The sequence below is a fragment of the Xenopus tropicalis genome, chromosome 6 (assembly GCF_000004195.4).
Source record: "Xenopus tropicalis strain Nigerian chromosome 6, UCB_Xtro_10.0, whole genome shotgun sequence".
Classification (NCBI taxonomy): domain Eukaryota; kingdom Metazoa; phylum Chordata; class Amphibia; order Anura; family Pipidae; genus Xenopus; species Xenopus tropicalis.
The window spans coordinates 68,514,074-68,586,162 of record NC_030682.2 but is presented as its reverse complement, the minus strand read 5'-3'; positions in this window follow the sequence as shown (position 1 = coordinate 68,586,162).

Here is a 72,089-nt window from a genome sequence, read left to right as displayed (position 1 = left end):
TCCCTACAGTGGACTTGAGTTATTGCTAATAGGGGCTTGCTTAGGCCTGTGACATTTCACTGCCCTATAAGTTAACCATCATAACCCTTTCTTTGTGTCCTACTAGTTTAAATTATGTTAGAGCATACCACATTTGCTCTAGACTTCATGTATTCAACAGCCAAGCAATAAAAAATGCCTTTAAGGGGAACTGCATCAGTACTGCTATTAACAACATCAAAAGATTAAACTGTAAATTATTTTTGTAAAACATTAGGCGGCAAGGTTTTCATATGCTGTGATGGCAGTTAATAAAGTCTCTGTCCTTTATATCTGTACAACAGAAAAATAGCTAAGTTAAATCATAAATTCTATTTTCATTACAGCATGCCTGTCAAAAAAAAGGAAAAAAAGAAAAGAAACAGTCCAATAAAGAAATAAAAGGTTAGAAGTAGAAGTAAAAAAGGCACACTATAAAATTTAGAAATTTTTGTTTCAAGTCCACTATTTTAGAGAACTTTGTATGTATGTATGTATGTATGTATATATTAAATTATGTAGCACCACAAATTTATGTTGTGCTTTACAAGGCATAAAACAAAAACCGGGATATAGTTGTTATAAATTAAACAGTGAATCTAGATAAACATATTCTTTAATGCTAGGTTTTTCCATGCACTGTTGGGATCAGGTCCCTGCCCCGAAGACCTTACAAAGTATTAGAAAGAGGAGACAGACAGAAACAAAATGGGAGGGGGGCAAGTGCATAGGTCAGTGTTTGTTGCTGTGAAGGAAACTAATCAAATGCCTCTTCAAGAAGGTGATTTTTAAGAAGTTTTAAGAATAAGGCTTTAATGCATGACTGTCTGTTTTTGTGAACTGTATTAACAAAAGATTGTCCTGAGCTGAGCACAGTAATCAGGGGGAAGTGGATGAGGAGATAGGAGCAGATATACAGAGGAGAGCAGAGGAATCTGGGGCTCTGAAGGACAGGATAACAATTTTACACTTAAAGATGATGGCACACAAGGAGATTTGTCACCTGTGGTTAAACCTTCGCTGCTGTGGGTGACAAATCTGCTAAAAAACACTTTCCATAGCATAATATTAAAATTGCCACAAGTAAAACCAGTTAAGATAAGGTTACCTTTACCCAGTTAAAATGCACTAAATATACTAGAACAGTGCTGTCCAACTGGCGGCCCCCTCTGTGTGGCCCCCCACCTGTCTGGCTGCTTTGATGGCTTACCTTTGAGTAAGCATTAAATGGTATCAGTACTGAGATTAACTGGCTCCCTGCATAGTTCTCACCTCAGATTCAGGCTGTAATCCCTCTGTATTGTTTAAAAATGTAATCCCCTGTGTTTTTCACACCTTTTAATACCTGCATTGTTCACCCCCTGCAGTGTTCACACCTCAGGCTCAGACTGTAATCACTCCCATTGTTCCCTTCTTCACACCTCAGACATAGGTACTGTAGGCAGAGTATGGCACATACAGCCAGCATAGGGCAGGTAGAGTATGGCACACACAGGCAGCATAGGTCAGGGAGGGTATGGCACACACAGGAAGGGTAGGGCAGGCAGAGTATGGCACACACAGTCAGGGTAGGGCAGGCAGAGTATGGCACACACAGGCAGGGTAGGGCAGGCAGAGTATGGCACACACAGGCAGCATAGGGAAGGCAGAGTATGGCACACACAGGCAGGGTAGGGCAGGCAGAGTATGGCACACACAGGCAGCATAGGGAAGGCAGAGTATGGCACACACAGGCAGGGTAGGACAGGCAGAGTATGGCACACACAGGCAGGGTAGGACAGGCAGAGTATGGCACACACAGACAGCATAGTACAGGCAGAGTGCTGCCTGTGTATGCCATACTCTGCTTGCCCTATGCTGCTTGTGGGAGGTGAACCTGGCAGGGGTTTGTTGTGGGAGTTTGTTAGCAGTTGGAAATAGCCATTAAATGGTCCCAAAGATGTGTAATTATGTACTGGGGGTTGCTCTGCTATCCACAGGGGAGGAGGAGGCATATGGAATTTAAGGGTATATCTTAATATGACATAATTCTTTCACATATGAATGATGGTTGATATCCCCACAGTAAGGACCAAGCATTTGGGATTTTGCTGTGCTACCACCATTGTGATAAAATAGGTGTGGTTTGAAGTGGGTGTGGTTTCAAAAAGGGGAGTGCCCAAAACTGGCTTCCATTAGCAGCCCTCCACCATGTATGCTAGAGAAATTCCGGCCCTCGGCACCATAGAAGTTGGACAGCACTGTACTAGAACATAAAGTTCCCACAATGCATTAACTCTCCCTCAGACCAAGAGCATGATCATGTGCTTTGCCGAGGTCTAGAGAAATTGTGTATGTGCATAACAACACAGTCAAATTGGTTCCTCCCATGACTAAAAAAACTTGAGCATGCACAGACATAGCTTAGCAGTCACTTTTAAAGAACAAGGAAACCAATTTTTCAACAATTCAGTATATAATGTGCCACCCCTTCATCTACTAGATTGCTATGTTTAAGAAATACTGCTTTTATCACTCTCCGCTCCACTGTTTAATTTTTCGATGTACAGTTCTCAAGGCCGCCATGTTTACTTAGCCAACCTCATCAACATGGCCAAGTTTAATGTACTGCGCATGTGTGAACCTCCCCACCCGCTGACCTTGCATGTAAAATTTTTTCATGCAATGTGCAAGCAGAATTGTTGTGCAAAATTACAGAAGAAAAGACACTGATCTGCACAGAACATCAATGAATGCTATTCTGTTGTGTATATAGTCAAGTTATAAGCACGGGTTATCATAACAACCACTATAAGCAGTTGCAATTGATAATGGCATCTTAGAGAGGAGGGACTATCATGTGCGCATGCATTGGTCTTGCATCAGGTACGATGCATTACGGTTATTTTTTTTTCTATACTAAGCAGTTTTGGGGAAACTAAGGATTTTGATCTTCTAAAAATTGGCTGAAAGAGTCACACTATAACTGAGTATTAAGGTATAGACTTTTCTTGGCCTTTAAGCTTTAGAAGAAGAAAATATGCCAGCCACAAGTGCAATGGGGGGGTGATATATATTGCTGAACCAAATGGAGGAAAAGTATGCATATCTCCCAAATGGTGAAGAGTTGGAAAAAAAGGTTTGCCTTGTCCTTGTGCTGCTGAAAGCTAGGAGAGGAACTTTAGAAATTAGGTGGTATGGATAGATTAAGGTGTGGGTAAGATGATGTGGGATAAAGTAGTTAGGATGAAATGCAGTGTGTGGAGGTGTGACTCTGGGAGACCAGCTAGTAATATGTTATAGTAGTCCTAAAAAGGATAGTATGAAGGCCATGACAAGTGTTTTAGCCATAAAAGTACTGAAAATTAAATATTTTTGCAATATTTCTTGGAGAAATGTGGCTTGTTTTTATGAGGGGTCCATCCTTTGTGGGATGGATGTTTTCATGAGGGATACATTTATAAATGATCCTTGTGGGCAGAGAATGTGAAGGAGGAATCTAGAGTAACACTTAGGGGCAGATTTATCAAAGTATGATTTCCGTACATTTAAAAAACACGATACAAAATACGATTTTTTTGTATTGTGCTTTTTAAAGTAAAAAAATACGTATTTGAAAATACGAAAAAATCATATCTGATCGTATAATGGCCAAAAAGTAAGATTTTCGTATCTGAACGATTGTAAAATGCAGGAAAACCTTTCTGACATTGATCCTTCTGTGCATGATTTTGGAAGCCTCCCATAGGACTCAATGGCACTCTGCAGCTCCAACTTGGCCCAAGGAAAGTCACGAAACCGAAGCTTGAATGAATCCGAAACTTTTGTACTTGGCGTGACAATACCATTTCGGCCCGGTTTTTGTCGCAAAGTACGAAAAAGTTGCGCAAATGTACGAAAAAGTCACAGAAAATACGCAAAAGTTGTAACCTTTAAAAAAATATGAATTTTTTGTATTCGACCAGTCGTACTTTGATGAATGTGCCCCTTAGACACCTGCCTTGGGAAACTGAATGTAGGGTGATCTTTATGACTGTGATATAAAATGCAGGGAGGGGGGCCAGTTTATGTGGGAATATTAGTAGTTCAGTCTTGGATATGTTTAGTTTCAGGCGGCAAGCAGACATCGAGTTGGTAGGGCAGAAAGGCATTGTGTGATTTTACCACAGAGGCATGACTAATAAGAATATAAAATTGCAGGATGCACTTAGAGTATTGCATTGTATTGCATTGTATTGCATTTTATAGCCATTAACTCTTCTTCCTAGGCTACTTTAGTAGGACATGGGTTTACTCAACTGCATCCGAGTATTGTTTGCAACTATGATAGAAGTACTGTATATTACAGTATTTCAAACAAACCTCGTCAAGGGCGCTAATGGGTTCAAGAGCGTGCCGCTTAGTGATCACTCACAGAGCACTTGTGCCCCTGGGGTTGCTGCTTTTTGCACTAAACTCCAGATCAAAAAATGAGTGTACATAGCAGCATCAGGAGGTGCATCTCAACCCTGTACTTACTGCCTGCCTTAGATTAGGCAGTAAGTTTAGGACCTTGATGTGGCCTGCTGCTCCCTACCTTGTGCCTCTGAATGGCATTTAATCTAGAGGCACCTAAGTAGTAATAATATAGCGCTGACTAATTTAGTTCAGAGCACACAAAACTGCTGATATTTGCACAATGTGGCCTTTTTTGCTCTTTGTCCTGCGTGGAGTAAATAAGCTCTACTACTTTTACAAACAAAAAATTCTTGTAAAGTGCATCCCAATTATGGGATTTATTCTCAACTACCCAAGACAAAATGTCCTTTATATACACTGGACAAGTATTTGTCACACCCTGACTGATACCAAGTCCATGTTCCCTTTAAGAGCATAGAGATGCTTAACTCTATCTAGTCCGCTCCTACAGGTAGGAAATCTGTTATCATATAGTAGCTAGCCTCAAGGGACCTATTTATTATGCTGTGTAAATGGAAATTTGCAGAAAAAAAGGTGTAAAAAGCTGTGTAAAATAAATTGCAAATTTATCATGGTGTGTTTTATTTTACAACATTCAAATGGCAGATATGATGGGGTTATTTCCATTAAAATTCACTGTTAGAAATAAAATTAATTTTTAAAATTATGCAGTTTTTTTACAAGACTAAGCCTGGCCATTTATGGCGAATGCTGTCTACATTTTCTACACCACTTAATAAATCTGCCCCTAAAAGTGAACATTTACAATGAGGAAGACTTTCTGACTAATCAGCTCATGATTTGTGAGATGGTGAGTTTTCCGGGCCATTATTTGAAGCAGACAAAATATAGCTGAAGCAAGGAGGAACAGTCATCCATGGTTGCTTCTCATATAGCTAGTTGTAATGTTCTTTTATTTTCAGAGTAATACAAGTACAACTGCTGTGACCAGGTATAAAGTAAAAAAAACACACATTTATAAATTGTACTTATTACTATTTATTTTACACTGCTTTTTATGCCATTTTCCAGCAAAAATAATTTCACACAACATGAAATACAGGCCCCCTAGATATCAGGGTTAACCCTTTCACTGCCAGCCATTTTGGACCAAAGTGGAACTTCTACTGCCAGACAGTTTTTGAACATTTTGCACTGTTTCACTTAACGGCCTTTCCTCGGGGGGACTTTTAGTTTAACCAGGAAAACAATATATTGTTTTTTTCAGGACAACCTAAGCTTTCAAAATATGGTAGAATTTTGGTGTAATTCCAATTCTGTAACAAGATATAGGCTTCTAAATTGGTTTGGAAAGTCCCATGTCTCCTGAACGTGCCAATACCAAATATATATAGTTTTATGAAGATTTCTCACTTGTATAGGTCCCAGCAGTACAAATTTCCACATTTTTTCACTGCTTCAGAAAACTGCATACTTTAGATTTCAAGGCCAAAAAAGGTTTATCCCAGAAAATTACACATTTCTGGAAAGAACAGATTCTGGGTAATCCAGAATAGGCACAACTGTCTGTCTACTCCAAACTATCAAGTCGCAATGCTTTCCTAAAGTTATTGGTTTTTATCAAAATTTGTGAAATTTTTAAAAAAATCACTTCAAAGCTTCCAGTCTATAGTATCTTATCTCCCTATAGGTCATAAAGTAACCAAATAAAACACCCTAAATTTGAACTCCAGGGGTCCACTGAACAGTTTGATACCCAATATGTATAGGTTTAACCAAGTATGTGGCATGTAGGGGCCCCAAAGTGAACATAACCCCATATGATCTATCATTTCTGTCATTTCAGCTCCTGAAAAAACACATTTATATCATTATATGTGGGATAATGCTAGTAAAAAGTACGCTCACCCCAGAAAGTCATATATTTTTGGAAAGTACACATTCCCCTAAATCTAAAATGGGTACCCATGTCTTTCTACTCCAAAGTACCAAGCCGCAAAGCTTTTCTAAATGTAGCAATTTTGATGACATTTTCAAAAATCCCCTCAAAGCTTACACTTTGCAGCATCTTATCTCCCACATACCATTAGGTACCAAGATAAAACACCCTAAATTTGAACACCAGGGGTCCACTGAACAGTTTGATACCCAATATGTATATGTTTACCCAAATATGTGGCGTGTAGGGGCCCCAATGGGAACATACCCCCATTTGATCTGTCATTTCAGAAATTCAACACATTTACATCCTTTATGTGGGATAATGCTACGCTCACCCCAGAAAGCCATATATTTTTGGAAAGTACACATTCGCTCGAATCTATAATGGGTACACATTTCCTTTTACTCCAAAGTACCAAGCTGCAAAGCATCCCTAAGTTTGCCGATTTTTATGATATTTCAGAAAATCGCCTAAAAATGTTGCGGTTTGCCACATTTATCTCACACAATTTCTTGAGTACAATGGCAAATCACCCCAAACAACTAAGGTCTACTGAACAGTTTGATGCCCAATATGCATAGATATACCAAAGTCTGTGGTATGTACTGACCCCAAAATGAAAATAGCGCATATGGATTTCTCGCCTGCAACTCAGCTTTTGCATACAGAGCCCCCTGTCAGCGTATTATGTGCTGTAACACCCCCAAACTATACAGAAAAACCTAGAAAACCATATATTTTTGGAAAGTACATTATCTGACAAATTCAACATGGGTAAAGAGTCCTTTCTACACCAAAGTACCAATCTGCAAAGCTTTCCTAAAGTTAGTGGTTTTTATGACATTTCAGAAAATCACCTAAAAATGTTGCAGTTTGCCGCATTTATCTATTTCTAGCATACAATGGCAAATCACCCCAAATAGGAACCCCAGAGGTCTACTGAACAGTTTGATGCCCAATATGTATAGATATACCAAAGTCTGTGGTGTGTACTGACCCCAAAATAAAAATAGAGCATATGGATTTCTCGCCTGCCAACTCAGCATTTGCACAGAGCCCCCTGTCAGTGTAAACACTCCCTAACTATACAGAGACCCCCAAAAAACCATATATTTTTGGAAAGTACACATTCTGATGAATTCAAAATAGGTAAAGATATTTTTGTACACCAAAGTTACACCTGGCAAAGCTATGCTAAAAACAGATCAGGAACACTTATACAGGGATAAAAATGCAATAAAACCACAAAAATTATGCAAATCAGCGAAACAACAAAATAAGTCACACAACAGTGTAATTAGTGGTCAGAATATCTGATCCAATAGTCACGCTGTCAAAATAAACAGTTTTTAGGGAAAATAAACTAAAAATGAGTGGTAAAATTGAAAAAAAAAATAATACAAAAAAAAAATTGTGTATACACGTGTGTACATATGTAAAAGTAGTGTGACAGTATGTAAGTGTGTATATGAGTGTATATAAGTGTATATGAGTGTGAAAAATTAAAAAAAAAAAGTGCTAAATTGTGTGCTGTATGTTGGTATAAATATTAATTTATACCTACATCACACAATACTATTATACTATTAAACTAATATACTAATATTATATACACTCATATACACACTTAAGTGTGTGTAAGTGTGTAAATCCAAAAAATAAAACAGACTTACCTGTCCAGAAGCAGGGATCGCATGGCATTCTGTCCTGCTGCAGTCCTGGTGAGTAGGAGTGGGGGTGGGGGGGACACAGGAAGTAGGAAGCACATGCCGCTTCTGCAGAGAGAATCTTTATCTGCCAAAAGACGTACGCATACGTTGTACGCCGTACATCGTTGGCAGTTAAAGGGTTAATACCCAGGCCTGAGGCAAAGTGATCTCCATCATTCTCCAACCCTACTTCTCCTCACCCTGCATTCACAGATTTTGGTACAAAACACTATTAGAAACGTGCCTCTAAATAATAATTAGGGGCACATTTATAAAATAATTATGTTGTCATGTTACATAATCTATCATGTTCATATTTATATATCAGAATTAAAATATCCACTTGCCACTGATATGTGGTATCTTGCTAGCTGTAAGCTGGAGAAATTGAATATTAAATATTATATGTTAGGTCCCAAAATTGGGAACTGCAAAAACTTTTAATCATACATCATTGATTGGTTGAGCAAATTTTTTTGCCAGGCATGGATTCATGAAACTTCTGCAAAAATTTGCTGTGGAAAAATTTGTCATGCATCAAATAAAGTTGAGGTCGCGTCAAAATGGATGTGGTCATGTAAAAATAAAAAAAGACAAAAAAACCCCACCCATTTTTGTATAGTACAAAAATCTCTCTTCAAAGTTTTTCTTTATTTTTTAAAATTTCGTTTTCATCAAACCATTTACTGGCTAATCTCAAACATCCACTCAGCTAGTCTCTGAAGCTGCATGTTGGAATTATGTCTGTTTTCCACTTTGTTTTATAATACAGTGGCTTGCAAAAGTATTCGGCCCCCTTGAACTTTTCCACATTTTGTCACATTACAGCCACAAACATGAATCAGTTTTATTGGAATTCCACGTGAAAGACCAATACAAAGAGGTGTACACGTGAGAAGTGGAATGAAAATCATACATGATTCCAAACATTTTTTACAAATAAATAACTGCAAAGTGGGGTGTGCGTAATTATTCAGCCCCCTGAGTCAATACTTTGTAGAACCACCTTTTGCTGCAATTATAGCTGCCAGGCTTTTAGGGTATGTCTCTTCCAGCTTTGCACATCTACAGACTGAAATCCTTGCCCATTCTTCTTTGCAAACCAGCTCCAGCTCAGTCAGATTAGATGGACAGCGTTTGTGAACAGCAGTTTTCAGATCTTGCCACAGATTCTCGATTGGATTTAGATCTGGACTTTGACTGGGCCATTCTAACACATGGATATGTTTTGTTTTAAACCATTCCATTGTTGCCCTGGCTTTATGTTTAGGGTCGTTGTCCTGCTGGAAGGTGAACCTCCGCCCCAGTCTCAAGTCTTTTGCAGACTCCAAGAGGTTTTCTTCCAAGATTGCCCTGTATTTGGCTCCATCCATCTTCCCATCAACTCTGACCAGCTTCCCTGTCCCTGCTGAAGAGAAGCACCCCCAGAGCATGATGCTGCCACCACCATATTTGACAGTGGGAATGATGTGTTCAGAGTGATGTGCAGTGTTAGTTTTCCGCCACACATAGCGTTTTGCATTTTGGCCAAAAAGTTCCATTTTGGTCTCATCTGACCAGATTCATGTTTGTGGCTGTAATGTGACAAAATGTGGAAAAGTTCAAGGGGGCTGAATACTTTTGCAAGCCACTGTATATCACCTTACTTTTATAAATGTCAACTATTAATAGTTTAATTTATTAAAAAGAGTCAATATTTGAACATCATGCAAATTGTCCAGAAAGAGTTAAGTGAGTGATTTTATTCTGGTTATTTTTTCACTATTGATAGATTTATCACATACGTTAACATATTGGGTGGTTGTTTTGGAATAATAAATAACCTTTGTATTTCTTTGTGCTAAAATGCTATGAATTAACATATGCTGTATGTATAAAGGCTTAAAGAAATGCATTTTTTAGAAGAAGTATGGATTTTTCAGAAAACTGCAAGGGATATATTAGTTAAAAACATGAATTAATTAAAGAAAAATAATTAATTGACATAAATGTTTCTACTAGACTGTATCCACCCATCTTAACAAACCAATCATGAGCCTGTCATTATGCATTAATGTTTGTATATAACTAGACATGTACTGAAAGGATCAGTAGTACAAAAATATTCAGTTATGGTCCATAAATGTATTAATTTATTTATGTCTACAGTGTGTTTAAAATAAAAATAATAAGTTGGAGACAGAGTACCCATCGTGCTTTCTGACTATACTTGTAGTATACTTTTGCCAGTAATTTCTAACTATTACCTCATTGTGTTTTGAAGCTTTGCTGGGATTGCCTAGGGTCCGGCATCAACTAACCATGATGAAATCTTGGGGAGGATCTCTTTATCAAACCAGGGCAATATATAATAATAATGAGTATGTACAGCATCTTACCATTTGTCATGCATAACAGTATATCCTCTGATCAAATGGTATTCAAGGAGCTCTAAAACAGCAAAATTATATAGCATAAACATTTATATTTTATCTTGATCTTACAGAAAATCACTGCAATAAAATAGCTATTGATTCACATGCTTTTAATCCACATTTCTCTTAGTAATCGAACTAAAACTATATATCAAATTTAAAAATGTATTGCTTACCTTGTTCCCTGAAAATTTTTCTTTTTCCACATAAACCGGGTAATTCTCTTCATAAACTTTGTAATTATTTATAAAGTAAGCTGTTAACCTTACACATTCTAATGCTGGTTAAGCATGGAAATAATTATCAAATAAAATGTAATATACTTATATGTACCAGTTATTTCCATGAATAAACTCTTTCAGCACTTGTCATGATTTAAAAACAGCACGACTCCACACTGCTTGCTGTGCATTTAAAGGTTCAATATAAAATTAAATTTATATCCAAAAACTCTATACAAAACATTTATACTATGGCATTACCTGAACAATAGTTTAAAGCATGTTCTTGTGCTTATATTGTATTTAAATGGGTAGTTTACTTTCAAATTAACTTTAGTATGATGGTGATGTAATAATTACATGTAAGACTATTGGCAGTTGGTTGGTAGTTTTCATTATATGGAATTCTTAAAAACACTTTTTGTTCTACAGTTTTTCATTTAAACTGTCTGGGTGCTAGGATTTCCTTCTCCTAGCAGCCAGGCAGTGTTTTAAATTATAGACTGCAAGATAATTAAAAGTGGGTCTGGGTAAAAAGATAGTAAAAAATATCAATAACATTAGTAATCTAACATCAGGATTAATCTGGTATTTGGTTATTAAGGTCACTGACAGCCAGAACTAACAGCCTTACTAACAGGCTGGTGGCTGGTGGAATCAACTTGCTCTTCACTTCAGCAAAAAGGATAAGTATTTTCTATTAACTATATTCAGAATCTTTGTGTTTTTTAATTGATGGGTTTAATATTTTCAAAAGTATTTGCTGTTTTTGGTGATAATTTACAAAGTTTGGTGAACTATAAGGCTTACAGCAGGTTTGCCAGAAGTTACATTCCTTTGTAATTACCCTCAGTTTGAGGTGGGTGGGGTTTGATTAGTTCACCTGGACAGACTGTATAAATAGACCTACTGGCACTCCAGTGGAGCTTGCTCTGGTGGTAGGTGCTCTGTAAATGATTGCTCTTTAAGTGGGGGCTCTGTAAGTGGAGTTAAAAACACAGGAGTTAGTGGGACTCTGTAAGTGGAATTAAAAACACAGGAGTTAGTGGGGGATCTGTAAGTGGAGTACCTTGTTTTAAACTCCCTTAGTTTTTAACTCCTAAGTTTGCATTTATTTCAAGTCTTTTCACCTATTTCTGTTTAACTGTTTCTGTAACTGAGAGCATGAGTGGCAGCAACATTGAAGGTCTGGCACAGTGCACAGCCTGCCACATGTATGCAGTTGTGGAACAACAGTTCCAAAGTGCATACCTCTGTTGTGGTTGTGAGCGAATTGCCACTTTAGAGGCTCGCGTTAGAGCGCTAGAGGAACAAGTTGCAACACTGCATTCGATTGACAATCTTGAGAGAAGTCTCTTGCTTACTGAGCAAGATCTAGCGGGGTCAGATAGTTTGGGGGGAGGGGAGCAGCGAAAGGATGATAAGGCAGTAAGCTGGGTGACAGTTAGACAATCTAGTGTGGGGAAAAAGAAGAGGGAGGCTGCGCCAGGGTTTGCGCATCCCAACAGATTTGCCAGATTTTGTGAAGAAGATGGGATTGTGAACTCTGGTCTGGCAGTTCTAGATGAGGCTGATCTCTCTAACAGCCGGGAGACCAGTTTCTCTAGTAGTGGTGGGGAGGACAGCAGAGCTAGGCCTAAACAGATGGTGGTTATAGGGGATTCGATCATTAGGAAAGTGGACAGGGTAATCTGTCGAGCGGATCACTTCAACCGAACAGTTTGCTGTCTTCCTGGTGCCAGGTTTCGGCATGTGGTTGATCGGGTTGACAAATTATTGGGAGGGGCTGGGCATGACCTGGCTGTCTTGGTACATATTGGTACTAACAACAAAATGAACGGTAGGTGGAGGACCTCTAAGATTAAGGGAAGGTCCTCCAATGTTGTTTTTTCTGAAATTTTGCCAGTGCCATGTGCAAATTTAGGGAGACAGCGGGAGCTTAGGGAGCTAAATGCGTGGCTAAAGTCTTGGTGTAGGAAGGAAGGGTTTGGGTTCCTAGAGCAATGGGCTGACTTTTCTTTGGGGTACAATCTATACAGCCGTGAAGAATTGCACCTCAATGGAAGGGGGTCTGCTGTGCTAGGGGAGAGAAGGTTAAGAGGCTGGAGGAGTTTTTAAACTAGACAAGGGGGGGTGGGTGAGCTAGAGTTTTATGGGAAATCTATTGTAGACGGGGCAGTGGGGCTAGCAAAGGGTTGTGGGGGACATATAGTTTATCAGATAAGGAGCTTGTTACAAGGGAAACAGACTAATTTTCACCTTAGCTCTAACTCTCTGTTAGCTAATGTAAACATCCGAGGGAGAAGTAATAATCTCTGCTGCATGCTGGCTAATGCGCGAAGCTTGTTGGGTAAATTAAGGGAGCTGCAGGCTATTGCATGTATTGAAAATTATGATTTAATTAGTATCACTGAGACCTACTAACCGTCCTCCCAGATTCCCACATCTCTTCCCTGCAATCAATTTTAAACTCTGCTGCCAGGATCCTCCTGCTCTCTCCTAAGAGGGAACCTGTTCAGCCTCACTTAAGCTCTCTTGCATGGTTACCTGTTAAGCAAAGGATAGCTTACAAAATCTTTCTGCTAACATTCAAAGCCCTTCACTCCTCTGCTCCTCACTACATTTCTTCACTGGTCTCCCTGCATGTTCCTGGTCGTCTCCTCCACTCCTCTCAGAGCCTCCGTCTTTTTACACCATCCACACCCACTGCGCTCTCTCGTCTTAAACCTTTCTATCTCGCTGCTCCTTACCTCTGGAACTCTATCCCTGAATCCCTCCGTAGGGAACACTCACCCACTCTCTTTAAGAAAAAGCTCAGCTGTTACCTCCTGGAGCACTAAGACGTTATTTTGCCCAGTCCTGAGCTTAAGGGTATGTTACCCAACCACTTATATTGTAAGCTCTACGGGGCAGGGACCTCCTTCCTACTGTGTCTCATACCACATGGCACTTCCTCCCTGTGTGTAATTTTGTATTCTGTAAGATTGTACAGCGCTGCGTACCCTTGTGGCGCTTTATAAAGTTATACATACATACATACCTGGTGGGACAAAAAAAAGACATTACCAATGAAAACATCAAATCTCTTTGGGTAGAAATTTCAGTAGGGCAGAAGGTCACAAAGAAAATGATCATTGGTGTATGCTATAAACCACCCCATATAGATGAGGAGGATGAGACCCATCTACTGTTGCAAATGGAGGAGGCTTCACAACTGGGTCAAGTTGTTATTATGGGGGACTTTAATTATCCGGACATTGACTGGAGTAATGGAGTGGCTAAGTCAGAAAAAGCTAGTAGGTTTTTAAATATGCTAAATTACAACTTTTTATTTCAGGCGGTTCAAGAACCTACTAGAAATGACTCTATTTTGGACCTGGTAATAACTAATAACACTGAACTCATCTCTAACATTTGTTTGGGTGAGCATTTGGGGAACAGTGATCACAACATGGTCTCCTTTGAGTTAATGCTGCAGAGACAGCTCTATAAGGGATTAACTAAAACACTTGATTTTAGACGTGCAGACTTTGCCAGTATAAGGGCATCTCTGCAATGTGTCAACTGGGAAAGGCTTTTCATTAGACACAGAAGGAAAATGGAACATCTTTAAAACACTGCTTTGCAGGTATACACAACAGTATATTCCCCTTGTAAGCAAGGAGCAGAAACTTTCATCAGGTACAAGGAAGCAAATAAAGCATGCAAAAAAGCTATCATGCAAGCTAAAATAGAGATGGAAAGGGATATTGCAGCTAGGACTAAAAAGAATCCAAAATTATTTTTTAATTATGTGAATAGTAAAAAAATGAAGCAAGAAGGGGTGGGAACCTTATTATCGGGGGGGGGGGGGGGGAAGTTGGTTGATGAGAATGGGGAAAAAGCAGAAATTTTGAACTCTTATTTTTCATCTGTCTATACATCTGAGGAGCCAGCTAATGAAGGCTTTCCTTTTAATATGCCCAGTTCTAGTAATTTAGCTACTGACGCATGGGTCACTCGGGAAGAAATTCAAAAGAGACTTGAACATGTAAATGTAAACAAAGGTCCAGGACCGGATGGGATTCATACCAGGGTATTTAATGAGCTGAGCGCTGTGATTGCCAAGCCTCTTCACTTAATTTTTCAGGATTCGTTGAGGTCTGGCATGGTGCCGAGAGACTGGCGAATTGCTAATGTGGTTCAGTTTTTTAAAAAGGGATCCCGTTCTCAGCCTGAAAACTATAGGTCTGTTAGTCTGACGTCAGTAGTAGAAAAGATTTTGGAAGTGGTAATAAGGGATAGGGTACTTGAATACATTGCAGTTCACAATACTATAAGTTTGTGCCAGCATGGTTTTATGCGTAACAGATCTTGCCAGACTAATTTAGTTGCCTTTTATGAGGAGGTGAGCAGGAACCTTGATGCTGGAATGGCAGTTGATGTCATCTACTTGGACTTTGCTAAAGCATTTGATACTGTACCTCCCAGAAGGTTAATGATCAAATTGAGGAATATTGGCCTAGAACATAATATTTGTAATTGGATAGAGAACTGGCTGAAGGATAGATTACAAAGAGTGGTGGTAAATGGAACATTTTCTAATTGGACCAGTGTGGTTAGTGGAGTACCGCAGGGGTCAGTCCTTGGTCCTTTGCTTTTCAACTTGTTTATTAATGACCTGGAGGTGGGCATAGAGAGTACTGTTTCTATTTTTGCTGATGACACTAAATTGTGCAAAACTATAAGTTCCATGCAGGATGCTGCCGCTTTGCAGAGTGATTTGACAAAATTGGAAAACTGGACTGCAAACTGGAAAATGAGGTTCAATGTGGACAAGTGCAAAGTTATGCACTTTGGTAGAAATAATATAAACGCAAACTATCTACTGAATGGTAGTTTGTTGGGGGAATCTCTAATGGAGAAGGATCTAGGGGTTTTTGTAGATAACAAGTTGTCTAATTCCAGGCAGTGTCATTCTGTGGCTACTAAAGCAAATAAAGTGCTGTCTTGTATAAACTGAAGGGATGAAAACATAATTTTGCCCCTTTATAGGTCCCTGGTAAGGCCTCATCTTGAGTATGCGGTGCAGTTTTGGGCTCCAGTCCTTAAGAAGGATATTAATGAGCTGGAGAGAGTGCAGAGACATGCAACTAAACTGGTAAAGGGGATGGAAGATTTAAGCTATGAGGTAAGATTGTCGAGGTTGGGGTTGTTTTCTCTGAAAAAAGAGGCGCTTGCGAGGGGACATGATTACTCTGTACAAGTACATTAGAGGGGAATATAGGCAGATGGGGGATGTTCTTTTTTCCTATAAAAACGATCAACGCACCAGAGGTCACCCCTTTAGATTAGAGGAACGGAGCTTCCATTTGAAGCAGCGTAGGTGCTTTTTCACGGTGAGGGCAGTGAGGTTGTTGAATGCCCTTGCTAGAGATGTGGTAATGGCAGATTCTGTCAATGCCTTTAAGAGGGGCCTGGATAAGTTTTTGAACAAGCAGAATATCCAAGGCTATTGTGATACTATTATCTACAGTTAGTATTAGTGGTTGTATATATAGTCTATGTATGTGAGTATATAGATTGGTAAGTATAGGTTGTATGTGCTGGGTTTATTTGGATGGGTTGAACTTGATGGACTCTGGTCTTTTTTCAACCCTATGTAACTATGTAAAATTTAAGGCCAGGGAGCGGAAGAATAAAAAGACAAATAGTTATAAAAAAAAACACAAAAAATTGCCAATTTTCTTACATATCAATATCTACATTATGATAACAGCTTGTTAATCATATTGGAAAATATAATAATAATTGTTAATAAAAAATATTTAAAGCTAAATACAGGCATGGGACCCATTATCCAGAATGCTCAGGACCTGAGGTATTCTAGATAAGGGGTCTTTACGTAACCATACTTTAGGCCTACAAAAAATCATTTAATCATGAAATAAACCTAAAAGAATTGCTTTACTTCCAATAAGGATTAATTATATCCTAGTTGGGTCAAGTATAGGTTACTGTTTTATTATTATTATTATACAAAGAAAAAGAAAATCATTTTTGAAAATTTGAATTATTTGATTCAAATTTGATCTATAGGAGACAGCCTTTCTATAATTAAGAGCTTCCTGGATAATGAGTTTCTGGATAATGGATCCCATGCCAGTATCTTTGTTCTTGTATTAAATGTAAGTTGTGCAAAATCTGAAACGCTCAGAATAACTAGAATATTATTAGTATTGGTCCACAAATTATGGCAAAGCATGCAAATTTGTGCTCAATGTTTTAATAACTTTATTACATATCTTAATAACATATTAAAATTGTTTAAGATTTTTCTCTCACAATTTCAAGATTTAGATCAATTTTCAGTAGTTGCACTGTGCATTATAATGGAGATCAGGTAAATTAATTATGAAAAATAATTGTAAGTAGTAAACCTATTGCACTGGGCTATTGCCTGCAGCTTCCACACACGCCCACATACTACATGCTAACTGTTAAATTATATAGTTTTAACTCTGTTGAAAATAATTGTTGAATTATGTTACTTTATACATATTTCTTTCATAATGTAAACTAAAGTGCATTTCACTCAGTTTGAATAGTAATAGCTTACGGCTAATACTGCATTATTTTGTTCTTCACCAGAAATGATTTGCAGCTGAACTGTAGAGGGTGCAGTAAGCTCACACTAACTCTTGGTTGCATCTCAGCAGGCCAGAACTGGAAGCTGAATAGCCTTTATCTCAACAGACTTCTTTCTAAGAGTTCAGTGCTCTAGGAATGGGGATCAAAACAGCATGCATTATTACACTGTAAGCAGCTATCTTAACCTCAGTGCTGTAAGTGAGACCTCTGAAAAAGAAGCAGTTCTGCATTCATCTTGTGACTCCCTGTGGGTTAAAACCTCTTCCTGCAGGCTACCAAAACATTTTTCACTGATTAGTTTGAGATGTTAACTGTGAACTGGAGTGCATATAAGATTTCCATGTCAAATGTACAGGATTCATTTCTCTAAACATTCTACAGCACTGAAAAATGTAGTTAACATTCTGAGACAGCAGAGTTTGTCCAGTTTTCATAAATTCCTTAATAAAAACTATTAGCAAGAAACTAAATTCTATTGATTTATTTTCTGACAGACCAAATCTATTTTAATTTCCGGCAATACAAAATGTATTAATATATATTAAAAGCATATATATGGTATGTTAATTACCATAGGTAATGCACAGTAATGACAAACAGATGAGGTGGCGGTAAACATCCACTGTCAAATTAGTTGAAAGGAGGTTGAGGATTCTCCATTCAATAACAAATATTTTGCAGTAAATAAAACTCCACCACACTGTTGGTCACAGTGTCACAAGCAAGAGCATGGCAGGGTAGCAGGTGTTAAAGATACAGAATATCAAGAATATGACACAGAGTATTAAAAAAAGGAAATGCAATGACTATTTTGTTACTATTACATTGAATACTATGGACATTAAGGCAGACAGGAACAATAGAGGAAGGGTGTTTTAGAAAAAGAAAATTTTTACAGTAACTAGCAGGTTACTGGTATTTCCTGGTCATCCACCGGCAGCATATTAAAACACACATTTACGCACTTCTCTGTCAGCTACAGCAGAAGAAAACATCCACGCCCCCAATCAGCATAAGTACCTCCCCTACACCAACTTCCCTCGTCTTTTGTTTTCTTCTGTCAGCTGTTTGGAGGAGGGGTTTGCGCTCACCGATCCCAGCAGGGATCCGATTACTGGGTGCAGTTCTCAGCAGCTTCTCTCCACCCGATGCCCATACCGTTATCAGCTTAGGCTGTGTGTGCTGGGAACCCTTTGTGGCAGGGGTTTTTCCTTGCCGTGGGCAGGTCTTAGCACAGTGTGCTGCTGCTGTCTGGAAGCGACTGGTGATGACGTCATAGGGGTGTGCGCCGGTAGTTAAGTTACGCATGGTGCTGGCATCTTTGCCCTTAGTAGCGTGCTGTTCAACATGGAGCCAGCTGCCTCTAAACTTCAGGGTGAGTACAAACCCACTTGAATTTACAACCCTTCTTCCTATCTCCGAAACGAGCTGCCTGTATTTTTATATCACTTTTTCTTATTTAGTGATTCTGTCCCTGTGGAGGAGCCTGTGTCTAAAAGAGATAAGCGTCATGGGAAGGAGGAAAAGGAATTAAGGATGTGTAAAGTTGAAAATACTGCTATCAAGGGTAGAAGATTATGCCAGATGTGTTTGGAGGAGTATGCCACCAGAGACCTTAGCAAGAATTTGTCTTCTACTCCTGCTCTCTCTCATGCTAGTTATTCTAAGAGACCCTCCACTTCTGCTGTTGCTCCGGTGTATCAATCTATTATTAGAGACTGGGTTAGAGAATCGGTGACTGAAAGCCTCAAGATTCTTCCAGGTAGTAAGGAGCCATCTATTCGGTCTCAGATTGTATTGTCTTCTGGGGATGAAGGTGAATGTTCCTTTTCTGATGAGGATGATGGTGATGAAGATGAGTCTCAGTGTTTTGAAACTAAACTTGTTCCATCTTTAATTAAAGGGGTGAGAAGAACCCTTAGTCTGGAAGTCCTTCAGCCTGACTTTTCCATGTCCTCCCTTTTTTCTAAAAAGAAGAAGCCATTTTTTACAATTCATCCTGAAATTAATGACATTATGAATCAAGAATGGGCTAAAGGTCCTAAGAAGACTTATCTAAAAAAAACGGCGCTTCTCATTGACAATATTTCAGCCTTAAAACACCCAATGGATAGACGTATGGAAACTGAATTGAAGTTGTTCATGAAGGCTACCACTATTTACAGTAGATGACCTTCTCATTGTGGTGAGAGAAATATCTACCCTCCTGCATCATGTAAGCTCGGTCAGAAATACACTGATTCGCTTCGGGTGGTTGGTGAACGAAGCCAAGAGTCAACCGGAACCCTCTGAGACAATTATTTATCTGGGGGCACTTTTCAACACCAGGATAGATATGGTGTCCTTGCCTCAACAGAAGATCCTGGTGCTAGCGGGGAGAGCAGAATAGTTAATGTTTATTTCAGCCCTGTCGGCCAGAGAGTACATGGCTTTTTTAAGTCTCCTAACGTCCACCTTGGGTCTTGTGAAGTGGCCAAGGTGGAGAATGAGACCGTTTCAAAGTTTTTTTTCTCTCCTCACTGGAATTATTACCATCAGGATTGGTCTCAGATGATTCTTGGAAGATGAAGAGACATCTCTTATGGTGGCAGAGTCCCAGCAACCTTCGTAGGGGGTATCCCCTGGCTGAGCCTGAATAGGTGGAAGTCTTCACAGAGGCCTTGGGTCAAGGTTGGGGAGCTCATGTAGAGCAGATCGTGATCCAGTGTCAGTGGAGGTCGGACTTGTCTCATCTCCCATCCAATGTCTTGGAGTTGAGGGTGAGTGGGAGCTCAAAACAAGCATCTTTGAATGAATAACCTCTCTGTGGGGACTTCCCGATTTAGAGCAGATGGCGATCCAGTGTCAGTGGAGGTCAGACTTGTCTCATCTCCCATCCAATGTCTTGGAGTTGAGGGTGAGTGGGAGCTCAAAACAAGCATCTTTGAATGAATAACCTCTCTGTGGGGCCTTCCCGATATAGATCTAATGGCTTCGGAGAAGAACAAGATCAAATATTTTTTCTAGAGAGTCCCATCAGCTCGAGCAGTGGGAATCAATGCCTTTTCTCAGAATTGGCAGAACCTCTGGGCATACATCTTCCCTCCATGGAAGGTGATACATGGAGGTGATAGCCATAATTCCAGATTGGCCACGCAGGCCATGGTATCACCTCCTCAGATGATTATCTATCTGTCAACCACTGAGATTGCCTCTGACGGAGAATCTGTTAATGCAGGGCCCGTTTCTTCACCCGAATCTCAGCAGTCTCAATCTTACGGCATGGAGGTTGAGAAGTCCAGACTTAGACGAAGAGGATGTTCTAATCAAGTGTTGAAGGCCAGGAGGCCTGGAACATCTAATACTTAACATAGAATATGGGAGTGGTTCGTCTCATGGGCCAAAGAGAAGAGTCTTGATCCTTTGCAGCATTCTACACCCATGATTTTGGGTTTTTTGCAAGCAGGCCTTGATTACGGGCTAAGTTTAAGTTTCTTAAAGGTACAGATCTCAGCCTTGTCTGCAGTGTTAGGAGAAAGGTGGGCTGAAGACTCCTTAATAGAGCAATTTTTCAAGGCCGTTTTGAGGCTGAAACCTCAAAGAAATCCTCTCCACTTTGGGATTTGCCGTTAGTCCTTCAGGCCCTATCAGTTTTGTACCCATTGAGCAGATTCCTCTCTGGAGGCTATTCCAGAGTTCCTTGGATGTAAGGAGATGTCTTCAGGTCTACATCGACAGAACAAGGTCCTTAAGAAGGTCACAGAGGCTCTTTGTGGTACTGGCAGGGTCAAGAAAGAAGAGGCGGCAGCAAAGTCTACTTTGAGTAGCTGGATTGTTAAGACCATCCTTCAAGCCTACAAAGAACAGGGCAGATCATCTCCTAAAGCGGTGCAAGCTCACTCAAATAGAAGTATTGCAGCCTCTTGGGCAGTGAAGGCAGGTGTTTCGGTAGAAGACATTTGCAGAGCATCTACTTGGGCTTAAACTAATACCTTTATTAAGCACTACAAAATTGATGCATTGTCTGCAGCAGATGCTCAGTTTGGCCAGTCTGTTTTGTCTGTGTCTCAAAAATAAATGTCTTGCATTCATCCTTCCCTGATTATTGCTTTGGTATTTACCCATGTGTTTTAACATGCTGCCAGGGGATGACCAGGAAAGGAGAAAATTCTTTCCTTTCCTGGTCATCCCCATGGCAGCATGCCCACCCTATTAATTTTTCTGTTTTGTATTTTTCAGCTTTAAACTAAGACGAGGGAAGTTGGTGTTGGGGAGGTACTAATGCTGATTGGGGGCGTGGATGTTTTCTTTTGCTGTAGCTGACGGAGGAGTGCGTAACCATGTGTTTTAACATACTGCTGTGGGGATGACCAGGAAAGGAAAATTACAGTAAGTATAAAAAATTTTCTCCTTTTGGGATCCCTTTATCCAGAAAGCTGAAAGGTCAGTTTCCAAAGAGTCAATTTAATGCAAAAAAATTATTTTTTATTTTTAACGTTTAAATTATTTTTTAGGGGACTATGGTTATCCAAATTATGGAAAATTCCCTTCTCTGGAAAACCCCAGGTCCCATGAATTTGGATAATATAACCAATACCTGTACATAGGGTATCTCATCCAGAATGCTTGGGTTTTTATTTATCATGAGTTTTTGATCAGAAAAGAAAAATTATTTATTTAAAAAAACATACTGATTGAAAGTTTTCGCCAAGGAGCTTTCAAACAATAAGTTGATCTTAACCTAAAGCCATTTACACCAATTCTAATAATAAACATTAACAGCTTTGGAGTAGAGTTTCTATTTATAGAAAACTGTTTTTTTTTTTTTAACAGCAACATAAGGGCTATTACACAGTTATTTCTAATTGCTTTTTTGTGCATTCTACCTCATGGGAATGCAGGAGTTAACTGACCCTATTCCTTTCTATATGGATCATACCCACAGTAGCGAACTGAAATGTCAAACACAGGAATATACATTAAATGTCATATTTTATCAACAGTTCAATGTGCTCCCGTGGGTTCAGTTCCAATAAAGAAAACTGGAGTCATTTAACTCCTGTGTTTCTGTGCAGTAGAATACACACAAAAAACACTGGTTTGGATCGCAGGTGTGAAAGCACCTGTGAAAAGACCTTAAGGCACCATTAAAAGTATAAGTTGTAGTAAAAAATAGAACACATAATAGTTTGCCAGCTCTTCTACAAGTTATGGTAAGAATCTTTGCATTTAAGGCAACTCATAGTAACACAATTTTTAGAGTCTGTCAGTCAACTTGGCAATGTTGCTGTGACTGAAATACAACTTTAGCACACTATCCTTGTTCATCTGATGGAAGGATTCTTTTCACTGTCTTTGTCCTTTAAAGGAAGGACTGTTAGGAAGAAAGAATTTAGCTCAGATTCTCAATCCCATGTAATGGTCATCTATAATAAAATCTTTTGTGTCTAATCTTTTTAAGTAGCATTTATGGTGATAGGACACACAGCTTTTTCACTGCATTTTTCAACTGGCTGGAAAGGGTCTAAAGTTCCACGGGACGGATTTTTTGCCTGCAAATAAGCACAGGCCAAGAATTTGCCCCTAAGATCCAAAAAGCTTAGTGATGTGCTTGGACCCGGAGCCATTTTGTTGGCCCGGGCACAGACACATGAACCAGATTTTGGTGCAAAACTGCATGCGTTTGCAGGCTGACAAAATGGCTCCAAGTACATGTACATCAATAAGCTTTTTGCAGCATATGTGTGGAATTCACCATGTGCCAGTAGCCTTAAACCTTTTATGCTGCCTTCCATTTTCATTGATTGGGAAACACCTGAATGCACCTGTACTTGTCCTTTCTGGCCAAATCACATTCAGTAGAATTGTTGGGCTTACAATGAGTGACAGGTACTCCAGGTCTCACAGGAAACATGTTCTTCAATTTTGGAGAAACCCTGCCCTTGTTCCATCAGCCTAATAATGAAAGGACATCAATTTATATATTTGCTTAGGTTAAAGAAGGGTAAATTATTAATTGTTTTTATATTTTTAATTCACAAGGATGATACCTTTTTAGTTCAAGCTGACAATGAAGTCTTTCATGTAATTTCTGACCTCACCCTACCAAATGCTTATATTTTATTTTGTGAGTATCCTTTTTGCCAGAGCTCCCAACAGAAATTGCCATTAATTAGCAATCACTAAATTCCAGAGTCCCATTCCTACTTTTAGTAATTTGTGGTGCACTTATTTTAACAAGCTCCCTTAAAGTGCAATGTTTCAGTAGAAGGCAATTGATTGAAATTGTGACATGTATATGCCATACATAAATTTACTCTAGATGCAAGTCTAGTTCTTGAAATTTGATTTGGCATAACACTTACATGTTATGATAAGTGACAAGACTAATTTTTCTTGCAGTTTTTCAACTACATCAATGTGGTTTTAACAATATATCCCAGAATGTAGAATCAGCTTAGAGTATTACATATATCAGCATTATAAAGAGTAAAATATGAAGTGTAATTTACAGAGTCAGATTTCCAAACTGGGCGCCCCCCCCCATCCCACATCCCCTCTCCCCTGTTCCCCCCTTACCAGGATAACACAGTAGCGCATGCTTCTAGCTAACACATGGAGCAGTGGGGACAGGATGCAGATAAATCTCCAGCAAGCCTAGAACCCAGTGCACCATATGTAAGCAAAGTCCAGGTGTGGCTGGGGGCCATGCCGCCCCAGGCCTGGGCCTTTGTGACCTTTCCACAAATCCGGGACTGGTAATTTAAGATATTATACAAATTAATTTCTTGTTGACTCATTAAATCCTCAGCATTCAGGAAATGCCTTTTTAAAAAAATTCAGCACATTGTGGTACAGGATTTCACTGCTCAGACTTCTGATAGACTTACAAGTAAAATAAAGACATTGCATCTACAAGCTAAAATGTTCATCTGAAATTAGATCAATATTTGCAATGCTCTGCAGTGTCGCCTATGGCTTGACCAGCACCTGCTTCTGAAAAGACATTGATTGCCTGCAATTTTTAAAGATGTAGATAATGATCTTTTCAAATATGTTTTGCATTGATCAGGAGAAGAGTTCTCCACAAGGTCTACAGCAAGAGGCATTTATATAGATTAAATAAAGCACTATGTAATTTCAGGTCAAAGTTAGGTAGACTAAGGGGCTGATTTACTTACCCACGAACGGGTCGAATGGAGTCCGATTGCGTTTTTTTCGTAATGATCGGTACTTTGCGATTTTTTCGTATGTTTTGCGATTTTTTCGGATTCTTTACGAATTTTTCGTTACCAATACGATTTTTGCATAAAAACGCGAGTTTTCCTATCCATTACGAAAGTTGCGTAAAAAGTTGCGCATTTTGCGTAGTGTTAAAACTTACGCGAAAAATGCGCAACTTTTCGCGTAAGTTTTAACGCTACGAAAAATGCGCAACTTTTTACGCAACTTTCGTAATGGATACGAAAAACTCGCGTTTTTACGCAAAAATCGTATTGGTAACGAAAAATTCGTACAGAATCCGAAAAAATCGCAAAACATACGAAAAAGTCGCAAAATGTTCATTTTCAAGTCGGAACTTTTCCAATTCGGGTCGGATTCGTGGGTTAGTAAATCAGCCCCTAAATGTAGACTAATGTGTGTCACTTGTATTAGCATTTGTAAAGTGAATAGTCAGTCATTTACAATAAACAACACTGTTACTGATAACTATCTCTACGTGTGTTTTAGCGAATGCAATTCTCAGTATTGTCTATGGCAGGGTATTTTCTGGAGTTTAGTAGCCATGAAAAAGTAGCTGCTACTAGTAGCTCTGTGTGTCTACATCCTAACACTTTTGAGTCGAATGGATCAGTAGCTTATAAAATAAAAAAAAGAAAGTCATTGTTTGCCTAAGCATCATCACTATCCTCAGCACTCAAAAAAATCATTCTTCAGAGTTTAAATCAGAGCTTATATGCAAGTGTAGGGGATAACGTAACCCTTCCCCCTGTTCTACCTGTGACATCATTCAGCCTGGTTAGAGGCAAGGGAAGCCACATTGCACCTCTGGAACAAAAGAAAGGACCCAGGGAGTGCCTTGCTTTGAAGCCAAATCCATGGTTTGGAAACAAGGTTATAAAGGACCCCTGCTACAACATCCAGCTAGAACCTGTGTGAAAGAGACTGTCCAGGAGATACAACAAGTTTCCTCTTCATCCTTTGTAGAGCTCTGCCAGGAAGAAATGACTAGAGCGACAGCTGTTCAGAAGCTAAACATTATTTGCATAAAAGTGTATATGTTTCATGCTGCATTTGCCTCCTGTATCAATAGGACAAATGAATTCAATGAATTGCCTGCTCATCCAATACAAAGTCATTGTAGGTAAAAGATATATGATGGATGTTACTATTTATCCAAACAAAATAGGATAAAATTGATATTTAGAAACATTTTAATACAATTAATCCCTGTGACTACATGTTTTAGCAGAACCAAAAGAAGTTTATGTTCCTGTTAGCCATAAAGGTAACCAGAACACAGGGAAAATTTGCATAATTTTGTAATTTCATCATTCCAGAAAAGGGGGGCAAAATACTGCAGATCTCAGAGTGAATGAGAAACTCAGTGACCGGACTTTGTCTTGCTTAGTGTCTAGAATGGTGTAAAAAAATTGATTTAGTATGGACTCATTTTAATGTATTATTTCAATAACTATGTCATTAATTTATGCATGAGGAAAACAATAGTAACTTTTATTAATGATTTTACATAAAAATGTTGTAAATGTGATTATGTTGCACCTATAGAATAATTGTCATAAATGTTAGTAACCATAGTAACCAGATGCTTACTTTTAAGCAGGTATCCAGTAACTCGAATATACTTTTTTTTTTCTATTATTTGAGAAAAAAAATGCTTTTTAGAAACAACTGCACATTGCACCCAATGCTAGGTCATATTTCTTTCAAAGCAATTCTATGTATGTACAACAGTTTTGTAGCCGATTGAAGTTAGTGATCCTGCTGAAAACATATGAATCATTCAGCTGTAAGATGAATGTTTTTATACAAATTTTAGTTGTTCAACTGAGAAGTTATGTTGAACATCTTTAGTGAATCTTCAAATATTCCTGCTTAATCCCCAAAGCAGCATTTCTACACAAAACAGCAATAAAAGGGAAATGTTGCTGAAAAATCGAAAACAGAAACCACAAGCAGTTGTATTGCACAAGAGTCATAGAATTTGTATCTGATATTGGTCTTGGAGACTATTTGATTTTTTTTATTTTCAGAGATAGGAAAATTATTTCTCAGAAACCAGAAGTTGCCAAGGATTTCCAAGACAATAAAAGGTTTAACATATTTTTACAGTCACTGTTAGTAAATACAAAGATATAACAACAAAATTAAATGCATTCTGAGAAACTCCCATTGACCAATGTATTTAGAGTAAGAAAACACTTAAGAAAGGGATTCAATACCCAGACAAGCAGCAACCCTAAGTTCAAAAGCAGTCATGCACATTAGATGATAACTTTAACAAGTTATCAGCTTTGCATTAGCCTTACTTTCGATGGGTACTTACTAAGGGTAACATCATATATGCAGGGTCCACAAAAACGCACAAATAATAGACCCATTTATATGCATAAAATTGCCAATATTGCCGAACAAAAGATATAATCAAAAGGGGTTGCCAGATGATAACCAAATATTATAAATTGCTTTTATGCCTAAACAACTAAAAGTAGAGCTTTATGAAATTAAAAGCTAACATTGCGCACTATATGATATAGTCCTAGGGGTGATACGATAACCTAAATGCATATAAATATAGTAAACCTACCTTTACCCCCTGCATACAAAGGAAAGCTGTAGTGAGCAGGCCTTAAATATTATATTCTCTGGGGCTGCCAAACTCTAAATTTATGCACAGATATGGTGAAATTGCATTTCTAAATGCTGTGTAACTGAAAGCAACATTTTGCATAAGTTAATGATATTTTCACAGGCGCTGCCGATTACAGCTCAAGTATATATAAATACAGTAGAACTGTATCCCCCCAGGCACACAAAGAAAGTAAAGCATACTGAGCCGGCCCTATATGATATGATTAAAAAAGTGTTTGCTATATTACATTCATATCCACAGATGGCAAAACTCTATTTGCCCCAGTCATATATAAACTGGGCTCTGTGGAACCTACAATGTGCTGCTGCTGTATGATATACACACACACAAGCACATGTATATATCGTAAACTACAGTACATCTGTTCCAAGCTACAATAAGCAAGCTCTGTATTATACAATTACATATTGGTATATCAAAACCTACTAGACATACTAACAGAGGATTTTACTGTATGTAGGTTCTATCTACAGTGGCAGCTCTGCCCCCTGAACATCTGGATAAATCAAGGAAAAACTATATCTGCCCTAAATATGTGAGCCAAGTAAACCACTGTTAAAGTTGAAGCTACTGTCTGCAGGCTTTACATAATACACAGGGGCAACTGTACTGTAACCCCTCTATATACCTATATATATATATATATATATATATATAAACCCAGTAAAACTACTTTTGTCATAGGTGCACCAAACAGATGAAGATTAGTTTGTAGCCTCTATAGCATATAACAGGGGCAGCTGGAATGTTGTCTAAATGAATATGTAGCTAGCCTAGAAGCTCTACATGGACAAAATCATCTATACAAAGATTAATTTAGAGACTTCAGAAGCCCTGTAAAATTTGAGGTCAGAATCAGGCTGCTGAATTAAGTAACTAAATCTATAGAAATACTGTGCAAATAGGCAAATTTAATAAAGTAAAGGCCATGACTAGGGGGCATGGCCCATTGCTCACTCCCTTCAACCCACACTAAATTACCACACGTGACACCACCTTTAGTTGGATGATATGGCCACAGCTTTTATTCATTACAGTCATATGCAAAAATTATATATGAGCCACAAATTAGATAACCATTGTTAGTACCATTAATTAACATAGTACAACATAGTATAACATTGTAGCAATTGTAACAATTTGCAAGCCTGCCCTTCCAAATGCCAGCAATACCCACTGTTCTGTCCTCACTACTTATTACCCTGGGGCAGAGTATAGTTTGACATACAGCTAAACTCCTCCCTCCATCAATTCACTGAGACAGGTTGGTAGGCTTCAGTTTATTAACAAAGGGGAAGGTGTGAAAATGGGGAAACAGAAAATATGGCAGCATTTACTAAACAGCATAATAAAGTACAGTAAACAAACATTATGGTTCATATAATATAAAAAAACATATAATATAAAAAAAGAGATGAGAGGCATCTGAATAGGAGTAAGGCCTAGATGCCTGAGCAAGAACAGATGTGCCATGAGGTGACTGCACATAAACAGTTATAAACTTGATTTAAGGTATATACATTAAACATATCTACTGGTATTAATTATGTAGGGACTAGGGTTGGATAATACCTACCAACGATGCTTCCACAGGGCTGGATGGGATAGGATTCATGCAGGATAACTATTGAACTGTTAACACTGCTAAGATGGCAGCTATAATAAACCTTTCCTGTATTATACATTGTCACATGGTAAAGTATGGTAAGCTGAAAAGGACATTTTTTTTAAGCAATCACAGCCTATACCTTAAGAAACCACTAGGTGGTGCAATAAAACAATCAAACAATGCTGGAGGCATAACACTCCCCGTCTGATATTATAAGATATCACCCATTTGAAAGTTCTCTGGAATAAAGCAATAGGATTAGATGAGATATAGGCCTAAGGAAAAGTTTAGTCTCATTCTGCTTTACAACCTTGACCTCTACTTTCCGGACTTTCCCATCCTCACTTGGGAAAACTCTGGTGATAAGCCCTAGAGGCCATTCATTTCTCTTGATCTGAGAGTCTTTCATGAGAACAATGTTGCCAGGTTCAATGTTCTTCTTCCATTTGTCCCAGAAAGTATTAGCAAGACTTTGAACTTGCCTCCACTAAATAAGTCTTTGGTATCAAACTCACCAGGAGGAGCTTTAATAGTACCGGCCTTTTGAGTAAGCAAGGCTGATGGTGTAAGTATAAAGGGATCCTCAGGATCATTGGATACAGAGGTCAAAGGTCTGGCATTCATAATGGCTGCTACTTCTGCCATGAAGGTAGTGAGAGTCTCATGAGATAAATAGAAAATGTAGCGGAGCACCGGATAGCCAAATTAATAAAAGTACATGTTTATTTCATCATTTTAAAAGCATACAGAAAGCGTCCTCACCCATCCAGCTTGACACGTTTCGTGGCCAACATGCCACTTCCTCAGAAGCTGAGTTTACAACCCAAACCACCACCAGTATTTATTCACTTATCCCACCCCCAGAGGGACACACCCACCAATAAAACATTATATCATTAACCCCTTAGTTACCTAGTTACATATTTGTCGGTAAGACAATTAGAAGGACTGGTACTAGGTTTTTGGAACACCTATCGGCTGTGGAAAGACATGATTCCAAGTCTGCAATTGCGAAGCACATGGTAGAGAAACATGGTGGTGGTGGCCGTGTGACTTTCCAAATTATAGATAAACCAAAGGCTAACATTAGGAGAGGGAATCTAGATAATAGGCTACTGGAGCGAGAAGTCTATTGGATTTAGCGTTTGAAAACATCGGAACAGTATGGGGGTCTGAACCGAGAGTGGGAGATATCATGCTATTGTAAGTAATGGCTAATTGAGATGCAGCGATACCATCTGAACTTAATGTAGCATTTAATATAGACTTTTACATTATCGTATGATTGGGTTATGTGCGACACTGGTCCACCAACACCTTATTTTCCTTCCCCCTTTTTGGTATAATGTATTGTAACAAGGTATTGTGACAAAATAATTTTTGCGACTACCATAAGCCATATACATCGTTTCATTGCACCTTTATTATAGGTTATTAATTCTTTATCGTTGTTCTTACATTATATTTTTTGGTATATGGCTATTATCATTATTATTATTCCTATTTTTACATTGACGGTTTCGGGCCAAGGGGACCTCACCATTTCCCTCCATAATAATATCTGTGGTTGTTTATGTTCTTAATCAGGTATATGTTGACCCTAGGTAACTAAGGGGTTAATGATATAATGTTTTATTGGTGGGTGTGTCCCTCTGGGGGTGGGATAAGTGAATAAATACTGGTGGTGGTTTGGGTTGTAAACTCAGCTTCTGAGGAAGTGGCATGTTGGCCACGAAACGCGTCAAGCTGGATGGGTGAGGACGCTTTCTGTATGCTTTTAAAATGATGAAATAAACATGTACTTTTATTAATTTGGCTATCCGGTGCTCCGCTACATTTTCTATTTATCTATTGTGATTGTTACCCTATCGGGGGTGTTGGGGAGCGTTGCAGCACCGTGGAGCATTATCCAGCCTGCTATCCTGGTGAGTGCTCCCCTATATTCTCTTCATGAGAGTCTCATGAGTAAGCCTTATTGACCCTTCCTGTAAGAACATAGAATCCAGAATTCTGCAAGCTATTCCTATCATCCTTTCTCAAGCACCTCCCATGTTGGAAGAATGAGGAGGGTTGAATGTCCATGCACAACCTTGGTCACACAAGTATCTTTCAACAATATTTTTGTCAACGTTTGAAGGAATTTAGCTCCTTACAGGCTCCCACAAAATTAGTCTCTCTATCAGAGTAAATGTTTTTCACCGGGCCTCGAATTGATATGAATCTCCTGAGAGCATTGGCAAAACTGGAAGTATCCATGGATTCAATAACCTCTATGTGTACTGCCCGGATACTCAGACAAGTAAACATTACTGCCCAGCGTTTGCTATTAGCGTGACCCCTTCTAGTATGGCGTGAAGTCACAGACCAGAATGATGTTTCTGGCTTGCTCAAGTTCATCAACTGTATGTGCCTTTTGACAGTATATTTTGCTGCAGAGGGGAAAAAAATTCCTTCCTGACTCCAAGATGGCAATCGGACCAGTCCCTGGATCAACTTATACTAAGAGCTATCTTCCATAACCCTGTATTCCCTCACTTGCTAAGAAGCCATCCAACCCCTTCTTAAAGCTATATAATGTATCAGCCAGTACGACTGATTCGGGGAGGGAATTCCAGAACTTCACAGCTCTCACAGTAAAAAATCCTTTCCAAATATTTAAACGGAACCTCCCTTGTTCTAAACGGAGTGGGTGCCCTTGTGTCCATCGTGTCACAGCCTGGATGTTTATATAATATAGAGGATACTTTTTGGACTACATTGAGATTAACTGCTCTAAAACAGTTAATATTCAGCAAGAGACTAACAAGCAGCCTACCTACATAATTCTAATCCCAAAACCAGCAGTATAGTGAGGAGTTAGTGTGCATTACTGCAGCTAATAACATTAGAGAAAGAGATCTTCCTCATGTTTCTACCTGCTCAGAAGATAAGGAAGTGAGTGCTTTTCCTGACATCACATCCCTCTGCCCCCAGCCCAGCTTTCTCCTGCCTTAACTCTTTCCTTCTCACCTAATCATGGAAGCACCTGATTCTGCTAATCCCTAACATAAACCAGTGTAATCTGGCTGCTGGTCATTCAGATTCCTTGACATGCAGCCCCTGCGCTGATAACTCCAGAGCTTTCCTAGAGTCTAAAACTCACACCATAACCTGATCTAATCATGTCTTATGAAATAAAAAAGTAATTGATTCACAAACACATATCAAGCGTTAAACGTGCAAAGTATCGCATTAGTCTGTGCGAATATTAACACCTACTTGGGGTAGACGATACTTAAAGAACATTGTGGTTTGTGAGCGTTTGGCAACACAACTTTTGCAGTCGGATTGTTCCAAGTATGTGATCGTCCTAGAGTGATACATCCTCCAGTTTTCATGGAATTGGTAATTTTCGGAACAGTAATTTTCAGAAAGTAATGGTTACGTGTATAATATTGTGCGCTAATATTGCACGCAGCGAAATATATCGCGCGTGGCAGGAAATAACGCACATGGTGGGAAACAACGCAAGAAAATCGCTCATTGTGAGTTAAATAATGCAAAGAATATCGCTTCTTGATTATGACACGTGTCCTTTTAGTGAATCGAGTGTTAAGTCGCAAAAAATAAGAAGTGATAAAATTTTTAACGCATGCTATAAAAATTGATTGTTTTATCGACCTTTAGTGAATCGGTCCCATAGACTCTGACTAAAACACAGAGTATTGCACTCTGTAGCCCTATTTCCCCACTTGGACTCTTACAGCATTTCATAGGGTCATTTTCTTTTGGAAAAAACAGCAGCTGCCCTTTTTCCACACAAAACATAGATCTCTCTCAGCTTTTAGCTCAAACTCTGGGCTCCTAACAGATCTAAACCTACTAATTATTCCCCAGGTGAGACGTCTGAAGGAATTAACCAGCTCATGTCCACTGTACATGAGGGTGTATGAGATAAATTTAGGGGAAATATATCTTCCTACAAACTCTTCACCAGTTCACATAATACTTTGTACCATGCACAAGGACTCCATATTTCTTCCTCATCAACATCTTACTAACCTATAAAGACTTTTAATGGACTTTAAAATGGAAAACAAAAGACCCAGAATTCCTTCATTAACAGGCCACATAACAGCACAACATAACAGCACAGTACACCCAATCAAGTAAAAAAATTGAAACATGACAATAATATGCACATATATTTTAAATTAAACTATAGATATGCGCTATATTCTAAAAAGTAAATGGGGGCACATTTACTTAGCAATTTCAAGAAAAAGTCTATTTTTTTTTGCTTCTAGATATTTTCAATATTTCGGAATAGGTTTTTGCCAGTACTTGATTTTTCTGATATTGTTTCTCTAAAAGGTTTTTCAGAAATTTCCCCCCCCAAAAATTAGTTTTTTGAAAATAACTGCCATAACTTGTGATTTATTAATGTTTAGTTAACTTTATTTTGTCAAAAAAAATCAGCAGATTTGATCTGTCGAGTGCCAGTGGGAGTGGGATTTAAAATAGTAGAGGAATAGACTAGTCCAGGGGTCAGGAACCTTTTGGCTGAGTGAGCCATAAGCACTGCATATTTTAAAATGTAATTCCGTGAGAGCCATACAATGGCTGACGGGATTTCCGCTGCCTTTGGAGGAAGATGTGGCTTCAGGCCCATTCGACAGCGGATGCTGCAGGGCAAGGTAGGGTGGGTGTCATCTTTAGCTGTTTAATATGGCTTGTTAGTGGTATAACTAGAGGGCTACCTAGCACAGTGGCTTCTCTTTGTAGCCCCAAGAGACATATTGGCCACATTTTAATTTCAATTCAAGCATGAACTGTCACAGGTTTCTGCTCCAATGTCCCTTTCAGTTCCCTGGGCCCTGGTTCAAGTGCAACATGGTAAGGATGCCGAATTCGGAGGAGGGCGTGGCCTGTGCTCAGCGGATAGAAGACGTGTTCTAAGGCTTAGAACACGTCTTCTATCCGCCGATCGCAGGCCACACCCCCGTTATTTTTTTATTAAAGATTTGGCAGCGAGCCAGATGCAGCCATCAAAAGAGCCACATCTGGCTCCCGAGCCATAGGTTCCCTACCCCTGGACTAGTCAGTGACAGCCTGACACATTTTCAAACAGAAGTTAATCCCTCATTGTTTTGTTTCACCCAGTTTCAAGGAGAAGTCAATCTCCATAATTTTTTTCTGTTTCACCCAGTTTCAAGGGGAAGTTAATCCCCTCGTTGTTTTCACACATCTTCAAGGGGAAGTTAATCCCAGTATTGTTTTCTATTTCATCCAGTTTCAAATGAAACTTAAACACATTTGTGTCTTCTAAGAATGAGTGACAATACTCCTATAATGGCTGCTGGAGCAATTCTTGTTTGGGCCTTTTATATTCCTTTGGTCCTATCAGGAAGACGGTTCCACCCATGTTACATCCCAATATGGTTACTCCTAAACTAGTGACTGATAATGGGAATTTTACAAGTATTTGGGCATCTTCGGATGTGATAAACCCTACCTTGGATACTTTAAAACAATTGACTGTTAGCGTTAAAGACACAAGTACTCTGGCATCCTCCAATGTGATAAACTTATCATCCAATGTTCTTTCCTCTACATAGTTACATAGGGTTGAAAAAGAGTCCATCAAGTTCAACCCTTCCAAGTAAACCCAGCACACACAACCTATACTTACCAATCTATACACTCACATACATAAACTAAATATACAACCACTAATACTAACTGTAGATATTAGTATCACAATAGCCTTGGATACTATTGTTCAAGAACTCTGATGAACAGAGTTTATTATCATGGGGTTTAAACTTCATTCCTGACAGAAAATCGGATATTTTTTCTACGATCTTGGATTAGAATATGTTTATGAGACTTTGAACTGTGAAATGTAATTTTGCTAGTAAAGACACTATGGGAGAATCATCTGAATCTAGTAAAGATAATACCACTGATGTGGCTGCACATGGGTCTGTAGTTAAGGGTGATGTTTCAATAGAACAACTTATTGGTGAAAACATGTTGGTGTCCCTAGAAGGATTCCAGGATTTTTGTGTTTTATCTGATTTGCAGGATTTAGAAAATAAAGGATCCAAAGATTGAGAAAGAGACCCCCAACATATAGTAACTGTTTCTGGGATGAGAAAAAAAATTAATTTTTATCCGACTCGCGCTAAAAGCCAACAGATAGCAATGTTCCACAAATTGGTTCAAAACAATATTGAAGCGATGGGTAATAAGAGGAGAAAGTTAAAATATGGTAATATTACATTAGGAGAACATAAAGCACTACAGGCCTTAAGTCATGATGACACTATCGTTATCAAGAAGGCAGATAAAGGAGGTTCAGTGGTTGTCTTGGACCCTTCTACATATGTGGCAGAGATAATGAGGCAGCTGACTGATATACAGTAGAAACTTATACTCCCCTGACAGGAGACCCTACAGAAGGCTTTAAAGTGTATCACCTAAAGGTATCACCTTTACTTTCTCAGGGCTTCTCTAATGGTGTCTTAACTACTAACAAGGTGGAAATATTAAAATGTGAGAATCCAATCATTGCAGTTTTCCATATTTTACCTAAAGTCCATAAATCTTTGATAAATGTAAAAATGTAAATGATAAATGTAAATGTAAAGGTAAAAATGTACATTTTTACCTAGTGACCCAATACTAGTCACAATCGGGCGATTGTGGCTAGTATTGGGTCACTAGGTAAAAGTTTATCCTGCTATATAGATAAGTTATTAAGTCCATTAGTAAAATCACTTAAAGACCATCATATCTTAAAGACAGCACAATGTGTATCAATTGGATACTGGGTTTGAAGTGGAAATCCACTTTTAGGTGGTTCTCGATGGACGTTGTGTCTCTCTATTCCTCTATTGATCACATTTTGGGATTACAGGCTATCAGCTATTGGTTGGATAAAGAACAGGTGTTTCTTTTTGATGGTAAATTTTATCTCCAGAGACGTGAAGACGCAATGGGTGCTTCTTTTGCATCCACTTATACCAACCTTTTTATGTGTTGGTTTGAGAGGCTCTACATTTTTGGAGATCACAATCCTTTTCACTCAGAGATGTTGCATCTTGGCTCTCTCCGAGCCTTAATGTTTCCAAAAAGAGGACTACACCTTGGCTGAAATACGTTTGGAATTATCGTTGTGGGTAAAATAAAGTTTCTTAAACCTTTACTAGTAAACCTGCGGGCAAAGAGTACAATATTAAACAATACTTAATTGCTTATCCAAGGAGGTAGTATATCTAATAACATGTTCCTGTGGTTCCCAATATGTAGGGAAAACCACATGCAATGTCTCTATACGAATTTTGGAACATGCTTCAGCCTTGGAGAGAGGCGATTTAAGATCTACAGTGTCAAAGCATATTATAGAAAAGCATGATGGGAATGCACATTTTACTTTCCAGATAATTGATAAGCCAATTTTTCAGGTCAGGAAGAGGGATCTAGAAAGGAGGTTATTAAAAAGGGAGGTGTTCTAGATATATAATCTAAATTTTCCTTTTCTCCTTTTCCTTTTCTTTATATATATTTCCTTTGATATTTTCAGTGGTTCTTTAACTATAATTATTTTTTATATTGCATTTTGTAATTTTGTTTTTATGTATATACTGTATGATCTGGTTTTTCTTATTTCAAATGTGTGGGAGGTAAGGGTTACTGTGACTTGGTAGTAATTTGTTGTGATTTATGGGGGTATATATAACTCCTCCCTTCTAAGGACTGTTGAAGTGGACCTGTCACCCAGACATAAAAATTTGTATAATTAAAGCCCTTTTGAAATTAAACATGTAGCCCAAAGTCATTTTTTATTAACACATCTATACCCATTATATAAGAATTTAAAAGTCCCAGCTGTCATATATATTGCCTGACCTGCCTCTATGCCTTAGGCATAGGGGTGGGGCAGACAGTTACTTTCAATTTCAATTCAGAACTTCTTAGATGTCACTGCACTCCTCACATTCCCCCTCCCTCCTCACCATCTAATTGTGTAACCAGTGCATGGAAATGGGTATTAGGTCCCCCCATACTGGCACAGAAACAAGATTTTAGCAGGATGCACAGCTTGCCTTAATAACTGTGTCCACAAAATGGAGCCTGCCTGCTTGCTGCAATTGTGAATTCCAAGACTGAAGGAAATTAGTTTCAAATAATTTATATAGTATAATTGAAGTTTATTTTGCTTGACAAAGAGAATAGAAAATAATTTGTAATTATTTCTTAGGGTGACAGGTCCCCTTTAATGTTTCTGAGGAAGTGGCAGGATGCCCTGAAACGCGTAAAGCGTAGGTCCTTTGGATGTACATGTGCCTTTTATAGATGATGGAATAAAGACTGTTTTTTACTTTTATCCTTGTGGTGCTCCACTCATTTTTCTATTTCTACTTGCTGTTGGGACCATCTGGGAGTCGGTCCGTGAGTAGCACACTTGGGTTGGAGCGGTAAGTGCTCCCGTGTATTATTTGTACTTTGTCCTCTCAGGAAGACCCACATTTATAAAAATCCACAAGCCTGCTACAAACTACTTCTATACCTTGGGCTCCAGCTGCTGCAATTAAATTCACAATAGTAAATTCTTTGACCTGTGTAACAAAATTAGCTATTATAAACAGAAAATCAGGCATAAAACATAACAGAATTATTTCTATGAGGACAAAAGTGAGACCAACTATTTAAATACACTTTAAAACAGAAGCAACAAAGTCTAAAGTGAAACCTGCATAATAGTTATTATAAATTTTTTCTTCTCATTTACAGACATTTTAGTGCATACACCATGATTTTTTGCTGTATTATGTGTTTATTTTCCATATGGTTGGATTAAGAATGTGTATTGTATTTTGCCAAACCTTACAGCGAGAAAGCTAAACTGAACACCCCCAGCCCATTCGAATCAATTGCCAAGAAGGGCCTGCCACAGAAGGGATTGATTTCCAAAATTTATCAGATTCTCTCTGAACCCAAGGCTGGCGTACCTATAAGACACCCATACATGAGTAAATGGGAAGACTGGTCTCTCATCTGGGGAAATGCTAAAAAAATGATAACTTGCTCAAGACAGAAAGAGCATATTTATAAGATGTTTATGCTTTGGTACCATACCCCAGCCAAGCTACATACCCGACCATCCCCCAATGTGCTGGAGGAACTGTGGGGATATGGGTACCCTTCCACATATTTTTTGGTCTTGCCCCATGATAACCCCATTGTGGTCAGAAATCTCAGGTCTACTAAGCAAACTGTTACGAAACCCTGTGCCACCTGATATAACGACTTTTTTGCTAGGCAAACCACTCCCAAAAACTAACAAAGCATACTAAGCACTGATCAACCATGTCTTAACAGCTACTCGAATTTCGATAGCTGCACACTGGAAAACCCCAGCCTCCCCCACCCTAGCAGAGGTCAAACGAAGAGTGGAGTCCAATAAGGTCTTTGAAGCTGGCATCGCCAGACTAACAAAACCCCCCACTTTCTCAAAACTTGGACACCCTGGGAACTATACGCCAATGAAGGCTAAAACCCTAATGTACCTTTGAAATATAATCACCTAATACATGTTTTACTATTTACCTTCTCTTTATCCTTTCTTGAATTGAGACATCATGGAATACACCACTGTGAAAACTTACATATACCTTTAACAACCTTACCATGCTGCACTGTTATTATATATATGTTTATTTCTTATTACTGTTATTGTACAATCAACATTGTTAAAATTTAATAAAAATATAAGTTACAAAAAAAAAGAATGTGTATTGTATGTAAGGCATTGTTGCAATTCTGTGTTTGTAATCTTGACTACATAAGCTTGTAAATATTTTTGTTGGGTTTACTAAAACAGATGACCTCTTGTGATACAATCCAGTCTTGCAATAATAACACATTATATAAGATCTTTAAAGGCAACATGGAAGGAATAGTTAGCAGATTCTTAAAGCAATAATCGTGACAGCACCATTAATAAGTAGGGTCATTAAAATGTATAAAAAGCTACTCCTATTATAGAATATAAATACATTTCTAAAGCAATGCAAAGAAATTTATAACCTTTTTATTGTCACCTAAGGACCTCCCAAGTGCTTTGTTCCCCTGCACTGTATACGGTTGTTCATAAATCACTATGTGCTTAATATTGTAAATTACAACTACCAGTTGCATTTACTGGATTAAATATTGACTATGTGAAAATGTTATTACATTTTTACTTATCAGAATATTAGAAAAATAACCTTATGCCAGTGGACAGAAAATATATGTATAATCTTTGCAAAAAACATTGTCATGGTGTCTCATAATTGACATGACTTTTTAAAAAAAATTATTTTAGTCCAGCACAGTGCACAAAGGGAGATTATTTTTAGCAAAATCTACCCAGTGTGTATTGCCATGATTTTGAATGCAGAAAGAAAGTATTATTAGTAAATGTACTTATTCTGTTGACAACATCAACAATGCTTGTCAGTGTACAATATTAAGTTTATATTTAAAGCTAAAACAATCTATCATATGCATGTGTTTGAATTTGTATAGCTGTAAAAAAAAATAAATCTTGTAGTGGTTTTAAGGAAAAGGAACTTTGCACGAAAAAATCTATAATACACTAAAAAGGCACTTTTCATGAAACAAATACAATTGCTATTTGCTAACTGATATAATGTACCAGAGAGAGTAATATACAGGTATTGAATCCCTTATCCAGAAAGCTAAGAATTAGAGGAAGGCCATCTCCCATAGAGTCCATTGAAGCAAATAATTATAATCTTTAAAAATGATTTCCTTATTCTCTGTAATAATACAGTACCTTGTACTTGATCCTAACTTTGGTGATCCAAATTACAAATCCCTTATCCGTAAAACCGCAGGTCCCAAGCATGCTGGATAATTGATCCTATACCTGTATTAGGTTTCAACATGCCACAAGCTGAACGTGCCCATTCATTTTTGTATTTTAAACTTTAAGGAGGCAAGTACAAATTCCTGCCCTGATCCTCATTGAATCTATTAGCTTAGAGATAAGTGACACCAATACTGTCAATATTCTGATGGAAATAAGATTATGACAACAGTTTACAGTTTAGATATACATTTATATAATTTACCATCAATAAAAATCATATATTACACAAAACAATACAAATGCTAATTGCTATAAAGATATAAAATTTAGATTATAATTTTACAGGTGATCTAAACTTCAAATAATAAACTGATGTAACTTACCATAAGTACTTCTCTGAGCCCCTTTGCATTTTCTATATTTAACAGTGAGATATTAGCAGTTTAAACAGTTTTATACTTCTAAGTAAACTTCAGCTCAACAGCTCTTTTTAAAGCTCAATGATGTCAAAGACCCTGTCTATTTTAGATTAAGGGCAGGGACACATAGGGAGATTAGTCGCGGCACAACAAATCCTCGTTGTAGTGGGCGACTAATCTCCCCACAATGCCATCCATCTAGAATGTAAATCGCTGGAGGGATGGCATACGTGGCCCCGCAATTTGCAGTCGTCCAAAGTTTCCTCTCAAGGCAACTTTGGCGACTTCAGCAAATTGCGGTGCGTGGTGACTAATCTCCCTGTGCCTCCAGTAGCTTCCTATCTTCATTTCTGCTGATTTATTGCACATGCTCTGGGTATGTCAGTTACTGGCTTTCTTACCCCCCCACCCCCTCTAAGATCTGGCTGGAACTGACCCACAATACCATGGGTGAGGTCTAGGATTATGGCCAGGTTATACTTTTGCAACAACTGCATAATAATAGACAGGTGCCTCTCACTCAATGGTTGACTCATCAAAGACTAGCCATGGGTCTTACTGTCCCCTCTCCAGTCCATAATGAATACTGCTGCCAGGCTCATACACCTCTCCAACCACTCCTCCTCTGCCATGCCCCTCTGGCTTCCTCTACCATCCAGGATAAAATTCAAACTAATGACCCTCACATTCAAAGCAGTTCATAACTCTGCCCCACCCTACATCTCTGAACTTATCTCTAGGTACCATCCAACCCGCTTGTTACGCTCCTCTACAACTCTGGTCATGCCCATTACCACACCTTGTGTCTCAACCCTTTCTCCTTGTAGATTGTAAGCTCTTTTGGGCAGGGCCCTCTTCACCTCTTGTATCGGTTATTGATTGCTTTATATGTTACTCTGTATGTCCAATGTATGTAACCCACTTATTGTACAGCGCTGCGGAATATGTTGGCGCTTTATAAATAAATGTTAATGTAATGTGGTGTGGTTATCAAAGATGTCCATGTTGTAGTTGTATCTGATAAACACAGAGCCTATTCCACTATCCAATGACTCCATGCCATTAATTCACCCAAGAGACAATACTGAAATAGTTACTTTCTTCCATACTATATGAAGGTATTTACACTTACAGCAATACCTGCAGGGTATTACGCATTGTCTAAAAGAAAAGACTTGCCTTCCGACTGTAGACATTAATCAGAAGAGAAATACATGAGGATATTAATTTGTTAAAGCCTTATTTCAGGCCAGATGGCTTATTGCTCTACATTGGCAAGATCATGCGCCTCTATCAGTCCAGGAGCAGTGTAAAGCAATGGATGATATAGCAGCAATTAAAAGGACTATTCCAGATAAAAAGGGACAGATACTTAAATACAGTATGCACAATTTTAGTATCATTGGACAGACAGCCTTTATACAAATACCGTGTATCGCCTGGGGTTTCCCTAAAAGCAGATATATGGTATTCTCCATGTATTGATCTTCATGTTTTCCATTCACATGCACGGTTGAACTTGTACATTACATTCAGTATGTTTTTCTATAACTGCTAAAATGTAGGTAAACTGAACTATGATAAAACATGTTACTGAGCAATAAAATAAGCCCAAACTGCAAATATCTCAGAAACCACTATACACAGAAAATGTATGTAAATTGCAAAAATGTTTACTGAAACACCCCATGATTACTGTCCTGATTCCCATTAACTCTATTGGCTTAGACATAATTGAAACAAATACCATGAAAATTCTGATGAAAACAAGAAAATGGCCACAGTGTTTTACGTGCATGTTTTATTCACACAAATCTATATCAGTTTTTCCTCATGCTCTAAAATTAGTTTTTTTTACCTGTAAGTAAATATAGAGAATCATACTAGTAGATGATTAATGCACTTAGTTCAGTAACCGTTAAATAAAACTATATCATGTGTTCTTGCAATTTCATCAGTGGTTCATTTGTTCAAAATGTGCATCAACAGTCAGTAAATGTAATGTGACACACTGAAAGATCTTAATATAACCTTGTTGCTTAACTCTCACCAGTTATAACATGCTGTTTATTCAAATAAGTTATTTCATTTGGCTGCCCTGTCTGACTACTCAGCAGGAAGCTTACACTTTATTTAGGCATCTTAACTTCATATCAGTAGCAGGAGAGCTTATGGTTAGAGTACAAAGAAGATACAGTAACATTTAATATATGCATGTTTCATTTTAAATTCTAATGATCCAAGTCTGAGGGGAGATTTGGACAAGTCTTAAAGGAATAAAAACAACACATTAACTTCATTCAGAAAATGCAGTGTTTATGCTGCTTAAGTCTTTGAAAGAGACCTTTCATTGTACATGAAATAAGGCATGAAACTAATGTGGTACTTAAAAATGAAAAATACAGAAGCATACTAAGAATCAGATTTATACGAATCATTGCAGGATACCGTGTAAAAATTAGAAACATTTTTGTATTTACTTTTTTCCAGTTTAGTGCAAGAAATTCCAATGAAAGGTATCTGTAGACAAATCGAATTTACATTGGGAATTATGGAACAAAATTAAAATACTCCTCTTCATCTGTTCAAACTACCGCTCTCGGCCACAACATTTGTTATTTGTTACATCAGTTCTTCCTCTTTTTTATAGGAATGCCTAGGGGCACATTTTCTGAGCAATTATGAGATAAAGTAGGATTTTTTCTTACTTCTATTTTGAGATTTACAAGTGGGTTTTCACCAAAACTCGAGTTTTTCCAAAAATAACTCCCATAATTCGTGATTTATTAATGTTTAGTTAACTTTTTTTGTAAAATAAAAATTTGACAGGTTTGATCTATCAAGTCCTATGGAGGCTTAGAATAGTAGAGGAATAGACAGCCTGTCTTTCAAGAACAAATTAATCCCATCATTGTTTTCAGTTTCACCCAGTTCAAGGGGATCTTAATCCCCTCATTGTTTTCAGTTTCACCCAGTTCAAGGGGAATTTAATCCCCTCATTGTTTTTAGTTTCACCCAGTTCAAGGGGAACTTAATAGTTACATAGTTACATAGGGTTGAAAAAAGACCAGTGTCCATCAAGTTCAACCCATCCAAGTAAACCCAGCACACCTAACCCACACCTACCAATCTATACACTCACATACATAAACTATAAATACAACCACTAGTACTAACTGTAGATATTAGTATCACAATAGCCTTGGATATTCTGATTGTTCAAGAACTCATCTAGGCCCCTCTTAAAGGCATTAACAGAATCTGCCATTACCACATCACTAGGAAGGGTATTCCACAACCTCACTGCCCTCACCGTGAAAACCCACCTACGCTGCTTCAAATCCCCTCGTTGTATTCAGTTTAAAATGAAACTTAAACACATTATTGTTTTCCAAGAGTGCCAATGCTTCTAAAATGGCTGCTGGAGCAATTCCTGTTTGGGAAAAATAAAGAGGATTCATGGAAATGTCCGTGTAAACTAAATTTTTTTTACTTTTATTAATGCTTTTAACTCGAAAAATTCAGGATTTTTGAATGTAAATGTTCAAAAGATTCAAGCATTATTGTGACATTTTATAATTCGAATTTATACCATGTCAAGTATATACGACTTTCAAGGCAGTAAATTCACCCCTTAATGAGGTCCTCATTTCTGCATTAATTTTTTTTTTTTTTTCAGTTTGGACTTAATCCTTAACCTCTGCAATGTTTATTTGTTTTGCCCTTTCAATTCTGTCAAACACCTCTATGTATTTTTGCTTTGTATTCTCCCAACACTTTATCTATGTTTATTTTTTACAACAGAAAAGAGACTAAAAATGTGCCACAATTCTTTTATTACAGAAAGATCCCTTCTCCAGAAAACCCCAGGTCCCAAGAATTCTGGATAACAGGTCCCATACCTGTAAAATAAAAAGTAACCATGAATCTTGTTTTTCTGAGAAAACAATCTTCAAAAGATATATTTTTTAACATGTATTTACATTTTTATTTAATAAAAAGGTATGTATAATGTAGACAGTGATATTCTAAGGCAATGTGCAATTGAAAGTCTTTTTTTATTACTTTTTGTTATTTCTTATTTATATTTTTCTATGTTGGCAGTTTTCCAGTTTAACAGCTATCTGGTTACTAGGGTCCACATATCCTAGCAACCAGATAGCTGTGGTTGGAATGAGAGAATATAAGATAATTAGTAGAAGGCTGGAATAGAAGCATTAGTAATACAAGGCAACAATAACAATAACACTGTAGTTTAAAGAGATAGTTTTAGCTGTCAGTGACACCCTTTTGAAAGCTAAAGAATACAAAACAGGTCAAATAGTTAAAAATTATGAAAACAACAAAAACAACCAGCTGAATGGTTGCTAAAAAAGTTAACAGATAATAAAAAGCTGAATTACAATTTGACTAAAACGTTCAATACATATTTTTCCTGTGAATTCTTATTTTCTAAGAATATCCATTCAATTTAGGGCTAAATTTAAGGAAGGGCTGAATGTAAAATCAAATCTCAGTTTTTAGAAAATGTGTTCTTGAGTGCAGGAAAATTTTATATAGACTTCCTCACTGATAAAGGTTAATGCACATTAATGGTAAGTTTGATTACAAAAGTAGTGTGTGAGAGTGTGTTTCTGGCTCAGGTTAATGCTATGTATGTGTTTTTAAAATGATTGCTTATGATTGCTGAGTTCTGTCAATATTTAATCAAGTAAATAGAAAGCAAGGCAATGCCTTTTCAGTAACTAGATGAAATTATGTGCACAAAGAGAAATCAAGCCACAATTACATTTGGATATTTAACAAAAGCACTTTAAACCATAGTTTTCTGCAAGTGCAAAATCAAATTGTTAGCTGTGCTTTTAAAGGAAAGATTTGCGTTGCATTTATATACCTGTAATACTGACCAGTGGTTTTAAAACAATATTCAGTGCCTTGCATTGCTTTTCTTGCCCCTATATCTAGAAGATGCATAATTTAAATATTATCCATTAAGAAACATATAAACATGTATTTTTATTATAATTTGGTCACTAGAATTCATATTCCTTTCATTAGTCTAGCAACTTTTCATTAAAAAATGACCTGCTGAAGTAACATGAAATAGGATGTTGGAAGACACAGATATTCCTATATCTTCATTTGCTATACTGTTTATAGAAAGGTGGTCATTAACATGGCTTATATATAAACTCTACTCAGACAATCTTTAATATTGAATTATCCTGGCAATGCAGATATTCTATACTATACAAACATAATAATAATTAATAATAAAGTATCATTAAATCTTGTGAATACACATTTCAAAGTATTGGAGAGATTAGTTATTTAGCCATGCTAGAAATTCTTTAGAACCAGTAAAAACTATATAAATGAAATTAAGACCTTCAACAATATCAACAATATAAATCTATTTCATAGTAAACAGTGATGACACACAGTGTAGCTATAAATCAATGTTTTGTCAGGATTTGCAAAGTTAAAAAATCTGAAAGGCAAACATCAGCAAGGGATGACAAGCTTTACGTGAACACTGGCATAATGTGTGTGAAGACCTGCATCTGTGAACAGTTTCAAAGTTCTTTTTGTTGGTCTTTTCATTTTTCTTTGTCTTCACAGCCTACATTTTGAATGCTGAGCACTGATTGAATAATGCACATCGGAGTCTTTGAAGATATTTCTGTATATATTCCGATTTTCTCACTACCCCACTGATATGTCTACAGGTGAGCTACTTCTTTGCCAGTCTCAAGTTCTGCCTGTAGCTTGATCATTCTAGCAGGCACTTTCCTCACAACAATGTTTTCTATGGCCTGTCATCCTTACCTAGAATAAATGACTAATCTTCAGTATCCTTCTGCACTTGATTTACAACATGTGGATAACATCATTTTACTCAGTTGTCAGATGTGTTTTGTGCTGTGAAACAATGGCAGAATGAGCACACTTTATACTTAGCTCTGTAGGTTTTTTTTTGTTTGTTTTAACTAAACACCAAAAAGATACTCTTCTCAATGGTACATTCTAGGATAATAAGCAAATATTTATTGAGAACTAACTTTGAAGCCGTCTTGTCAAAATGTAATAAACAAGATGCTCCATAATGCATGAATATTGCTTTAACTAAAAAAAAAAAAAAAATAGTCATTATGAATCATAAAGGTTTAATAATGCATGCTGATTGGTGAGTTTTAGGTTTTCATTTTTCAGCCATTGCTGAAAATGTTTTTGCAGATTTCATTAAATTCTTACTGTAATCCAGTTTAGCTCCTCATCAAACCAGAACTTGTATGTCTAGGTTTTGATGGGTTAAAGGTTGTAAATCTGCCCTGTAGCATCTAACTGAACCAAAAAGTATATAGTTCAACATTTTTAAATAATATAGTGCTGCAGAAAGACATGCCAGGAATTAAAGAAGTTTATTCAGCCTAGAATATAGAATCTACATCTCATAGAATCTCAGAATCTGTATTTCACACAAAAAGAAAAAATCGGTTGTGCTATCCAAAATAGAGTCTATAATAAAGTAAACTTGGAGTGCGTATTCCTAAAAGCCGTTTAAATAAGGGAACAAGAGGTTCCCGAAACTTCTGTATCCTTCTCACTGATTGCTCCAATAAACCTGCATGGAGGCAGTTTTTTTGCACCTACTGAATCGTGAGTGACTTCCTTCTTTGTATTTTGCACTTAATCTGTATTTCACAATATACTGAACATGTATAAATTAAATGTAACTTACAGTTTTAATATATGGTATAATGCATCTGATAACCTCAAGCTTATTCTTTCTTATGGATTGGTATTTGCCCACACTTGGGCATTTATTTATTTACATTTACACGCGTTTACACAATGCATTAAGACTGAAATAAAATTCCCATGCAGTACTAAATAAATGCACATTTGCTTCTGCTATCACAGTATAGAAAATACATTTTCACTGATGTCTTTATGCAGATTTCTACTTACCCTTACAATATATAAACAATAAGACAGGCTGTTTCTAAAGTTATATTCTAACCACATGCTTTCCTCTCTTTGATACACATTTTATCTAGAAATCTTTTAGTCTAAACATAAGTTGAATAGTCTCAAATTTACAATTACTATTATATTGACATTAGGCTAATGACTACAGAGCTTTCCAGCCATGGATGATCTCTTTGGAATTTTAGTAAATGGTGAAAATGTTTTGTCACCCACTGTGACCCAGAAGTTTTTCTGTCTGGCAAATCAGAATGCTCAGGTGCTGCTATGTATGTATATATACATATATAGAGCAAAGTTTGGGATACCAGACCAAGACTGTCAAGACCTAATGGGAAAAGGCTAGACCATTAAAGGAGAAGGAAAGGCAAAGTCACTTGGGGGTGCCAAAATGTTAAGCACCCCCAAGTGACTTTAACCGCTTACCTTGTACCCCGGGCTGGTGCCCCTGTTCGGAGAAAATAGCACCAGCCCGGGGTACCTGGAGCGCAGCACTTCCTCCTTCCGCCTTCAGCTTCCTAAACTGCCGGTGGCCGGGCATGCACAGTAGAGCGAAAAAGCCGACTTAAATGTTTAAGTTCAGCTTTTCACTCTACTGCGCATGCGCGTGCAGCGAAGCCGGAAGGAGGAAGTGCCGACAGCTACCCCGGGCTGGTGCTGTTTTCTCCTGACAGCGGCACCAGCCCGGGGTAAAAGGTAGGCGGTTAAAGTCACTTGGGGGTGCCTAACATTTTGGCACCCCCAAGTGACTTTACCTTTCTTTTTCCTTTAAGGATAACAAAATAGCAAGTACATAAAAGGAAGAAAAATTCATGAAATACATCTACAGAGCATAAGGCATGTTAATTTGTAATGAGTATAATGCAGCCAGTAACTTTATATTGAATTGTCTTAATTGATTCATTATGGGATTTCGGTGCATTCAGTAACTGGTTAAGCCCTGTAATGGATGCATAGGAAGCAACAAGCCAGAAAATGTGTTTTGGATAGTGGGTCACCGCCTGCTGCTTTTCCTGCCACAAGTATTTATTGGCTCAGCACACATTTGATACAAACTGTCACAAGCCTAAAGTACTGATTGCTTTGCACACACATAATGAAAAATCCCTGCCAGTACTCTAACACTGCACTCTAAGTGCTGCAACCATATGTAAATATACGTAGTAACCTAGTAAACTAAGTTTGAAAAACACAAATATCCATTAAGTTCAACCTTATGAACGGCATCCACACAATTTTCATGGGCATTGCACAACCTTACTATGCCCGCTTCAACCTCCAGACATCATTATTTAAAGATACAACTTCATAGCTCACACTGAAAAAAACCCCTTTATGAACATTAAGGTAGAACCTCTTTTCTTCTAATTGCAATGGATGCCATTGTGTTTGCTTAAGGACCTAATGGTAAATACAGCATTAGACAGTTTATTAAATGATCCCCTTATGTATTTATACATAGTTAAAATATAGTCTTAAGTGCTTCTTCTCCTATGTAAACAACACCCACTTTGCCAATATTTGCCAACCTAGTTACCCTTCTTTGAACTCTCTTCTAAATCAATTATATCCTGTTTGAGCACTGGAGTCCCAAACTACAGGGTATATATTCTAGAGGGGGCCTTATCAGTGCTCTATAAAAGATGAATAGCCCTCTTCTCCTGTAAATATATATCCCTTTTAATACAGCTCAAAACCTTGTTTGCCCTTGTAGGCTGCTGACTGGCATGGCTTGCCAGAGCCAAGTTTATTATCCACAAGGTACCGTATTTTTCGCCGTATAAGACGCACTTTTTCTTCCCCAAAACTGGGGGGGGGAAAAGTTGGTGCATCTTATACGGCGAACAGCATCTTCCTCTATGTGCCGCGGCTCTCTGCCGCATCCTCGCTTTTATAAGGTGGCGCCCGTGCGTACTGACGTCACACGCACAGGGCGCAACCTTATAAAAGCACAGAAGCAGCTGGCAGCCGCGGCAGAGAGAGGAAGACATCACGGGAGCCGGAGGCCGCTGGGGGGAAATGGAAGGTGCTTGGGGGCCCTGGGGGAAGCTGAAGGATACTTGGGGGGGCCCTGGGGGAAGCTGAAGGATACTTGGGGGGGCCTGGGGGAAGCTGAAGGATACTTGGGGGGGCCTGGGGGAAGCGGAAGTATACTTGGGGGGGGCCCTGGGGGAAGCTGAAGGATACTTGGGGGGGCCTGGGGGAAGCTGAAGGATACTTGGGGGGGCCCTGGGGGAAGCTGAAGGATGCTTGGGGGGGGCCCTGGGGGAAGCTGAAGGATGCTTGGGGGGGGCCCTGGGGGAAGCCTCATTATGTGCGAGCCCAGAGACAATTAACTTTATACAGTTGATATAAAATATTTTACTACAGTATTTGGTTCAGAATCTTTTTTTTCTAGATTTTCCTCCTTTAAAATTGGGTGCGTCTTATATTCTGGAGCGTCTTATAGGGCGAAAAATACGGTAATTCTTCATTAAGGTCTGGCCTAACACAGTTCCATTACAAGTGACTCTCATATATTACTGTATATCCCAGGTACATAAAAGGGGAGCTATCATGAAATCAAACATACTTAAAAAAACAAAAGAAAAACAAATATATGTAATTGTCCTAAATACATAGTACTCACATTAGTATCAGTTAATTATTGACCGTTATATAGTATACCAGTTTAGATGCTTTCCCTCAGAATAGGCGTGGTTATATCCATACTGTAGTGTCAGCAAAACTCCACCCACTCCAAACTCTAGCCAATGCCACAAATAGAATGAACATATGAGCTTGTTTATGAAATATATTTTTATAGAGACCTACATTGTTTGGGGTTATAGTTTTCTTTTAATGCAGCACTAGCAGGAGTTCATATTTGGAAGAGGGAAGTTGGGCAGTTTGCACATTCTATATAGCAAAATGCAGGGGGTGGCGATGGCAGTTCTTTGAAGGCGGTGTGATGCATCTGCTTAAATTTGGATTCCTTGGGAGGAGGGGTCCGTTGTGAGAGATGCAAAGTGATCATCCAGTGTATGCAAGTGTCTTCTAACTGCAGCACTGGCGAGATTTTAGACGCGTAAAGTGGTTATCCTTTATTTGAACTGTAGGTGGCACAGATGAGCAGGTTGTCAGACTGTATGACGTATAGTCGCCGACGAAAACCATTAGTCTCCTGGCTGCCTGACTAATACAGGAGGATGGGTGAAGATACAAGGGTAATTTAAGGGCTTTAACGGAATATCTAAATGAAAGGCTTTAAATGGGCTGTTTATGAATATTGCTACCATTATGCTACAACATAATCTTACAACCCCATATTGCCAGTTTGTCAAGATTCTACTGCAAAGATTCCACATCCTGGATGAAATAAATTGGATTGAATAATTTTGCAGCATCTACAAACACCAATATATTTTATCCTTATGATGATGGCACACCATTACTTCGTACGAGGCATAGAATCTTTAGAGAAAAAGAGCATTTTTTTGAGAATTAGATATAACATATATAAAATTAATATCATAATAATATCATAATAATAGCCTCTACTTTTAAACTGTGTGATCATTTCCTCTGCTCTCACTTCAAACATTTCTTCTCTGCTTACAATACACTCTCAATAATTGACTATAAGCTAAACCTATAGTTGTAGAGGGAGGATGAAAGCTTTTAGGGTTCAAGTATGTAATCCTATCAGTTGGTTTCCTAAAAATATCAGTAGAAATATTGCCACCCTCCAGTTCAACAAGAACATCCAAAAAGTGTATCTGTTTTTTGTCATATTCCTCCAGGAAGACCAATTGTTGTGTGATCACACAGTTTAAAAGTAGCGGCTATAATACAGATCTCTTGGAAAAGTCAAAAAGGAAAGTGGAGAGCACTTGTAGATCAGATTTACTTACAAAGAACCTATCTAAAAAATCTAATAGATTTTTTGTTACAACATATTCTTCCCAATCAGGATATGTGAAGGATACAATACATAAACATTGGCATCTACTGCAGTTGAATGATAAATTGCGGCCTTGGGTGTCAGAACCACCAATGATGGCGTACAAGAGAGCCACCAATCTGAGAGACCTATTAGTCCATGCCTTGAGTGAACCAGCAAAAAAGCAAGGTACATGGTTAAGTGGCACTAAGGGGATGTATAAGCGTGGTAGATGTGTGAATTGTAATTTTGTAGTCCGTTTTGACAAATTTCATCACCCCATGACAGGGAAAGGGTATGAGATTAAGGACTACAAGATATATGTGGGTGAAACTACTAGTACTTTGACAACGAGAATTGGTGAGCATAGAAGTGATGTGAGACTAGGTTAAAGTACATCGGCAGACACTTTATGCAGGAGAAACATCGAGGGAGCCACTTACAGTTTATGGGATTTGAAAGAGTGATGACCCCTATACGGGGTGGTGATAGGGAGTTACTTCTAAAACAACCTGAGTTAAAATGGATCTACAAGTTGAATGCTCTCTCTCCAAATGGCCTAAATGAGGATAAAGAACTATCTCTATTTTTCTAAACAACCTCTGTTTTATTTTATGATCTCTATTACCTCAGCTGTGTATGTGAGAGTTCAATACAATTCTGATGTTTTAATTTTTTAATTTTACAGTTAGCACGTCCTTTAAAATGGATTGGGGCATACTATGCTGCTGGAATGAATCTTATGCACCTTGCACTGGCACTGGCACTTTATATTTATATTCATTTGATCAGTATTCATATTTTGAATGGTCTTTTTTTTAGATTGACCATGCCTATGATATGATATGCACTGTCACTTTGTCTTTTTAAGTGTACAAATTTGGATCACTTCACTTGTTAATGAATTCTTGTAAGAGAAGGATTTAAATAGCATGTGTATTTCGAATGATATGGTATATATATTGATAGTTTATCTATCATGTTTCAATTACTTATTAATTTTATGTTATATCTAATTCTCAAAAAAATGCACTTTCACTCTTTTTCTCTAAAGATTCTATGCCTCGTACTAAGTAATGGTGTGCCATCATCATACTATGTTTTAAATTTGTACTGTTTATTGTATGAATATTCCTCTTTCTATATTTTCAATGTGAGATTAAAGGAAATGTAACACTAAATTTTTTTAAGTAAAAAAGCTATTCTACCCTGCACTAATAACTGCCCTATCCTGTAAACCACTTAGTATTTGAAATGCTTTAATAGAAAATACCTGCTAAAACTTGGCTTCCTGTCCTTGAGCTGCATCCACTATGCGATGATCGATTGATCGAGCCTATCCTTCTTTCTATATAGGAAGGAGTCAGGCTAGGCCGCGATCAATCGATCATCACATAGTGGATGCAGCTCCTTCCTTCGCCTTATCGCCGTAGTTCAATTGACAGGAAGCTAAGTTTTAGCAGGTATTTTCTATTAAAGCATTTAAAATACTAAGTGGTTTGCAGGAAAGGGCAGTTATTGGTGCAGGGTAGAATAGCTTTTTTACGGTAAAAATGTTAGTGTTACTTTTCCTTTAATGATGCTTTCTTAAAGGCTACTTGTCGGTTGCTATGTGTGGTTGCTATGACTGGTTGCTTTGTTACCTGTTGAATTTCTTATGCATGTGAAACAATACACAAATATGCGTATGCATTAAATCACGCGCCTTTGTGCACGTGCGCAAATTTGCACCTTTATGTGCACGTATGAAACTATATATGCATGCATTAGAAAATACGCTTTTGTATACGTGCGTAAAGTCGCACGCCTATATGTGCTAAATTACGCAAAAAAGCTGCGTTACTCTGCAGGAAAATTTTCCTGCAGAAGTGATGTCGGCATACGTGATGTCACGTACCCGGAAGTAAGCCAGGTGTTTGCTATGAGAAAAAATTGGCGTTTAATGAGGGAGGGTATTTATATTTTCCACATGAACTTATGCATCAGGCTTCCCCTTGAGAAAGGCTCTTTGCAGAAACGTTGGGGTAATCTCATCTTTGGCAAGTGTATCCGCTAACTTGTGTGTCTCCTTTTGCCTATACACATTTTGTGGTATGTATTATCTTATTTATCTATGTACTTTTTGTAAGTTTGCAATTACAATTGACCGCTGTTAAAATATTTTTTGTATACTATATAAAAGACTATAGGGTTGATTCACTAAAGTGCGATAAGTTTTATCTCACTTTTTTGTGCATTAAAATTGGCATGAAAAAACGCGCGATTCGCTAAAGTATTAACGCATGCGTTAAGTCGCATTTCGTGTGCATTAAATTTTGCGCTACTGCATGCGTTAATTTTAACGCATGCGTTAATTTGCGCACCAAAATAATAGTAACGCATGATTCACAAACACTTAGATGCGCTAAATATTGCATTTGTCTGTGCGAAAATTAACACCTACTTGAGGCAGGCAGTAATTATAGAAAAGTACAGTTAATGAGCTTTTGGCAATAAAATATGGACTTTGCAGTGTGATTTATTCAAGTATGTGTTGGCCCTAGAGTAATGTAGCCTCCAGTTTGCAGGGAAATGGTCATTTTCATAAAAGTAGTTTTACGAAAGTAATGCCGTGTATGGCTAATATGGCATGCGTTTTTTCCCACGCGGCGACTATTTGTGCGTGATGTGTTAATTTTACGCATTTTAGTGAATCAACCCTTATATTTTTTAATACTACCACTGTGCTTGTATTTCTTGTGTGCAAACCCGTATTCTATTTAAAATTACTGTTTTTGGTGCCCTATATGGGGGTACTGTTTTTTGGGTTTTTTTGCACCAAATATCTATATTGTTGTTTTTCTGCATGCTAAGTGAGTGCCCTCCATTTATGTATATTTACCATACTAGATGAAAGCAAGTTTAAGAAAACCAGAAATGGTTAAAACTGAAATAAACACCCATGGGTGTTTTCCATCTGTCCCTGGTGTCTTGTTCAAATTAATTTGAACCATATCCTCTGTCAGCCACTGACTAGACTGAGCTGAGTCATCTGTGCCCCTATTGGATTGGTCTTGAAACTCTAACTCTTCCATTGTATGCACTGAAGAAAATAACTGATTTAGCACATTTGCCTTTCTGTATCTTTTAAAACCCACATTATTTCCATTATTTAATGGAGCTACACTCTCAACCTTCATATTAACTAATAATATACTTACAAAATTTTTCAGGGGGTATTTGTCACGGTCGGCACCCAATACCAGAACAAGTGCAAAGCACCCAGGTCTCGGCTCGTGCTTCACCAGTAGCGTGACCGCCTTTGGCTTCGGGAGGAGCCCTCAGCTACTCGGATGCCACCTGGACTTATACGAGAGGTGCAGAGCAGGAGTTCTGGCTAGCAATGGGGCACGACTGTATATAAGTCTTAAGGCTGATGGTCACGGTACAGATAGGAGTAGGCAAATACGTGGTCAAACAGGCTTGGGTCGAGGCGGGCAGATAACTAGGATCGTCAGGCAGGCAATGGGTCAAACCGGGAATCAATCAGAAGGATGAGGCAGAAACAGTAGTCAGGGACAGGCACGGATCAGGACACAGGAATCAGAATCGTCAAAGCCAGGCAGGGTCAAAAACAGGAGCAACCAGGAAGCATAAAGCACAATTTACAGGCACCAGGAATAAAACCTATCACGGGCAATGAATGTATGAAAATGGCCCTTTAAATAGTTTAAATTTCGCGCCATTGCGCGCTGACGTCATGACGTCAGCGCGCATGCGCCTATGAAAATGCGGAAGTGCGCGCGCGCGCGCACTAGGAAGGAACCGGCGCATTGGGAGGCCGGCGCGGCGGGCGTCCCCGCTGATGGCGGCACGGCGGGCGTCCCCGCCGAGCCGGTAAGGCCCTTTTTATTACAGTATTCTTAGCCTTAATCTGTCCCACATTTTCTATCTTTTCCTTTCTGATTCTGTTTTACAATGTTTTAGTGTTTATATTCATTTAAGCTTCTTTACTCTCTGGCTTGTAGTTCTTAAATGTGTTCCTCTTCTTTTCTTTTAAATTCTTTATTTATGATTAAACCACAGAGGGTGGTCCTTAACTCTCTTACATTTGCTTTTTAAGGAAATACATTGAGAACACTAATGATTTAATATAATTTTATGCACCAAACATAAAATTAAATGATATTTTGGTCAGGAATTTAGCTGCACATTTTCTATACTGTCTTGTAGAGATAGACTAGATCCAGTATAGCATGGTTTCTGGTTGGCTCCTGGCAATCTGTGACATTAAATTGTCACGCAACAATTTTATTAACTTGTTCCAATTAACTGTCCTGATTGTACTGTTGCTCCAATTAATATATGGGTAGTTAAAATCCCCCATTGTCAATACTTGGCCCAAAATAGTAGACTTTTCTATTTGCAATGGGAGCTTAGCCTCTTTACTTACATACCAGTGACCCAACCCTTCTTATAAATGTTGCACTTTTCTAAAAAAGCAGTTACCTGCATATCACACAGATACTGACATTGTGTAGTGTAAACAAAAAAAAAAACAACCTAACATACATAAACCTAACATTTGGCAAGTATTTAATATAGTGGTAATTCCACTTATCTAAATTTCTGAACTACATTTATTTTACATTTAGTTGATCACTTGTCTTCATAATGTTGGCCTTACTGGTGTTTTCAAAGAGATTCTGGAAAGCTATCTTCCTTCATTTTAGTCTGCACCATACAAATGTACTGCCAGAGAAAAGTAAATGGATTAATTACTTTCTCAATGTAAAAAAATAAAATTAATTGTCTTGTCTTTATCTACTCTGATTTCACTGGTTGACTAGAGACATTTCAGATTCCTTTAATGACTTAATTACCTAATTAGGTTAGTTGCAAAAGCAATTGGCAAATGAGAAGAGTAATTTTCTATGTCTCGTGTATATACTTCCAAGGCAAAGGACTCTCTTATCCAGCTTATGTGATTTCTCTATTTAGATTATTAGATATATAGTTAAGATTAAAGCAAAAATTTGAACAAACGTGAAAAATATTTGCTTGGTTTACTGTAAGATGTTGGCTGCATTTTAAACAATATAGTAAATCTACAGTAGTTTTTCAGCCAAATCAACAAACTCCCTCAATCTTTTACCTAAACTCACTTACTTTTGCTGCAGTATAGCAGTAACATGGTTGGTGTTTATTCTTACCTCAAAAAATATTTTCTGTGTTGTACTGCATATGGAATATAGCATTTTGGCATGCAGCCATTGCAACATTGTTTAAATTAAAAAACATTACGGAGCGCGTTAACAGCGTGGGTGTGTGTCTCCGCAGTATCCAAAACTGCAAGAAAAGGTATCAGGACATAAAGCGGGTCCTGAAAAAAAAGCTGGCAGAGGACTTCAGATACAGGTAAATATCTTACATTCATCTTTCTATTTAACACTTGCTCATCTGCTTTTCTACTCAACAGGCTTTTCCTTTTGGCTTACTGTCTTTCCTTCCTTTTTGCCTTCTTTCCTACTTACTTTACTTGTATGTAATGTATGTATGGCATGCCTATTATTATGTGCGCAACTTTGCCAAATACTTAGGGGTTTGTTTACTAAAGTGGCTTAAATTTAGTGGCACATTTTATACACAGAATAAATGCAAAATATGTTATGGGCAGTTTATTAAACAGGAACAAATATAATATTGCAATTATTCTGGCGCCAAAACATTTAATTGGCAGTTATCACACTTGCCAGAAAATATGCTACGTACTAATTAACGCAAGCTTTACTATTAAGCAAAATGGGCTAAAGACAAAATTGTCGCCAGAATATTTGCAAAAATTTAAACCATATAGCATATTGATGCTGTTACTGCTAAATGTAAGAGTGGAGGAGAAACTACATGAAAGTATAGAATACCATATCAATGAAGGCAAAATAATTAGACATTACCCAGTTCAAAACTACAAAACTAACAACTTTTATTTTAACAATAACATTTTTAAAAATTTTTAAATATTTTAAAAAAAACTTAGGCCTTGCTGGCTTTGATTTCAGCAACGTCCTGCTGCAGCTGGGCCAACTGGGCCTTTATTGTGTCAAGATTCTCCTGCATCTACCGAAGTGTGGGGTCAGTCCACCCAGGTGTTGTTTGGGTCCCCACATCTTCGGTCTGTCGTGAGGGTCCCTCGTCTGCAGGAGGACTTGGGGCCCAGTGTTCGGCCTGGGGAGAGTCAGGGGCCGGTGCAGCCTCAGGGGCCTCGTCTGGCTCCGGGGCCAGTGCAGCCTCAGGGGCCTTATCTGGCTCAGGGGCCGTTGCAGCCTCAGGGGCCTCGTCTGGCTCATGGGCCGGTGCAGCCTCAGGGGCCGGTTGAGCCTGGTGACCATCTGGGGGGGCCTGGGGATCAGGTTGGGCCTCTGGAGGTTGTTGAGGCGCTACATCCAGTTGAAGTTCTGTGAGATAATATTGCAAGATGTTGTTTAAATATATTATACATATATTATATATATATATATACACATTCCTACACAGAGGGCCACCATCAAAAATCACGGGGCTCCTCACAAAAACATTTTTTGGGCCCCCCTCCTCACACGCCCCCAATGGCCCCTGGCCCCTGTGACCCCTCACATTAATACAAAGGACACACAGACATTGTTAGCCAGGGCCCCCTAAAACATTTGTGCTCCTTCCCCAAATTACTCATACTATGGGCCGCTCCCTGGTGCTTCCCCCCTGCTTCCTCCCGCTCCCCCCTGCATACTCTTGCTTCCCACAGGGCCCCCCCAAGCATCCTCCAGTGCCCCCCTCCCCGCGTCCTCCTGCGTCCTCCTGCTTCCTCCGGCTCCCCTGCGTCTCTTATATATATATATATATATATATATATCCAGGGATGGGGTGACGGCACTCTCAGGGATTTACACAACGAAGTCTTTGAATTTTGCAAAAAATGTGAGGCTTTATTCAATCCAACGTTTCAGTTCCAAAATGGAACTTTCATCCCTGATGAAAGTTCCATTTTGGAACTGAAACGTTGGATTGAATAAAGCCTCACATTTTTTGCAAAATTCAAAGACTTCGTTGTGTAAATCCCTGAGAGTGCCGTCACCCCATCCCTGGATATCTGACTCTCTGCACAGGCACCCAGGTATTGTCTATTTTTATGGTCTGCAGCTTATTGGCAATCTGTATATATATATATATATATATATACACACACATGCATATATACGTATATATACATCTAAATATATATACATTTAGATCTTTATTAACTTATTTATGCATATGTATATATACACGTATGTATATATGTTTTGGGAAATAGATGTATATATATATGTGTATATGTATTATTTTTTCAAACTGCCACAACATATTTAAAATTACCTCTTTATTGTGTGGTTTTTGAAAAAACATGCATATATACATATATATATATATACATTTCTTAAATTTTTACTTTTAGGTAAAATTAATTTCAAAATCTTTTAATTAACATATTCTTTAAAACATTAATAAAGTACAATAATTACCTTCCGCTATTTCCGCTATCAAATCTGCGCTCCTGCGCTTCATGTCGGACCACACCAGCTGAAGTTGTCTGAGGTCCATTTCGAGGACAAACTTTCTCCGCAATCTCCACATCAGCTTGCGAAGGATAGCCCTCTTATTCTCATGGACCCCAATGGTCCCCAGCGGATGTGTATCATATGATGAGCGCAGGAGGTAGCGGGCGATGTATCGCCTCTCCCCCAGAAGAAGCTCAGATACCCCAAGCATGTTGTTCGCTGTCACTGCAGGCTCTGTGAGTCAAAATGGCCGCAAGTCGCGCATTTCACAAGATTACAATGACATCACGTCGCGACAGAACAGTCTCCAAAATATACCTTGTAATGTATGTGTGCGAATAGTCACCAAATATACCTTGTAATTGTGTTTATTGTAAGGGTACGTTAAATTATATGCTCAAATTAGTTGCATATTTGCATTATAGGAATTGAAAATGCACCACCCTAATAATTTCTCATTGCCCTATATGATAACTTTATTCTCTCTGATGTAAATCCCAAATTTTCTTTCTTTTAGAGGAAAATGAGAAAAAGTTGAAAGTAAACCATTATGAAGATTTGATTTCACAGAATAGCTAAAAATAGACATTGGCATAGGGATTAGCAGAAAGCACAGCACTAGGGACTTTAATGCCATAAAAGTAGACTATTTTAGAGCAAGAATAGTCGCAAAGTTAATTTTGTTGCAAAAATATTCACCGCTATGATCGCTGCCATTTACACGCACATCGCTGCTTAGTCAACTTTGAAGCGGCGAATATTCTGTCGCCAAAATATTCGCCGCTATAACCTGTTTCTGTAATGATCGCTGGCATTTACACGCACATCGCTGCTTAGTCAACTTTGAAGCAGCGAATATTTGGCACCAAAAATAACTTTGCCACTATTCTTGCTATCAAATAGTCTACTTTTATGGCGTTAAAGTTAGCGACTATTCATAGACTATACTCTTAGACAATTTAAACGCACTTTAGTAAACAGACCCCTTAATGCCCTGTACTGCTTATTGCTTAAGCATTGGTTAATACAGAGAGAGTATAAGGGAGAGCCCTGGGAGTTATCGAGGCCACTTAGCAGCAAATTGCAGCATTTTAGTATGGTTTTTGTGTCAGAGCATGCCTTAGTATTGTTACACTTGAAAAGTAAAAGGAATTGATTGGGGCAACAATGAGTAACAAAAAGTGACTGCATTGTTATGGCTTGCTTATTGGAGACAACACAATAAAACCATTCGTATATTTTCTTTAGATCAGAAACTGGAGGTGGCCCTGCAAAGCGGGTCCATTATAGCAAATTTGAGGAACCGCTGCTGCCTTTTCTCCACAGGGAGAGTGTGCGAGGTGTGTCCGGCACATTTGATTCGGACAGGAATGTTGGCCAAGGTGGTTGTAATGACAGTAATACAAGTGTATTTACTCTTGCAGAGAAGCTTAAGATTAATGTTAAACAATTTTTTCTCCAACAGATTCATCTTTAACTCCACCTGGCACGAGCAGACAAACGTCATCTGCTCCCATTCCAGGTATTTTTGTTAACAAATTTGGTTAGACCTGTGTTTTGTGTTAGGCTTGTGCAGTGGCATAATAATGAATTGTGTCCGTGTATATTGCAGCTGTTTCAATTCCAGAAGTGCAGTATATTGCTAATAAGATAGGTGTGTTATTGGACAAGTGTGTCTTGCTGGGTTAGGTGCAGTCAGTTCATCTTGGACTTTTGGACAGTCAATCTTTTCAACTGGATTTTACCTTTTTGCCTCATTTGGAATGAATCAATGTCCACAAATATTTTTGTCAAAATAAACTTGGTCATGTTTTCACAAAACTGACAAACATTATTGCCCTTGAAGTTTGTCTGGCATCATGAATATATCAAAAAATTAAAGAAAGTTTGTTTTTCTTTTTTTCAAAAGGTGGACGCTCCTCGTCTGGGCTCCACTCCCCACAGCGCCATCCTGCAATTCAAGGAGAAACCTTGTGGGGAGGAAAGTGAGGGTCACATGTCGGTGGCAGCGATGTGGCCCTCTTCTCAGGTGAGGAGCCGGTCAACATTCCCCAGCAGCAGCAGCTCCCAACCCAGGCCACAGGAGAGAGTGTGGCCCCCAAGGAACCTCCAAAAGATAGGTTCCACAAATACCTAATCAGGCACCACAAAGCGCTGATGCACAAATTAGATCTCATGCATGTCGACTTGTGTGTGGCCACTAATGCCTACAATGCAGGTCAGGCACACCAAGCCGCACACGAGTCGGCAATGCTAAGCCTCCATGAGGCCAGCTAGGCACGTAAGGCCCAACACGAGGCTGCCATGTTGAGCCTGCAAGAGGAGCAGGTAGAGCTCAAAAGACAAAAAGTGGCTCTGTTGGCTCAACAAAATCAACTACTGCAACAACAAATTGCCGCAATCCAACAGGCCCAAAAACCAACAGAGCCAACAAGATCTACCAGTGGAGCTGCTGGTGAGAGCGCAGCTCCCGCTCCTGCAGGTTCAACAAGGCAGCTTCGTAAAAGAAAATAAATTGTGCAGATTAGGGATTTGTGGAACCTAGCTTTCCTTAGGCCTATGTTTTGTTGTAAGTTTTCTTTTGTTTGTTTTTTTTTTTATTTTGGTTGCAGGTGTTGTTAATCCTGCTTAAAAAAATTATTTGGGAAGTGTGTTCCCTGAGAATAAAGCTTTTTTTGGGGGATTAAAGAGTGTAGGTACTTACAGGAAAAGTCATTTGTAACGATTTGTCCCCGGACTTCACTCCCTCTGGCATCCGCACCTCGGACAGGATCTTGGGGACGTATGGGGTCCTCCAGGTCTTCGGCCACATCGCCTGGTAAGCCATGCCGGTTCACTAGATTGTGCAGTACAGCACACGCAGCCACAATGTTGGAAACTTTGGAGGGGCTGTACATTAGGCTGCCTCCTGATTTATCCAGGCAGCGGAACTGGCTTTTAAGGACCCCGCTAGATCACAGACCGCGCTCTCACATGTGCTTCGTTAAAAGCATACTCGGCCCCTGAACGCGGCCTGTGAATGGGTGTGATGAGCCACCGAGAGCACGGGTAGCCAGCATCTCCTGAAATAAAATAAGATGGAATAAAATGCTGCAAACAAATAAGCTGCTTCCAGTTTCCCTGTGTCAAAACAGGGCCCTTTTGCAACAGATGTGACAGTGTGAGATTGATAGGTGACACTATAAGTAGCTGCTTTGACTCTCCCAGTGGCAAAAGAGGGCACTTTACAAATTGCAAAACAAGCTTATGGCAGGCAGGGCCTGGTTTTACAGTGGGACACAGAAAGCAAATGTGGGCAAGTTGTGCTAGATAGGTGACACAAATACTTACCTAACAGCAACCCGTGAGGCATTTGTCCTGTCTCGAAAGCATCATAAAGTGCGGACTGCCTTAGGATGTAAGCATCGTGAGAGGAGCCGGGAAACCCAGACGATGCTCAGGATATTCATACGGCCATCGCACACCACTTGCACATTGATGGAGTGGTAGCCCTTCCTGTTGCGGAAAATGTGCTCCCTGTCTTGGGGGGGGGGGGTTTAACACCACATGGGTGCAATCAACCCTCCCGTAAACCCCCCCAACCCTCTGGAAACTGCCAGTGGCAAAAAAGTGCAGGGAGCACAGCAGTTTGACCATCCCGGGGACAGCGCGGCTTTGGCGTGTCAGTGGTTGCAGGGAAGGCTCAAGCAGCTCATACAGGCTGGATATTGCTGCCCTATTGAGCCTGTATCGCCTGACCACTTCATCCTCGCTTAAGCCCTCTAAAGTGGCCCTTTCCCTGGAAAGACGAGGGCGCATGACTCTGGAAGGCTGGGGGGTCTTGCTGTTCCTCCTCCATCTCAAGCATAAACCCCATAGCATACTCCATTTTGTGTTTCCACGAAAAATGTGCTCTGCCGGACGCCTCCCCCAATCAGGCGCTAAAATACGCACACATTCGCACGCTAATTAATGCACTTAACGCTTTAGGTGCTTTCGTGAATCATCCGTTCGCATTATTTTCATTCGCTAATTACCGCATTGCATTAAAATTAACGCATGCGGTTGCGCGCGAATTAACTCATGCGGTAATACTGTAGTGAATCGCGCGCTGATTTTTGCATCTATTTTAACACAAAAAAGCGTGTGTTAAAACTTAGCAACCTTTAGTGAATCAGCCCTTATATGTGATAAATGAAAAGGTTGAACTGCATTACTCTAGAAGCCAAAAGGTTATTGTGCAAAAAATCTGTTCTATTTAAAGGTTTTCAAATCATCCCTCTGATCTCTTAATGATGCATGTACCTAGACATTCAAAAAGCAAGGCTGATTAGTAATTGGTATTTATTGCTGAGAAATCTGGCAGCTGCAGAATGATTCACCTGTGCGGCTGTAGTGAGCATCATATCATGTCATAATGGTGAGATGTGAGAACAGGACTGGAAACTATATTGCAGATTTAGAGCTAGGCCTTTTCATATCTTGCACATCTTGCTTTAAATTACTGTGAAGTTTTAACATGTATATAGGTACAGTGAAATAATATACAGTAAGCATTAGACCAAGAGCCTCCTAGCTAGCCAATCTGATATTTATTTATATCCAAACCTAAAGCCTAGATATGTATGAAAGGTAAATACTAAGAAACCTGTGGTTAACACCATCCCAAACCATGTGGTTTTTAAGAGTATCTAGAACTTCATAGAACCTTTATTCAAAAAGCTGTAAACATATCATATACATATCCTGACACCCCGTAGACATGTATATGGAGAGAAAAAAAAAAAAGAAACCAAAGGTAAGCAATCCAACCTAAATGCTGTCATAATTATTATATAAGAAAGCATAATCGGGGGAAAAAAAAGCCAAATAACAAGGTAGTTGGCCCTGCGTGAGTTCCTTAACTCATATCATAAATGTGCCTCTCAGTCTTGGCTAAACTTATTTTTTAATTACTTGCCACATTATGAAATTGACTTTTTGCTGAATGTGTATGATTTTGATAAATACTATACATTCCATTATTAGCAATGTTACAATGTCACAATGATAGTATATGCCTTCCTTTAGAATTATGTGAAAGGAGTGACATTCAGCTCTAATACCAGAAATGTGTAATGTAGGGAGCTCATGCTCTAGCTGTCAAATACAATACCTGCAATGTTGTTACTAGTCCTTACTGTATAAACATCACTTGGTACATGTTGCCACGGTTATATTGCTAATGGCACTAGATGCTGGACTTCTTATTCACTTCTTCTTAAAATATTATCTTATAAAATATTTTATTTTATGTAGTTTTTTAGCACTTGATTATCATCAGCTTAACAACATACTCTAAGTACAGCAGAGGTGCATATGTATTTGGGAGAAACATTATTGTGATTAGTATAACTCTCCAGGTGTTTCATTTTTAAACTACATATGACATATGGATGTTATCCTTTATAAAGTTTACTTTTTATTGTCCAGTTAGGCACTTCCTATTTTTCCTTTGCACTCAAAAGAGCAACTTTTTTTTCTTTAAACAGAATCTAATATCTCCAAAACTTTTTTTGGTCTTATAACTATTTTTTTAGAATCTTTTACTGGAATGTCAGTATTCTCCTATTGTATGACTTAGGAAGATGTCTTAAGGACAGAAACATGAAACTAAATGAAGATTTACATTTTTGTGAGGTCATGTAGCTGACACACTAGAACCTGATCCCATTGTTTTCCATTGAAAATCCATGATCAGAAACACTTACTATTGTTTGAATGGGCCAATATCCGATGTAAAACAAAGGATGCAACCAATGTGTCTGTCACCAGTGGCTCTATTAGAAACAGTCAGTGTTATTCCAAAGATACATGGAGCATGGTGTGATCCCATTTTACATTCTGACCTCAGGATAGGAAAATCAGGTAATTAAATGTGAGAAGTAACACAATAGGGGGAGCCTCTTTCTGCTCTGTTAAGTGTGTAAAGATACTTGCCCAGCCATAGAAAACAGAAGATGGTAGAAGAAAGAGGCAGCATGGTGATGTACAAAAGGTTTACATTGCTCCTTAATGCGCCATGTACCAAACACAGTTTGCCGTCAGGAACTAACAAACCAGGCATGTCCTCCTCAAGTGGAACTACTTCCCATCCATTTGAAAAGGCAAAACTATGAGTACAATTCAGTCAAAGTGATATGCTTTATGCTTTTAGATTCCATTGTTTTTAATTGAAATGCTTGTGATGGAGGTGTGGCAGTTTTGTGTAACAAAACAAAAGGAATGGCAGCATTATAACACATTTTATACAAAACATTAGTTTATTGAAATACTATTTTTTACTGTATATTATTTAGAGATGGTACTCTGGAGGTATTCACTACATCCTGAAGAAGAATGTAAATGCCATGTATATACAGTATGTAAAACATTTATAAACATTTATATATATATATATTTATATCTATAGCAAGAACAGTTATTTTTGTGCGCATGTTTATGTATGCCTTTTTGGTGTGTTGCCTATTTGATGCTGTAGTATAAACAGTATATTAGGCATTTGCATAACTTGGGATATCGAACAGGAAAGATGACAAGAAAAATATAGATGTATATATGTATATGAGGATATTAGGAATCACTGTAGAGTCAGTTTTAATACAGTTTTATACACATAAAGTACTGTATATACTCGAGTATAAGCCTAGTTTTTCAGCCCCTGAAATGTGCTGAAAAAGTCCCCCTTGGCTTATACTCGAGTCGGGTGGCCGACTAGCACCCTCTGTCCTTTGTGTGCAATTTAGGCCACCCACAACCAGACCCTCCAATGCCCTGGCCCGCTCCCATATTCATCTTTATCTACCATCCTCACCTGTCCCATTCTGCACTAGATATTGCACTTTATGTTCTATATAAACTATATATAGTTTTGAAGGATTTTAACTCTTTGTGTTTTTGCTTGGCTGCTGATTGAGCTAAGGGGGTAGTACTCTTAAGGTATCATTGTTGATACCATATTGTTTTTGTTGACCCTCTTCTCCACTTACAGAGCTAGTTTACTGTTTTTCTTTGAAATAAATATTTAAAACCATATACCCCACTGATGCCTCATTTAATGTAATTTTATTGGTATTTATTTTGATTATTGAAACTTAGCAGTAGCTGCTGCATTTCCCACCCTAGGCTTATACTTGAGTCATTAAGTTTTTCCAGTTTTTTTAGGTAAATTAGGTATCTCGGATTATACTCGGATCGGCTTATACTTGAGTATATACGGTATGTCCCCAATAAGCCTTAGCAGGGGAAAATTCCTCTTCCAGTCTTCAAAATAGTACACACATCTTTTCACTTCTTAAAATGAAATAGCGGCCATTAGTGATGAGCGAATCTGTCCCATTTCGCTTCGCCATAAAATTTGCAAAATGGTAAGATATTTCGCAAAACGGCGAAAAATTCGCAAAACACATTTGTCGTGTGATTTTTTTTTGCTATTTTTTTGTCACCCACGCTTTTTTGACGCGACCGCACCCAATTTAACACGAAAAAAAAAAAAATCGCTCAATCATTACTGGCCATGGAAGATCTGTTTATTTGGTGTGCTGGGCAATATTAAACTGATCTGATCATTTGGCCCTTAGACCAACAAGTTTAGGCATTAATGAGCTGAACAAAATGAGGGAAAATCAAATATTTGTCTCATCTTTGGCCTGTCAATGGGCCCTATACAAGGGCCAATAAGATGCCAACTTGGTCCAAATTCAAGAAACCAGGAAGTTTACTGTAAGCCCTCTCATATATTGTTTTTCTTAGTACATTTTGATTAAAAAAAACATAACTTTTTTACAAATAGATCTGTCAGCACAATCTCTCTTCTCTAGAATTTTTCTGCTTCAGTAATGTTCCTTTTGATTACTGGCAAACAAAACTGCACTATTCCAGCATCTTCCTACAGAACAATATTTTGCTGGCTCTTGGGATTGTTTTCTACAGTCAATTTTATTTTCCAAAAGTATACTTGTGGAAACCATTATACCCCAAAATTTCCCTCCCATTTACTGCAGCACTATTCTCCAGAAGCTATTAAACTTGTTTCACATGATCTGTCTTCAATACAACAATGATATCGGGGGGGAATGCTGCCATAGGGTGAGTTGAGAAACTCACCTCAGATGACAGCATGCTGCAAATTTCTAAGGGCAGCAAAAAGTCACTCCTGGTAACTTTAAGAGTTAACTAGTTAACTAGTGATGAGCAAATTTTTTTGGCAGGCATGGATTCGCAGCAAATTTACGCACTTTGCCATTGGCAAATTGTTTTGCGAAAGTTCCATGAAAATTTGGCGTGGAAAAACTCACTGCGCGTAAAAAAAATTCGAGTCGAGTCAAAAAAGCGGGGACAACAAGAAAAAAGCGCGGGCGACAAAAAAAAGTGCGGGCGACCAAAAAAAAAAAAAAAATAGAGCAACAACTGCATTTCCCGAATTTTTCGGCGTTTCGCAAATATTCTTGCTGTTTTGCAAATTTTATGGCAAAGCGAATCTTCCAGAAAACTGCTGCACTCTCCCTCCCTGGTTAAAGCCAATATAAATATAAGTACTTCATAACTTGTTAACCAGTTGTCTTCATGTAGCATCTGTTTACATTAGTAAAGTAATTGCTGTGACAATAAGCTCATTGATTTAGCATCTAAGAATATAATCACTAAGGACATCACATTTGTCTTGCTTTGCTTGACATCCTGAATAGAGAGTGTCAGTTCCTGCCATTGTCTCAAATGAAATGAAGCAGTAGCAGCAATCACCAGGTCTGACATCTACCTACAAACACTCAAAAAAGTTTCCTTCACAAAATTTGAAAAGGTAAATATATTTTTAGTACTGGCTCAGAGCTAACTTCACTAAGAAAACATTCCTGTTCTTGACATTTTCAATGGAGGAGCATCAGGTCTATGTTTGCTAACATCTATCAGTGTAAAGTAAAGAACTAAAGCAGACTCCAACCTAATTCATGTGGGTGGAATCAACAATAGCTGACCCTGCTCAGCAGGGTTCAACTCTTGGTTAACCTCTTGCTAGCTTTTTCACAGTGAAACATAATGAACATAGCTTTACAAGTGTGGACAGATCACATTACAGGGCATGCAGCACTGTCTTCAATTGTGTGTATTTTTTCTAGTTGGTTTGCTAAAGTAAATGATGGAGGAAATCAACTTTCATCAAGTGCAAATTAAATCCATATGGATGTAAATGTTTTAAGACTCTTCTTTTACTGTAGAATCCAACCCATCTTGAGTAGATTAGATTTTCCTAAAGTGTTACTTTTTTATTTGCCTAAAAACAGATTAAGATAAAACAGAAATCTCTTGTGGTGAAAAAAGAAATAGAAAGTGGAATTTAAATTAAATAAATCCTGATTAAGAATATAAATAGAATTGTTTAATCATGCACTATTGGGACTGTTAATAAAAAGTGGAATAGATATTTGAAAATTTATGGAAACCTAAAATTTAGCAATTTTATGTTGTTCTATAGACAATATTACATTTTAAGTGTTATTACACAGCATGTTTTAAACAATCATTTGATAAAATATTGTTCAGTGATATTATATATATTAATAAACCTTCTAACTACTGATAGATTGGCCAGCTATGCCCTCTTCCAGCCAGATGGCCAACCAATCTGCCAGGGTGGGTCCAAACATCTAAACGAATACCAGTTATATGCTTTCCCTTTACCTATTGTACCTATCCTGGTTATATTGGGTATGGTTTGGTAGTTGTCCATATTACAAGAGTCATCACAACAAGCAAAGGTGCTAGGTAATCCATACTGTCATATTTGTTTTATTGATCAGTTTTGGTAAGGAGGTTGCTGTAGGATCTTTACAGTGAGCTGCTTTTAAGCACTGTGCCACTAGAAGCACAGTCTGAATCACTTTCCTTATCCCTTACATACAGTATATCCTGGAGCGGCACACACAGCTATTTTTTAAGGAGCTGCTTAAAAGTAGCTGGGTTTTTTTTATTATTTTTGCTTTGGGTTTGTGTGAGGGGGCATCTAGAAAAGTTATTACACTTCAAATATTGACATATACCTATTAGTAACTATTTAAGTCAGTGCCGTCTAACTTCCGGCCCACATCCGGCCCACAGCCCCCCTTATGTGCCCTCTCCATCTGTCTGGGTAGTGCTTATTGTTAAGTAAGATTTAAAGGTATCAGTATTGAAATTAACTGGCCCCACTGCATTGTTCACACCTCAGATTCAGCCTCTAAGATCCTTCATTGCTTACACATGTAAGCCTCTGCATTGTTCACCTATTCACATGTCAGACTTACCGTAGGAGCAGTGCTGGCATTGTGTCCCTATATGTACTACAGTACAAACTGTTTAATGATCATTATAGGTCTCCCTGTCTCCTTCCCTACTGCCTGCCCTATGCTGCCTCTGTGCAATACTCTACCTGCCCTATGCTGCCCTTGTGCGCCATATCAGCCTGTGTTTGCTATATTCTGCCTGCCCTATGCTGCCTGTGTTTGCCATACTCTGCTTGCCCTACTCTGCCCATGTGTGCCATACTCTGCCTGTCCTATGCTACCTGTGGGAGGTGAACCCGGAGGGAGTCTGTTCTGGGAGTTTGTCAGCATTTGTAAATAGTTGTTAGTGAACACCAACCTTTTGTTTTGTTTGTTTTTTTTGGTGTGGTACCACCATTAATGTGGGTGTGGTCTTAAGAGCTCTTGTTATAACATGGGTGTGGTTTAAAAAGGGGAGTGGTCATAAGTGTCTTTTATTATTGGCCCTCCAGCAGGTAGGCAAAAAAAATTCAGGATTTCGGTACTACATAGTTACATAGTTACATAGTTACATAGGGTTGAAAAAAGACCAGTGTCCATCAAGTTCAACCCATCCAAGTAAACCCAGCACACCTAACCCACACCTACCAATCTATACACTCACATACATAAACTATAAATACAACCACTAGTACTAACTGTAGATATTAGTATCACAATAGCCTTGGATATTCTGATTGTTCAAGAACTCATCTAGGCCCCACTTAAAGGCATTAACAGAATCTGCCATTACCACATCACTAGGAAGGGCATTCCACAACCTCACTGCCCTCACCGTGAAAAACCACCAACGCTGCTTCAAATGGAAGCTCCGTTCCTCTAATCTAAAGGGGTGACCTCTGGTGCGTTGATTGTTTTTATGGGGAAAAAAGAAAGACAATAGTGTCTATGCCCGCCGTTGTAATTTAATCATTAGGGCAAATGGTGCCTATGCCCGCCATTTGGGCCAATTGATTGAATTAACCTGATATCGCCCACTTATCGGGAGAATATTTACTCGTTTGGCAACCTCACCAGACGAGCAGATCTCAAACTGTATGACCACCTAAAGACTGTTTACAGTTTATGCCCTTTTATTCTAAGTAATTCTGAAGTCAGGAAACAGAAACAACAAACATGGTTTTCTTGGAGCAAATAATTTGTGACCCAGAACCAATTTAGTAGAACAGATAGATTCTGGCAAGGGAGCTCCTCCTATATGTTCTTTAGAGTCCAACAAAAATATCAAGGCCAATAAAAAAACAAACCAAGTCTCTCTGTTTGAGTCAAGTATTCCCCCTATGACACATTCATGACAAAGTTTGCAGTTTTACCGGTGGTTAACATTTTTGCAAATCGGTGCTAGGATTTTCCCTTGTGGTATTTCACTGAAAGAAAATAAAATCCAGACAGACATCATTGAGTCACCCCTTGCCTTCAGGGCCGGAACCAAGGGTAGGCAGAAGAGGCAGCTGCCTAGGGCGCAATGATTGGGGGGCGCCAGGCAGCCTCTCCTGCCTATCCCTAGTCTGCGATCCGCACATCGCTCCGCTCTCAAACTGTGCCTGCGTGCCAAACAAAACGGGCGGGTGCGTGATTCTCAAACTGCGCTTGCGCGCCAAACAAAACAGGGGGGGGGGCGCGCGATTCTCAAACTGCGCATGCGTGCCAAACAAAACGGGGGGGGGGTGTGCGCGATTCTCAAACTGCGCATGCGTGCCAAACAAACCAGGGGGGGGGGGGGCGATTCTCAAACTGCGCATGTGTGCCAAACCAAAAGGGGGGTTGGTGCTTGCGCGATGCAGGGGCGAGGCGGCCAACCAGGTAGCCTAGGGCGCCCAGTCGGCTCAGCCCGCCCCTGCTTGCCTTCCACATCTGCTGCTTCTTTGCACTCTGTACAGACAGCTAAATTCACTACACTGCATTTTTTACATATTATTATAAGAGGGTTTTGGCCAACCTGATTTGAAGAATTCAGGAAATCGGCTGCTCTAACAATTTAGAAAAATGTATATGTTATATGCAGAGCATAAAATGCCATAACCTCAATGTATTTTGGTGACTTTTCCTGCAAAATGAAAAGGCAAAATTCAGTCATACTGTCCTTTATAAACCAACAATCATATTTTTCCTACTGCAAACAACTCACCCATATGTTTTTTTGCATGGCAGAATTAGCTTCTTACAGCAGGTAAAATCTGTAAGTGACTTACACAATGAATATGTTAACCAAAAAGTTTAAGGAAACCTCAAATTCAATAACCAAAATATTATATACAACTCCTCCAAATTTTTTTAAAATTTGTTAGACTCATTAAAGGGTAGAATATAATAGCATTGTGTTAAAAAATAAATCTGAACAAATCAAGTTTACAAAACTGTGATTTGAATCGTTGTTAAAAGTCAAATTTGAATACTGAAAAATATTATTTCAGTTAGAAAAATAAAAGCAACATGTTTCAGGCCTTTTGTTAAGCATGGTTCTAAGTAACAAATCAAAATGAAAAATTCTAACTAGCATAAAGTAGTAATGGTCCTTAATCCATTTTACTTGTCTTTTTCTCTGCAGGACCTGGATATTTGTTAACACCAACTTTAAAAACAGGATTTATACATTCGCCATAAAAATTATTGTTTTAAAGGAGAAGGAAAGGATAACTTACTTGGGTGCCAAAAATGTACCCCGGGCTGGTGCGCCTGTTAGGAGAAAACTGCACCAGCCCGGGGGTACCTGTAGCCAGCGATTCCTTCTTCCACGTTTCTTCTGCGGCGAAATCCCTGGGCCGACGCATGCGCAGTAGAGTGAAAAGCCGACTTTGTTGTTAAAGTTCAGCTTTTTGCTTTACTGCGCATGCGCAAACGCACCAGCGTGGAAGAAGGAAGCGCTCGCAGCTACCCCAGGTGGGTGCGGTTTCTCTTAACAGGGGCACCAGCTCGGGGTACAAGGTAAGCAATTAAAGTCAATTGGGGTTGTCTAACATTTTGGCACCCCCAAGTGACTTAGGCTTTCCTTCTCCTTTAAAAGTGTGATGTAATTTTGTCTGGAGAGATCCTCTGCCTATATTAGTACATTCCCTACTTTCATATATCCCTAGCTTCTATCGGGTTATCCCTTGGCCAATAAAAAGAGAAAACATTTTGAAGTTTTAACACTGGGAAAGCAAATGGGGGTAAAACCTAGTCCCTTTATTTGGGGGTTTCTATAACTTCAGCCATGTTGCTTGCTAAAAT